The sequence below is a fragment of the Lathyrus oleraceus genome, chromosome 2 (assembly GCF_024323335.1).
Source record: "Lathyrus oleraceus cultivar Zhongwan6 chromosome 2, CAAS_Psat_ZW6_1.0, whole genome shotgun sequence".
NCBI lineage: Eukaryota > Viridiplantae > Streptophyta > Magnoliopsida > Fabales > Fabaceae > Lathyrus > Lathyrus oleraceus.
This window is the reverse complement of record NC_066580.1, coordinates 112144695-112208004: the sequence shown is the minus strand read 5'-3', so window position 1 is coordinate 112208004 and position 63310 is coordinate 112144695. Positions and strand designations below refer to the sequence as shown.

Below are 63310 nucleotides of genomic sequence, written 5' to 3'. Positions count from 1 at the left end.
ACAAGATACTCACTGCTCGAGAGAACTTGCTGTGCTTTGGCCTGGGCTGCTCGCCGACTAAGACAGTATATGTTGAATCACACCACTTTATTGATTTCTAAGATGGATCCTATCAAATACATATTTGAGAAACCCGCCCTCTCCGGAAGAATAGCAAGATGGCAGATGATTTTAACAGAGTATGATATCCAGTATACTACCCAAAAAGCAATCAAAGGAAGCGTGCTAGCTGATCATTTGGCTCATCAAGCAGTGAATGATTACCAGTCTATGAATTTTGAGTTCCCAGATGAGGATGTCATGTTTGTCACTGATTATGAAGAACCTGGACCGGATGAAGGACCCGAATTGGGATCCCGATGGACTATGATTTTTGATGGATCGTCTAATGCATTGGGCAACGGTGTTGGCGTTGTAATCATCTCCCCCAAGGGTAGCCATACGCCTTTCACTGCTAGATTATGTTTTGATTGTACCAATAACATGGCCGAGTACGAAGCATGTATTTTGGGACTCAGGGCCGCCATAGACCTAAGAATCAAGTTTTTGAGTGTGTACGGAGACTCAGCATTAGTAATCAGTCAGATCAAAGGAGAATGGGACACTAAACATCCGAATCTCATCCCTTATCGAGAGCGGGTGTTGACATTAATCCCATACTTTGAAGAGATTATATTCGAACATATTCCACGAGAAGAGAATCAGTTGGCAGACGCTTTGGCTACCATGTCATCTATTTTCAGAGTCAGATGGGACAATGAAGCTCCCAGGATTACTATTGAACGACTAGACGAGCCAGCATATTGTTATGAACTTAACACTGATGAAGTAGAACAGAAACCTTGGTTCCACGAGGTAAAAAGATATTTAGAAGCTCAGGAATACCCTGAAGGGACATCCATCAATGACAGGAAGTTTCTGAGGAAGTTCTCCGCTAAATTCTTTTTGAGTAATGGAATATTATACAAACGTAACCATGATTCGACTTTGCTTCGCTGTGTGGATAAAAAGGAAGCAGAAAAGATTATGGAAGACATGCATGACGGTATCTTTGGGACTCACTCTAGTGGACATACAATGGCCAAGAAGATTCTGAGATCGGGGTATTATTGGTCTACCATGGAAGCTGATTGCCACCATCACTCCAGAACTTGTCACAAGTGCCAGATCTATGCGAATAAAGTACATGTGCCTCCTGCTCCATTAAACGTATTGACAGCACCTTGGCCCTTTGCAATGTGGGGCATTGATATGATTGGAGAGATTAAACCTACTACTTCTAATGGACATCGTTTCATTCTTGTTGCTATTGATTACTTCACAAAATGGGTAGAGGCAGCCTCATTTGCTTCTGTTACCAAGAACGTGGTGGCACGGTTCATCAAGAATAGTCTCATTTGTCGATACGGCATCCCTGAGAGAGTCATCACTGACAATGGCACTAATTTAAACAACAAGATGATCACTGAACTCTGCACGCAGTTCAGGATAAAACACCATAACTCTTCACCGTACCGGCCAAAGATGAATGGCGCCGTAGAGGCGGCTAATAAGAATATTAAGAGGATTATACAAAAGATGACAGTAACATACAAAGACTGGCATGAGATGTTACCGTTTGCTCTTCATGGTTATCGCACTTCGGTACGCACTTCGACAGGGGCAACGCCCTTCTCTTTAGTCTACGGAATGGAAGCCGTCTTACCAGTGGAAGTTCAGATTCCCTCTCTAAGAATCATGAAAGAGGCAGGCTTAGATGAGGATGAGTGGATTCAGACTCGACTCGATCAGATAAATTTGATTGACGAGAAGAGACTTGCGGCTGTTTGTCATGGGCAGATATATCAGAAGCGCATGACTCAGGCATTTAACAAAAGAGTTAAGAGACAGGTGTATCAAGCTGGCGACTTGGTGATAAAGCGTATCATTCTACCACAAGGTGATCTCAGAGGCAAATGGACTCCCACATACGAAGGGCCATTTGTAGTTAAGAAGGTATTCTCTGGTGGAGCCATGATACTTGCTACAATGGATGGCGAAGACTTCCCGCATCCCGTGAACACGGACATAGTTAAAAAATACTACGCATAAAAGAGACCCGCTAGGTCGACGTATCTAGGCAAAAGTAAGGGCATCCCGGCGAACCAAAAAGGTTCGGGCAAAAATTAGGGATAAACACATAAAATGTACACCCGGCAAGTCGAAAACCTGAAAAGGCGGCTTGGGCAAAAAAGGGTATCCTGGTGGACTGAAAACCTGAAAAGGCGGTCCAGGCAAAAATTAGGGATTAAAGCGTGTGACTATGTCCCGTTCTCAGACAACTTCATCCAAGTTCAAAGGACTGAATAAGCCAATCACTTCTATCCGACAGCAGGAGATGAGATGCTTGAAGACATAATGGCAGTAGTAGAATTAGAATCAATAGGACTTTTTCTGCATAGCTTTCTCTTTGTTTTTGACAATTTCCTCTTACTAGGATTTCTGTCTCCTTGTACACAAATTGCCTCTTTATAGGCCCTCTTTCAAAATCAATACAATTTTATTTCTAAAAAGATGCTTTTGTTTTACTTTTTCTGTTTTGTTTGCGTAAACGTCCATTGATTTAATTTGAATTGATATATGCATTTGAATATGATCGATGTTTATCAAAATACATACATAAAATAGCAATAGCGATTACTACAAGACTTCAGGATCGAGGAGGAGGTCTAACCATGCTTCCAATGAATCCGCTACCAATTCTATTCCCCGGCAAGCCTGTTATTCCCCAGAAGGAATTGGCATTATTCCCCGGCAAAATCAGCTATTTCCCAGAAGAGGTCAGAATCACCAGACAGGCTGATCATCTCATCCATCCCCAGCCAGGCTCTGTTGAATATTTCCGCCATCAGACAGAAATCGAGTACCCCCCAGCTAAGAAAGGGTCATCAATACAAATATTTCCAACCAGAAGAGGAGGATTTACTTTCCCCAGGGAGTCGCCAGGAAAAACTTTTCAGACGCATAATTCATTCATTACATCGTTTCACAACATACGCATGCATACATTGTTCGCATTTATTTTCATAAGCATAAAACATCTCATGCATCATGGCATGGCATGAAGCTAACTTTATTTTTCAGGTTAATTATCCTCCTGATATAGTCAAAATAAAAGGTTCATCCAGGAAGACATCTTTATCAAATCCAGATACATCTTTCAGATATACTTCATATAGACACTCACTCCGGCAAGCATTCTGACACCCTCCTAACGATGGCATCTCTAAGCCCATCCCAGACATTTATTGCAAATACAACATATACAAATATCATCGAATATAGCCTAACGTACGGTTCATTCTGATTTAGCCCAACACATGACTCATTCTGCTATTTCAAGACGGTCTAACGTACGACCCATTTGGATGTTCATCCCCTCAGATGCTACCTAGCGGACGGTACATCCTGAAGTGTAGTCTGGCGTATGACTACCCCTTTCATCATCAGATTCAGCCTAACGGACGGTTCATTCTGCTGCTCAGACGCTACCTGGCGTACGGTACATTCTGAAGTGTAGTCTGGCGTATGACTACCCCGTTCATCATCAGATTCAGCCTAACGGACGGCTCATTCTGCTACTCAGACACGGTCTAGCGTACGATCCGGCCTGACCTTTATTTCTCCAGATACAGCCTAACGGACGGCTCCTTCTGCAACTCAGATACGATCTAGCGTACGATCCATTTTGATCTTTCATCCCCAGTGAAGTCACCCGCCTAATAAACAACTCATTCTGTTATTCAGATACGGTCTAGCGTATGATCCATTCTGATCCTTTATCCCCAGCAGCGTATGACACACTCCGACTCCCCAGCAAAGTCGACAGCCTAATGGATGACTCACTATACGGTCTAACGTACGACCCGGTATGACACCCATGTCTTCAGATATCGTCTAACGTACGACACAATCTGAAGCTCTCATCATCAAACTTCCTGGATGGCATCTTTAAGCCCATCTCCATCAAGACTAATGGACAAGTGCAAATTTTTGGGGCATTCTAGTGTTCAATAATCTTCCACCTCCAGACCACGAATGACATACATGCCATCCTAACTCTCTCGGTTCAAGAATATTGAACAGGGGCAGCTGTCATACCCCAAAATTTGCCCGTTAATATTACAAGGGATTTCTAAGGCACTCCAACTCATTTGTCAAGGGATGGATCTTAAAGGAACAAAAGCCCAGCTCACAACAGGCCCAATTCAGAAAAAAGGCCCAAACTAGCTTGCTCGCTAGGCGAGCAATTCCTTCGCCTAGCGAAGCTTGTGACTACCAGAATTGTTGGGCTTCATTCTGAGCCCATTAGGTCACAAGTTGCCTGCTCGCTAGGCGAGCAAATCCTTCGCCTAGCGAACCCTTCGCTACAACGCTCGCCTAGCGAAGCTTGCGATATATCAGAATTTTCGGGCTTCATTCTGAGCCCATTAGGTCACCACAATCACTATAAATACCAACACTTCAGTCACGGAAAAGGGAGACAGAGAAGGAGAGACGAAGACGGATAGAAACCCTGGCATAGAAACCCTGCTAGCCCAGAGAATTCAGAGTAAGGAAACCCTGAAGGCCGCTCATCCGCACCGAAGCTACCGCCGCCCAACTCAATCCGATACCTAGAGTGATCAGTCCCTTTCAACATTGCAATTGCAAACAGGTTTGCGCGTCATTACTGTTTTATGCTTCCAATTGGTAACCTTTACATACATAATGCATCATGATTAAAATTTTGGATATGTAATTTGATTTCACATGCAAATTTAAGTGTGCCTGAACATCCTGAATGTTGTCCATGCTATTCCTGTAATTAAATGCTATAAAGTTCAAGGTTCCGGAGATGGCGCGGTTGTCAAATTCAAAACCCGTAGCCGCTCGCTAGCACATCGCTAAGCGAGCCTGTGGCGAGTACTCGCTAAGCCTTCGCTAGGCGAGGCAGGGGCGAACGTAACAGTAGCTTTTTTTTTGTTTTGTCTTATGCTTGTCTAATCGGGGTTTATTATAATCATGCATTATTTGGCCTTATGACTGCTGTGTTTATTTGGTGGTGCAATTTTCAATTGCACTTTATCTCGATGTTCTAACCCGTGTGCTGAATTGTGTAAAGGCTTACATATCCCCGAAGAAACGGCCGGCTAGGTATTCCACTTTATTTGTGGGATACCCTTATGGAGATGGATTCTGAATTACATAATTAATTTTAATGTGGAGACTCATCCAAATCGCTTAATTAATTTTAATGTGGAGATTCATCCTGATTACGTAATTGGTTTTAATGTGGAGACGCCTCCTAATTACTTAATTGACTATAAGATAGAAATTCATCCTAAGTACTTAATTAATTGTAAAATATTGCCTTTGAATATGTGATCTTGGACCTCTCTTTGTTGCCTTACGATATTACGGTATTACGGTCATGTCCCGCGAATGTGGGGATACCCTTAGCCAAGACCCTTCGATTAAATCATCATGTCCCTCTAAAATAAATCATAGTCCCTCGAACGTCGCCTTCGAATATACGATTTTGTCCCTCGATGACCCTTCGGTGTAGCCTACGGTTAAATGATGATAGTCCCTTCGAATGCTAAGGTATCCTCGCAACTGTTGCTTTCAATGACCACTCGATGACCCTTTTACATCCAAAGGATAAAACTACTTACTTCTCAATAGCAAGGACATTTTTACCCTCATAAGGAGAGGAAATGCCTATAAAGACCTTGGGTAGGTATAACTCTTAATTGCTGGCTCACAACCTAAAACATTTTTCACATCTCACACTTTTCAAACTATCTTTGGAAAATCACCACTTGGTATACATTCATACTAGAATCATTACCGAGTTATATTTTTCTAAACCATTTTCAAAACTGAACGAGATAACCACTTTGTATACATTCATACGAGAATCATTACAAAGTTAAATTCTCTTTTTCAAAACATTTTCTAAACAATTCACAAACACTTTTTCAGACAAACATAAGTGATCAAGCAATTAAGAGCCCATGGATAACCATGGATACAAAGGGTGCTAACACCTTCCCTTTGTATAATGTACCTCCCGAACCCAAAATCTAATTAAGGTCTTTCCTGTTCTTTTCCACCTTTCCTTATTGGATAAAAGAAAAGTCGGTGGCGACTCTTGCTAACCGCGACATTTGCTTTACAAAGCAAAAAAAACACGAAGTCAGTTCACCGTATGACAGTCATCTTCTCTCCCAGGGCTCCTGAAGCATTAGCAATCTCAAGGATACTCATGTGAAATTCATGAATGTTTTCATCTTCTTTCATCCTTAAGTTTTCAAACTTGGAGGTGAGCAGCTGAAGTCTAGACATCTTTACCCTAGTGGTGCCTTCATGAGTGACCTTGAGAATGTTCCAAGCCTCTTTGGCCACTTCACAGTTATTTACCAGCCTGAAAATATTCTTATCTACCCCATTGAATATTGAATTCAAGGCTTTAGAGTTTCCAAGAGTAAGATCATCCTCCTCCTTGGACCATTGTTCTTCAGGCTTCTTCTCAGTGGTGGATACTCCTTCTTTAGTAATGACAGGATGCACCCAACCTGTTAGCACAGCTTTCCAAGCCTTGTTATCAAGGGATTTTAGAAACGCTACCATTCGAGGTTTCCAGTAGTCATAGTTAGAACCATCCAGAATTGGTGGCCTATGAACAGATCCTTCATCTCTTTCCATTGTACCAGAAAGTATTGTCCCTAGATCTCACCCAGAACCATAGCAGGATGCCTGCTCTGATACCAATTGAAATTCTGGTATCAGATATAAGATGTCGAAGGTAATGCTACGACACTGATATCTATCAACACACAATGGATAAATAAACAGAATGGTAAAGCAAATAACACAAGCAATTGTTAACCCAGTTCGGTGCAACTCACCTACGTCTGGGGGCTACCAAGCCAGGAAGGAAATTCACTAAAATAGAATTAGTTCAAAGACTATCCGTACACTTCAACAAGTTACAGTCTTTCTCACCTAATCTCTACCCGTGCAACTTCTACCTAAGCACTCTTAGATATGAGAACCCACTCACTTCCCTTACAATCACACACCAGTGATCTTAAACAATAATCCCTTGTGAAAAGAAAATACTTTTCAATTACAAACTCTTGATTTTACTTCACAGTTTCAATCAAGAAGACACACTTTTGATCTTGCTTCACAGCTTTGATCAAGAAGACACACGCTTGATCTTGCTTCACAGCTTTGATCAAGTAGACACACACTCTTGCTTAACAGCTTTAGAGTGACAAATTACAACCACAAATCAGTCCAATTCAATCATCAATGGATGACTTGAATGACCTACAAGTCTTACGACTAAACAGACACAAACCCTAGCTCTCTCTCTCTATTTCGCTCAGTCTTGGTTGTATGTTCAAACAGGTTTTCTAAGTCCCTTTTTATAGAAGCCTTCTGCTGGGCTTGGACATCTTGAAAACCCTAACTCTATTTTCCAATCAAATCTTTTTATAACAGCTGTAAAGATCTCTTTGGAAAATAAGTAAATCTGGTTGTAATCCACGATTGAATGCGCCAGCTAGCCATATCTTCAATCATCCAAAGATTGCCATTAATTGCGCAATCACAAAACACCAGACATTCATATTGAATGTTCTGTGTACAGGATGTCATGACATCGGGTCTGACATCCTGGAAAAATCCTGCATAATCCAATTTCGTTTTATAGCAGGTACAGCCATATCAGATACCATGACATTGTGTATGTCATCTGAAACAATCCTGCATGAACATGTCTTCCATATAAGCTCCAGCAGGTACAACCAATATCAGAAGCCTTAGCATTATAAGTGGCATTCTGAAATAATCCTACTTGCATATGTTCTTTAACTCCAGCAGGTACATAGGATATCTTATGTTAAGACATCACACATGACATCTTGTGAACACTCTTTGTTTTACCAAAATTGCTGCCAACACTTAGAATCAACATATTGGAAAAGTTTATAGCTTATTTGATAGGGTCTAAAGTTGTAGTTTACACCGACCATTCGGCGATCAAGTATTTGCTAACCAAGCCGGGTTCCAAACAAAGATTAATTCGTTGGATTTTGTTATCACAAGAATTTGATTTGGAAATCCGGGATAAAAAAGGTTCCGAAAACTTGGTAGCGGATCATTTGTGCTGTTTGGTTAATGTGGAAATTACAAACAAAGAAGAGGAACTAAGAGAAGAATTTCCGGACGAAAAACTTTATGCGATTCAAGTGAGGCCTTGGTTTGCCGATTTTGCTAATTACAAGGCAACCGGTTTAACACCGGAAGACCTCACTAGTAATCAAAGAAGGAAATTCTTGGCGGATGCAAAGTACTATGTTTGGGATGATCTGTATTTGTTTAAAGTGGGTGTGGACATCATTTTGAGAAGGTGTGTGACACTTGAGGAGTCAAAAGACATCCTTTGGCATTGTCATAACTCTACGTATGAAGGTCACTATAGTGGTTTGAGAACAGCCACTAAAGTGCTCCAAGCGGGCTTTTATTGGCCGTCTTTGTTTAAAGACGCACATGAACACGCCAAAAGTTGTGACACATGCCAACGGAGTGGAGGAATAGGCAAACGGGATGAAATGCCTCTAACCAACATGTTAGAAGTAGAAGTTTTTGATTGTTGGGGTATTGATTTCGTTGACCCATTCCCCTCTTCATTCTCAAATTAGTATATCCTCGTGGCCGTTGACTATGTTTCGAAGTGGGTGGAAGCAATTGCTTCACCTAAGGCCGACTCCAAAACGGTGATAAAATTTTAAAAGAAAAACATATTCTCACGTTTTGGTGTGCCCTGGGTGTTGATAAGTGATGGAGGATCACACTTTTGCAATACACCTTTGGAAAAAGTTTTACAACATTATGGTGTAAAGCATAAGGTGACTACTCCCTACCATCCACAAGCGAATGGTCAGACGGAAGTTTCTAACCGAGAAGTGAAGTGGATCCTTGAAAAAACAGTCTCGAGTTCAAGAAAAGATTGATCATTAAAATTGGATGAAGCTTTGTGGGCGTATCGTACCGCCTACAAAGCTCCTATTGGACTAACCCCATTTCAGATGGTGTATGGGAAGACTTGTCATCTCCCGGTGGAAATGGAGCACAGAGCACTATGGGCTCTCAAATTCTTGAACTTTGACTCCACTTTAGCTGGAGAGAAAAGAAAAGGACAGCTCCACGAATTGGAGGAATCACGGAACAACGCTTACCATTCAAACAAACTGTACAAGGAAAAAGTGAAAGTGTACCATGATGGAAAGGTCCGTCATAAAGAGTTTAAAGTTGGACAAATGGTACTGCTTTTCAACTCAAGATTGAAGTTGTTTCCTGGTAAGCTAAAGTCAAAGTGGTCAGGACCGTTTGTTGTAAAGGAGGTGTGAAACTATGGGGCTATCGTGGTTGAGGATCCAAAGTCACAGGAGAGATGGACTGTAAATGGACAAAGACTAAAAGTCTACCATAATGGCGAAGTGAATAGGAATGTTTGTGTCATTTCCCTAACCGGACCGTGATGATCATTGAACCGTCGAGCTCAAAATGACGTTAAACAAAGCGCTTGTTGGGAGGCAACCCAACGTTGTAAGTTTGCATTTCAAGTTTTGTCAATTCAGTTGTTAAGATATTTTGTTGTGTTTCTTTTTATGTGAAAATTGAGTTCTGTCCGCTGCCAACATTTTTCTAAAATTTCCTTCAGTTCACCCTGCGAACAGCCTTCGCCTCGCGAATTGAATGGAAAAATTCAGGTTGGCGCCGCGAACTGAGCGTGGCAGAACCTTTTAAGTTTTGTTTTGTGTTATTTTCATTTCATTCCTATTTTCACAAATTCAAAATTCTCTTCATCAACCTCACTACCCCACTTCCAAAAATCAAAACTATTCCTCTCCATTTCCAAAATCCCAATTTGTTAACAAGAACCAAGTCAAATTCAACAAGGTATGTGTACTCTCTCTTCCCTTTCCTTTCTGTTCCTCATTTAGGTGAAATAGGGTTTTGCTAAAACTTGAATTAGATGCTGAAAATAGCCTTGCATGTCTATAGAGGATTCAAATTAGGATTGGATAAGGGATTGTGGCTATGATTGTTGAAAGGTGTGAGCAGTAGGAACCCTAGAAGGCACCTGTTATTTTCCTGGTTCGCAGGGTTCGTGCCGCGAATGGGCCATCGCGCCGCGAACTGGGAAATTCCAGTTTCATGATTTCTTCTTTTGAATGCTAACTTCTTTTATGGCTTTTGTATGGTTGTTCTGATTTTTGTTGCAGATGTCAAAACGAACAAAAACCACGAGTTCCAGTCCTTCTCGTTCCGTGCGATGATTCACAAGCGATGAGCATGAAGAGAGATTCGACAAATTGATCAAACGAATCATTCAACCGGAAAGATTCATCCGCTTGTCGCCGGGTGGAATTTATAGGAAGTTGGTGTCGAATTTTGAAAGAAGAAAATGGAATAAGATTTGTGAACCGGAGTCGGAAATAAATTATGACATTGTGCGTGAGTTCTACGCCAATGCTCTTCAGCTGGAGGAGGGAGTGACATTTCACTATCAGACAAGAGTGAGGGGAAAGATCATTTCCTTCAGTAGAGACGCAATCAACGCGTATTTAGGTAATCCTCTCATCTTGGCGGAGAATGGGTGGTGCGAGTACCGTGCCAAAGAAATGGCCAACGATTGGGACCTTCCTACCGTGAACGCTCACCTATGCCTTGAAGGAAGGACTTATGATTTAAATGATCAGGGATTCCCAAAGTCGTGGAAGAGAGAAAGTTTGAACTTGGAAGCAAGGGTATATTTGGTGCTTCTATTGAATAATATCCGGCCAAGGAGCCACAGCACCACCATTCCATTGGATGTAGGATGCCTATTGTACTACATCATGATTGGTAAATCAGTAGATGTGGCATCCATCATTGCGGGGGAAATACGCAAAGTGGCTACTAGCGGAACGAAGTTTGGTGGGAAAGCGGGTGTTCTAACATATCCGGGGTTGATTATGGGACTTTGTCGAAGGGCAAATGTTCCCATTCCGGATGAGGTACACTTGTCTATCACCAGTATTATTAATGATGCTTATCTGAACAGGTTTTGCCAGAGCCGGATGGACAAAGCTGAAGGAGCTGGCACTTCTTCCTCTAGACCCCGAGCCCGCAGTACGCCAGCATTCGATCAGATGACGTTCGCTACCTATTGTTGTGAGAGCTTTGAGGCCTCTAGGAGGTCTCAATCATTCATTTTTGATGCTATGCAGCAGCAATTTCAGAACACCTTCCTTGCTCCCGAAGCCCGCACTTTTCCTTCCCAGGCGGAGTATGCTGCTTATGCTAATTGGCCTGAGAGCAGGCCAGCTTTTATGGGGGGTGCAGGAGGTGGTGATGCGACCCATGATGATGAGATGGAGGATGTCCTTGGATCCGTTGGTGGTGGCCACGATGAGGAAGATTGAAGAGTTTATTTGAACTGTAGTAGACTTTTTTTTTGAGTTTTTTTTTATTATTATTGTTTTTGTTTAATTATGATTGTACTTTTGGTGGCTCTAGTTTCACCATAAAATTCGGTTGGTTAAATTGTTTTGTTGATTGCATGAATCTTTTGCGAGATTTAAGTGTGTGTTACGATGAATTTGGTATACCAACATTTTTTGTTTATTTGTTCTTATTCTTAAGTTAAGCTTAAAGCAACCAAGAAATGCTTGCAAAGAAGGAAGCGTAGGACACTTCGAGTGGTGATGATAAGAATTAGTGTCGGCATTTCAAGGTACACTTTATCGCTTTCTAGACTTAACATGAGTAGTTGATGGTGTGTTGCAAATTCCATATCATAAATTCATTGAGATACATGTCACTTTTGAATCAAAATAGGACTTAACCAATTGTGAGGTAGCTTTCCATTGTACACTAAATGCGGGAAACTGAATATTATTTCAACTCATTCTTATCATGCTAAATCATGCATTAATCTATTTTTGTGAAAATTGTGAAAATGATAGAGGCATTATTTGTTATGAGAAAAACCACTTGACCAAAGGGTTTTGAATCAACTAACCTTGTGAGGAGTGATCCTTAGTTAACCCCCTTTGAGCTTGTTTTAGGATTCATTTGATTGATAAGTGTAAAGTTAATTGAAAATTTTTGTGAATAAATGAATCCTAATTTCTTTCGTTTCAATTAAACCCTCAAACCGAGTTTGTTTGCAAATTTTGCCTTTCGCCTATGTCTAAGTAGGGAGCATTATTGAATAAATTTGGTTTTGAAATCTAAAGTTGGGGAGAGTAATTTAAAAAGAGTTGATTAGAAACTTGGAAAAGTGATGTTTTATAAAAGGGTGAAAGTATGAAAATAAACAAGAAAAAGTAATCACCCTTGAAACTATAGAGCAAAGAAAAAGAAAAGAAAGAAAAAAACAAAGAAAAAGCTCATGGTTGTGTGGATGTGAAAAAATAAGAAAAGAAGAAAGACGGGGATCAAAGAAATGGAAATTGTTATAGAGTTGAATGTATGGGAATGCTCCCTTAGAATAAGCATTTTTGTCGAATTCTCTTAATCATATCCTTTCTTGTAACCCAAGCCACATTACAACCCTTGAAAGACCTCTTGATTCTCATTTTTCACATGATTTAGTATTTGTTTTGATGACCGCGTGATTCGAGTTGTTGTTGATTTAATTGCTTGGATGAGTGAAAGTAAACCTTCATGTTTATTCATCATTATTATGATGTGTGTGTAAGTTTGATTCAATTTTGACATGTATGGCTTTGAATTCATTGGTATGATTTTTGCACCCAACCATTGCTCTTATTCATGTTTTGTCTAGCATTGAGATAGGTGGATTGAGAAAGTGTCATACACTTCTGAACCATTTGAATGTCCTTGGTTAATCCTTGTTTCAATCTTTTGTTTCATTGCTTTGGTTGTGTTGGTGAAAAGTTTTGTTTAGGGACAAACAAATTGATAAGTTGGGGAGAGTTGTTAGGGACCAATTAGTACTACTTTCCATATAACTTTATTGGTCCCCTTTACCAATTTTTGATTTAATTACACACTTTTATCCTCACAATTTTGTATAAATGCAATTAAGTTTAAGTGATTATGTTTTGAGTAGATATTTCACGTATTTGTTAGTTTTGTAGAGTTTTTGGACAAGAGAGCATCAGAGTGCATAAGCATAATTTGGAAGAAGTTTCAATGGCAATTTGGAGGCATAATTTGGTAGACTAACACTTGGGAGAATTATTACATGAAGCTTGCAAGGCAAGGAAGCTGAATTGGCTTCAGTTCGCGCCGCGACAAGGGATGGCGCCGCGAACCTTGCGAAACCAGCAAGCAGTTTGTTTGGGCCAAGTGTTCTGTTTTCAAGCCAGCTGTATTGTGACAGTTTTGTATCTGTTTTAGAGTGCTTTTTAGTTTTAGATGAAAATGAACATTTTATGAAAGATTCAACTCTTTAAGAAAACAGAATGGAAAATATAAAAACATTCATTGATAGATTCACACATTGGAGAAGAAAAATAGAGTTTATTTTGCCATTGCATTTTGCTGTCCAAAATGATGATGAGGAGCTAAACCCCATTTTGTCAAGATTGGAGGTAGTATCTATTCCTATTTGTTTATGTATTCCCTTTGACTCTTGTATATGACAAAAGGTTATTGGTGTATTGAATGATATTTTTGCCCTATTTTGAATATTTAGATTTGAGTAGTTGTTGAGAAATATTATTCAAACCTTGACTTAAAATATACTTTCAAGTAGTGAATGAGTTGTAGAAATAGATTTATCCACTGCTCTTCTTTTGTATCAAACATTAAAGATTGTTATATTGATAGTTAGGTAGAGAAATCATTTAACCATTAATATAGTGATTATCACAATATCATTTAGAGATAAATGATATTGAGAGGATACTTGAATATCATCAATAATCTTAAGTCTATATAGTTGTCATAAGGAACCATAGGAAATTTGAATAGTGAACTCCAATCTTGCCAAGCCTTTTACATTTGATTAAAACTATTTTATTGATTTAGTGACATTTTACTCAAAAGATAACTTTTCAAACAAAACAACTTGGTTATATTTTAAACTTATAACAATTTGGATTATAGAACGACGGTAATAACAACCAATCTCTGTGGATACGATATTAAAATATTTGTCAAAAATATACTTTTCAACATTATGCAATTGAGATCAATCAAGTTATATATGATATAAGTAATCCTAATGCAAAATACGGCATATATGATATACTGTTTCTGTTTCGTTCATTCAAACACTTAATGGTTGTTTTCCTTTGAGCGATCAATGGTCATTTGCTTCGGAATCCGACATTAGTATGATGAAGCAATGACCTGCTGATCAATCATACTGAATCAACAATCGAGGTGTGTTTGACGGTCTGAAATTGGTGCATTAGGGTTAGTGACGACACAAGGGTTGTGCTGTCAAAGAGTTATGAATTGAGGGCTTGTTGGATCACGTCTGTTGACTGTTTCAAAAGCGCTAATTTTGGCCGCGTGACGTTCGTCATGGGCCTGTGACAATCGTAACAAGCTGTACGTGACGGTCGTAACATGCTTTGTGACGGTCGTCACATTCACAGATTTAGAATTCTAGGTGTTTCTGTTATTTTGGCCGCGTGACGTTCGTCATGGGCCTGTGACGATCGTAACAAGTTGTACGTGACGGTCGTAACATGCTTGTGACGGTCGTCACATTCACAGTCAGAATTATCGGGGTTTCTGTTTTGTGAATGCGCAAGAGTTGTGTTGATGCAAAACGACGTCAATTTCAAATGAATTGTTCATTAAAATTTCGGTCGCGGACCGGGCGGCGGACCCCCGGCTAACTCTGCATAGTGTGATTGGTCGCCGAAATTTAATTTGGTTTTAATTAATTAAAGGAATTAAAATTAATAATAATAATATGTTTATTATTTTTTGTCTTGTGGTGATCGATTATGGCCTTAGTTTTCCTTTACTTTGTTTTGGGATTTTTAAATACGACTTGTGTGTCGTGCCTCTCTTTTAATCTCTTAATGTAACTTCTTTTCTCATCTCACTCCCTCGTATGTAGAACGAGTTTCTTTTATGTAATGTAATGTTATGAAGAAAGAGAAGAATTCAATATCAAAGGAGGACAACCTTGAAGATCTTGCTTGGAGAAGCTTAGATCGTTATTAGGTTAGCTTATGTTCTCTCATTGGCTTGGGAGAACAATTGCGCTAGGGGCCATAACTGTTTCATTATGTATGTTGATGCATGTGAATGTATGTTGATGCATGTGAATTTATGTTGATGCATGTGAGAGACGATTTATATGATAAATAAGCCGGTGAGATCAGAATAATTACAATTCCCTCAAATTAAATATTAAGTTTATGCTTTCCAAGTTTTAGCACTCATCAAGACTAGTATCGGATAATGTAGGTTTCGCCTATGCGAGGTGCATGTTCTATATTAGTAAGGTGCGATGGGATAATTGTAATATCCAATTGCTAAAACAATGGGTCAAACTTAACTAAACAAATTATGATTATATGTGTTTAGAAGCAAGAGTTGGACATGATCCATGTGATGGATTGGAATAAGGAGTTATTCACCCAACTAAAATATTCGAGAGTTGTATTAGATACAATTGGAAGGAGTTCCTACCTAAATAACCTAGTTTTGTGTAATCCGCCTACACGGACTTAGAACAAAGTGAAATATGGATCTTGATCCACTAGAAAATCTTCCAACGGGATTTTCCGAATCAAATGATGAGGGTCATTTGTTTTGAGTAAAATAGTGGGAGCATATTTAATTAAAGGCCTAATTAAAGATGTTATTGATACTTATATTTTCATTAATTTCATGTAGATTACCATGATAACAAACACCTCTAACAACATTTTGCGATCAATCCTTGACAAGGAAAAATTGTCTGGGACAAATTTTCTGGATTGGCATCGAAATATGAGGATTGTCCTCAAACATGATAGAAAGTTGTATGTCTTGGAGAAACCTGTTCCTGAAGAGGAACCTTCTAGTTCTGCACCTAAGGCAGAAAGAGATGCTTATAAGAAGCATGTCGATGATTCCGATGAAACTGCTTGTCTCATGCTGGATACCATGAACTCAGAGTTACAAAAGCAACATGAGAACATGGCAGCGTCCAATATGATTGAACACCTGAAGATGCTCTATCAAGAGCAAGCAAGGCATGAAAGGTTTGAAGTTTCAAAAGCCCTTTTTCAAGGCAAGTTAGCTGAGGGAGCCCCTGTAGGTCCCCATGTGCTCAAGATGATTGGGTATGTGGAAAACCTTGAAAGGTTGGGTTTTCCCCTCGGAAAGGAACTTGCGACTGATTTGATCTTGCAATCGTTACCAGATAGATTCAGTTAATTTGTCCTAAACTTCAATATGAATGATATGGACAAATCTCTTCCTGAACTGCTAGCCATGTTAAGAACTGCTGAGCAGAACCTGAAGTCAAAAGGAAAGTCCATTCTGATGATCGGAAATGGAAAGAGACAGAACAAAAGACCCACCAAGCAGGGTGAGAAAGGGAAAGGCAAGGAAGTTGCTAAACCCATACCCACTATTGATGCTTTGAAGCCTAGTGGAGGCATAACAAAGGCAGGCACTTGCTTCCATTGTGGTAAGACCGGACACTAGAAGAGAAACTGCCAAAAGTACCTGGAAGATATGAAGAATGGAGTAGAGACTTCAACTTCAGGTATTTTTGTTATTGGAATAAATTTATCTACTTCTGCATCATGGGTATTAGATACTAGATGCGGTTCTCACATTTGTACAAATGTGCAGGGGCTAAAAAGAAGTAGAGATTTGACAAAAGGTGAAGTTGACCTACGAGTTGGCAATGGAGCAAAGGTTGTTGCTTTAGCCGTAAGAACTTATGTATTGACTTTACCTAGTGGTTTAATAATTCAGTTAGAGAACTCTTATTATGCACCTACAATTAGCTGGAATATTATTTCCGTTTCTTGTTTGGACAAGTTTGGTTTTTCATTTATAATAAAGAACAATTGTTGCTCAATTTATTTGAATGATATATTCTATGCTACTGCGCAAATGAACAATGGACTATATGTCCTTTGTAACACCCTTCTAAAATACCCCAAATTATTTAATTAAAATAATAAAATATCAATCAGAGTAATTATGCCCCGAAGGGTGTCACACAAACATTTCACACCATTCATCATAATAACTGTCATGCTCTTTTATTACATTAAAACATAAGCATTTGCATAAAACGCAGCGGATAGAAATCTCATCAATCATGTAAAACATGTAACATATTACATGTAAAATTATTCAACAAAGGAAAAACATCCCGTCCCGATGTTACATCTATCAGAGCATGACCCTCTAAGGAGACTACACTAGACTCCAAGCACTAGCTCCTACTCAATCACTGCTCGTTACCTGAAAAATAGTTGTAAGGGTGAGTTCCTCAATCGATATAATAAGCATTATAAAATATCATGTCATGTTAAGTAATTTAACACATTAATCACCCTAATCATATCACCATTTCAGTAACGGCACATCAGCTCAACATCATACTCAACAATAACATACAGCATATGTATAATCTCAAATTATACTTAACATCAACAGCACAACACACAACCCACAACACACGTATAATACTGGAATACATCCATTCATATTATACGCCATACATACATTATGCAATGAGACTCTACACATGCGGTACCGACTATTCTTGAACATATAGTTCAAGCTCACCGATCAAATCCAGATACGGCTACTAAGCTCACTAGTCTCACTCATTTGAGATCTAGTGACTCACTCACTAATTCCTCACCATGGGAATTAGCTACAGCCCCGAAGGCTATGCTATGCACACTAATCACCTAGCATGCAAACATCAACAACAAATCCACAATGATTCACTCACTAATTCCTCACTATGGGAATTAGCTACAGCCCCAAAGGCTATGCTATGCACGCTAATCATCTAGCAATGCAACATCAACAACAATCCACAATAACTCATCACTAATTCCTCACCATGGGAATTAGCTACCACCATAAAGGCCACAACATGCATGCTAATCACCTAGCAATGCTACATCATCAACAACAATTCAAGAATAGATATATGCTCACACTCTAAGCCATAAAACAGTCTATTCACGAATGCACACATAACTGATACCTTCACAGCATCATGCATATCATCACACATGTATAAAACACCTCATCAACACATGTATAAAACACCTCATCAACACATGTATAAAACACTTCATCTGCCTTACTCGCTAGGCGAGGCTGTGGCGAAGCTTCGGTTCGCTAGGCGAGCTCAAGGCGAAACGCTCCAGTAAATTGGTAAATTAATTCGCTAGGCGAGCTCAAGGCGAAGGTGATAGCGAACTCATTCTGTTTTGGTGAAAAACACAGCTAGCACTCACTCACTAGGCGAAGCTCTAGCGAGTCCACAACGAACATTACAGTAGCAAAACCTCTCAATCTCGCTGGGCGAGGTTGACGCGTGTTCCTTCGCTAGGCGAAGGTATGTTCGCTAGGCGAACATGACAGTTCACCAGACGCGTTTTCTCTGGGTAGGGACCTTATGTGCCCATTTTAGACCCTTACTACTCAACTTATTCAGCACAATTCATCACCAATTATCGATTTGATTACATACACAATCATTGATTTGATTACGGTTTTCACTCAACCTATTCATCACAAATTTCTCAGCATTCCAAATCCCAATTAGGGTCAATTCAACGGTTTATCACTACCCATTACATGCTAACCCATAATACCCATTAAACGATGATAAACCCCCCTTACCTGAGTTAATCTGGCAATCTCTAAGCTCCACGCTCTTCTCTTCTCCAACCTTTGCTCTCTGGTTCTTCCTCTTTGCCTCTTTTCCTCTTCTCTGCAGCTTCTCAGTTTTCACGTAAAACCCTTTTACAAAATGAAAACTCCTTTTCCTTATTCCAACTTATATATTTTCCAATTTATATTATTATCCCAATAATAATAATAATTATAATAATAATAATTATAATCCAAAATTCCAATTATTTAGTTAAATTAATAAATAAAATATTAATTTAAATTAAATAATTATCTTATTTTCATTGGGGTGTTACAACTCTCCCCCACTAAAAGAGTTTTCGTCCTCGAAAACATACCTCAAGCGAATAACTCCGGATAAGACTTCTTCATCTGACTCTCCAGTTCCCAAGTCACATTGCCACCTGCTGGTCCTCCCCAAGCTACCTTTACCAAAGCAATCTCTTTACCCCGCAACTGCTTCAACTCTCGATCCTCGATCCTCATAGGTGATGTTTCAACAGTCAGGTTATCTCTCACCTGTACATCATCTATTTTGACTACATGCGACGGATCATGAATGTACCTCCTCAACTGAGACACATGAAAAACCTCATGCAAATTCGCAAGTGACGGCGGTAAAGCGATACGATAGGCTACCTCCCCTATCCTCTCCAAAATCTGATAAGGACCAATAAATCGAGGTGTCAACTTCTTCGATTTCAAAGCTCGACCAACCCCAGTTATCGGAGTGACACGAAGAAACACATGATCTCCCTCTTGAAACTCAAGTGACTTCCTCCTCTTGTCGTGATAACTCTTCTGACGACTCTGAGCAATTCTCATCTTCTCCTGAATCATCTTAATCTTTTCCGTAGTTTGTTGAACAATCTCCGGTCCAACCACAGCACTCTCACCGGACTCATACCAACATAAAGGCGTCCGACATCTCCTACCATACAAAGCTTCAAACGGTGCCATACCAATGCTCGAATGAAAACTATTGTTGTAGGTAAACTCAATCAAAGGCAAATAACAATCCCAAGCACCTCCCTTTTCCAAAACACAAGCTCTCAAAAGATCCTCTAATGACTGAATCGTCCTCTCAGTCTGACCATCAGTCTGCGGATGATATGCAGAACTCAATCTCAGCTTAGTTCCCAAAGCCCTCTGCAAACCTTCCCAAAACTTCGATGTAAATCTAGGATCTCTGTCCGAAACAATACTCGACGGAATACCATGCAAACTTACAATTTTCTCAATATACAACTCGGCTAACCTCTCTAACGGATAATCCATTCTGATCGGAATGAAATGAGCCGATTTTGTCAATCTGTCAACAATCACCCAAATAGCTTCAAAATTCTTACTTGTCCTCGGTAAACCAGAAACAAAATCCATACTGATACTATCCCACTTCCACTCTGGAATAGCCAACGGTTGCATTAGCCCAGACGGCTTCTGATGCTCAATCTTTGATTTCTGACAAGTCAAACAAGAATAAACAAAACTCGCAATTTCTCTTTTCATTCCCGGCCACCAAAATAACTTTTTCAAATCATGATACATCTTCGTAGCCCCAGGATGAATACTCAGGCCACTACGATGTCCTTCCTCAAGAATACTCTTCTTAAGTTCAGAAACATCCGGAATACACACCCGATTACCAAATTTCAAAACACCATTCTCATCAACTCTGAATTCACCACCTTGACCTTGATTCACTAGAGTCAACTTATCAACCAAACGCACATCGGATTTCTGACTCTCTCTAATCTCATCCAGAATACCACTTGTTAACTTCAACATTCCCAATTTAACACTATTGTGAGTACTCTCACACACCAAACTCAAGTCTCTAAACTGCTCAATTAAATCCAATTCCTTAACCATTAACATAGACATATGCAATGATTTCCGACTCAATGCATCAGCCACTACGTTTGCTTTACCCGGATGGTAATTCAAACCAAAGTCATAATCCTTCAGAAACTCTAACCATCTCCTCTGTCTCATATTCAGCTCTTTCTGATCAAACAAATACTTTAAACTTTTATGGTCACTGAAAACCTCAAATCTTGACCCATACAAGTAATGTCTCCATAACTTCAGAACAAATACCACAGCTGCCAATTCTAAATCGTGTGTCGGATAGTTCCTCTCATGAACCCTCAGCTGTCTCGAAGCATAAGCTATAACCTGCTTATTCTGCATCAACACACCACCCAAACCCAACAATGAAGCATCACAGTAAACCTCAAATGATTCTGACGAACTCGGTAATATCAGAATAGGAGCAGTAGTCAACCTTCTCTTTAACTCTTGGAAACCTCCTTCACATTTTGAGTCCCAAACAAACGCTTGCCCCTTTCTAGTCAACATCGTCAACGGTAACGCCAACTTAGAAAATCCCTCAATGAACTTCCTATAATAACCAGCCAACCCAAGAAAACTCCTTATCTCAGAAACTGACTTCGGAGCTTCCCACTTAGATACCGCTTCTATCTTAGAAGGATCAACAGCAACACCACCTCTTGAAATCACATGACCAAGAAAACTAACCTCTTCTAACCAAAATTCACACTTGGACAGTTTCGCAAATAACTTCTTTTCTCGTAGAACTCCTAAAACCACTCTCAAATGCTCAGCATGCTCTTCTTCAGATTTCGAATACACCAAAATATCATCAATAAACACCACAACAAACTTGTCTAGGTACGGATGGAAAATCCTATTCATATACTCCATAAATACTCCAGGCGCATTAGTCACACCAAAAGGCATTACAGAATACTCATAATGTCCATACCTTGTTCTAAAAGCAGTCTTCTGAATATCCTCAGTTTTCACACGTATCTGATGATACCCAGATCTCAAATCTATTTTACTGAACACGCTTGCACCAACCAACTGATCCATCAAGTCATCAGTCCTCGGCAAAGGATACCGATTCTTGATCGTCACTTTATTCAGTTGCCTGTAGTCCACACACAACCTCATAGTACCTTCTTTCTTATTAACCAATAACACTGGTGCACCCCACGGTGACACACTCGGACGAATAAATTTCTTATCCAACAAATCTTCCAACTGACTCTTCAATTCAGCTAACTCAACAGCCGACATACGGTACGGAGCCATCGACACCGGCCTAGTGTAACACCCTTCTAAAATACCCCAAATTATTTAATTAGAATAATAAAATATCAATCAGAGTAATTATGCCCCGAAGGGTGTCACACAATCATTTCACACCAATCATCAACACATCCTGTCATGCTCATTTATTTAATCAAAATAAGACATTTTTGCATAATTCGCAGCGGATACAAAATAACAACATTCAAATCATGTACTACATTACATGTAAAGTTGTTCAACAACCAAAGAAAACATAGTAAAACATCCCATCCCGATGTTACATCTACCAGAGCATGACCCACTAAGGAACTACACTAGACTCCAAGCACTAGCTCCTACTCATTCACTGCTCGTTACCTGAAAAATAGTTGTAAGGGTGAGTTCCTCAATCGATATAATAAGCATTATAAAATATCATGTCATGTTAAGTAATTTAACACATTAATCACCCTAATCATATCACCATTTCAGTAACGGCACATCAGTTCAAACATCATACTCAACAATAACATACAGCATATGTATAATCTCAATTATACTCAACATCAACAACACAACACACAATTACAAAACACACGTATAATACTGGAATACATCCATTCATATTATACGCCATACATACATTATGCAATGAGACTCCACACATGCGGTACCGACTATTCTTGAACATATAGTTCAAGCTCACCGATCAAATCCAGATACGGCTACTAAGCTCACTAGTCCCACTCATTTGAGATCTAATGACTCACTCACTAATTCCTCACCATGGGAATTAGCTACAGCCCCGAAGGCTATGCTATGCACACTAATCACCTAGCATGCAAACATCAACAACGAATCCACAATGATTCACTCACTAATTCCTCACCATGGGAATTAGCTACAGCCCCGAAGGCTATGCTATGCACACTAATCATCTAGCAATGCAACATCAACAACAATCCACCATAAATCATCACTAATTCCTCACCATGGGAATTAGCTACCACCATAAAGGCCACAACATGCATGCTAATCACCTAGCAATGCTACATCATCAACAAAAATTCAAGAATAGATATATGCTCACACTCTAAGCCATAAAACAGTCTATTCACGAATACACACATAACTGATACCTTCACAGCATCATGCGTATCATCACACATGTATAAAACACCTCATCAACACATGTATAAAACACCTCGTCAACACATGTATAAAACACTTCCTCTGCCTTGCTCGCTAGGCGAGGCAGTGGCGAAGCTTAGGTTCGCTAGGCGAGCTCAAGGCGAAACGCTCCAGTAAATTGGTAAATTAATTCGCTAGGCGAGCTCAAGGCGAAGGTGATAGCGAACTCATTCTGTTTTGGTGAAAAACACAGCTAGCACTAACTCGCTAGGCGAAGCTCTAGCGAGTCCACAGCGAACATAACAGTAGCAAAACCTCTCAATCTCGCTGGGCGAGGTTGAAGCGCGTTCCTTTGCTAGGCGAGGGTATGTTCGCTAGGCGAACATGACAGTTCACCAGACGCGTTTTCTCTGGGCAGGGACCTCATGTGCCCATTTTAGACCCTTACTACTCAACTTATTCAGCACAATTCATCACAAATTATCGATTTGATTACACACACAATTATCGATTTGATTACACACACAATCATCGATTTGATTACGGTTTTCACTCAACCTATTCATCACAATTTCTCAGCATTCCAAATCCCAATTAGGGTCAATTCAACGGTTTATCACTACCCATTACATGGTAACCCATAATACCCATTAAACGACGATAAACCCCCCTTACCTGAGTTAATCCGGCGAATCTTCCTTGACCTTCAACAATCGGAAAATCTCCTCTGAGTCTTTTTTCCACTTTTCTGCCGCTTCTCTGTTTTCACGTGAAACTCTTTTTTACCAAATGAACTTTTTCCTTATTCCAACTTATATATTTTCCAATTTATATTATTATCCCAATAATAATAATAATTATAATAATAATAATAATAATCCAAAATTCCAATTATTTAGTTAAATTAATAAATAAAATATTAATTTAAATTAAATAATTATCTTATTTTCATTGGGGTGTTACAACTCTCCCCCACTAAAAGAGTTTTCGTCCTCGAAAACGTACCTCAAGCGAATAACTCCGGATAAGACTCCTTCATCTGACTCTCCAGTTCCCAAGTCACATTGCCACCTGCTGGTCCTCCCCAAGCTACCTTTACCAAAGCAATCTCTTTACCCCGCAACTGCTTCAACTCTCGATCCTCGATCCTAATAGGTGATGTTTCAACAGTCAGGTTATCTCTCACCTGTACATCATCTATTTGGACTACATGCGACGGATCATGAATGTACCTCCTCAACTGAGACACATGAAAAACCTCATGCAAATTCGCAAGTGACGGCGGTAAAGCGATACGATAGGCTACCTCCCCTATCCTCTCCAAAATCTGATAAGGACCAATAAATCGAGGTGTCAACTTCTTCGATTTCAAAGCTCGACCAACCCCAGTTATCGGAGTGACACGAAGAAACACATGATCTCCCTCTTGAAACTCAAGTGACTTCCTCCTCTTGTCATGATAACTCTTCTGACGACTCTGAGCAATTCTCATCTTCTCCTGAATTATCTTAATCTTTTCCGTAGTCTGTTGAACAATCTCCGGTCCAACCACAGCACTCTCACCGGACTCATACCAACATAAAGGTGTCTGACATCTCCTACCATACAAAGCTTCAAACGGTGCCATACCAATGCTCGAATGAAAACTATTGTTGTAGGTAAACTCAATCAAAGACAAATAACAATCCCAAGCACCTCCCTTTTCCAAAACACAAGCTCTCAAAAGATCCTCTAATGACTGAATCGTCCTCTCAGTCTGACCATCAGTCTGCGGATGATATGCAGAACTCAATCTCAGCTTAGTTCCCAAAGCCCTCTGCAAACCTTCCCAGAACTTCGATGTAAATCTAGGATCTCTGTCCGAAACAATACTCGACGGAATACCATGCAAACTTACAATTTTCTCAATATACAACTCGGCTAATCTCTCTAACGGATAATCCATTCTGATCGGAATGAAATGAGCCGATTTTGTCAATCTGTCAACAATCACCCAAATAGCTTCAAAATTCTTACTTGTCCTCGGTAAACCAGAAACAAAATCCATACTGATACTATCCCACTTCCACTCTGGAATAGCCAACGGTTGCATTAGCCCAGACGGCTTCTGATGCTCAATCTTTGACTTCTGACAAGTCAAACAAGAATAAACAAAACTTGCAATTTCTCTCTTCATTCCCGGCCACCAAAATAACTTTTTCAGATCATGGTACATCTTCGTAGCCCCAGGATGAATACTCAGGCCACTACGATGTCCTTCCTCAAGAATACTCTTCTTAAGTTCGGTAACATCCGGAATACACACCCGATTACCAAATTTCAAAATACCATTCTCATCAACTCTGAATTCACCACCTTGACCTTGATTCACTAGAGTCAACTTATCAACCAAACGCACATCGGATTTCTGACTCTCTCTAATCTCATCCAGAATACCACTTGTTAACTTCAACATTCCCAATTTAACACTATTGTGAGTACTCTCACACACCAAACTCAAGTCTCTAAACTGCTCAATTAAATCCAATTCCTTAACCATTAACATAGACATATGCAATGATTTCCGACTCAAAGCATCAGCAACTACGTTTGCTTTACCCGGATGGTAATTCAAACCAAAGTCATAATCTTTCAGGAACTCTAACCATCTCCTCTGTCTCATATTCAGCTCTTTCTGATCAAACAAATACTTTAAACTTTTATGGTCACTGAAAACCTCAAATCTTGACCCATACAAGTAATGTCTCCATAACTTCAGAACAAAAACCACAGCTGCCAACTCTAAATCGTGTGTCGGATAGTTCCTCTCATGAACCCTCAGCTGTCTCGAAGCATAAGCTATAACCTGCTTATTCTGCATCAACACACCACCCAAACCCAACAATGAAGCATCACAGTAAACCTCAAACGATTCCGACGGACTCGGTAATATCAGAACAGGAGCAGTAGTCAACCTTCTCTTTAACTCTTGGAAACCTTTTTCACATTTCGAGTCCCAAACAAACGCTTGCCCCTTTCTAGTCAACATCGTCAACGGTAACGCCAACTTAGAAAATCCCTCAATGAACTTCCTATAATAACCAGCCAACCCGAGAAAACTCCTTATCTCAGAAACTGACTTCGGAGCTTCCCACTTAGATACCGCTTCTATCTCAGAAGGATCAACAGCAACACCACCTCTTGAAATCACATGACCAAGAAAACTAACCTCTTCTAACCAAAATTCACACTTGGACAGTTTAGCAAATAATTTCTTTTCTCGTAGAACTTCTAAAACCACTCTCAAATGTTCAGCATGCTCTTCTTCAGATTTCGAATACACCAAAATATCATCAATAAACACCACACACAACCTCATAGTACCTTCTTTCTTCTTAACCAATAACACTGGTGCACCCCACGGTGACACACTCGGACGAATAAATTTCTTATCCAACAAATCTTCCAACTGATTCTTCAATTCAACTAACTCAACAGCCGACATACGGTACGGAGCCATCGACACCGGCCTAGTACCAGGTACCAAATCAATCGAGAACTCAACTTCACGCTCTGGTGGTAATTCATTCACTTCTTCCGGAAACACATCGGGAAAATCACACACCACGGCTAGATCACAAATCACCAGTTTATCTTTAGCCTCCAAGTCGCTAACAGCATAAACAACTCTGCCCCATCTGCTACTTCCTCATTCACTTGCCTTGCTGACAGAAACAAACTCTTTCCTTCCTCAATCTCAGGAAAGATCACAGTCTTATCAAAACAGTTGATATAAACTCGGTTACACACCAACCAGTTCATACCCAGAATAACATCAATCTGCACTAGTGGAAGACACACTAGGTCCATTCCAAAGTCTCTACCAAAAATACTCAAAGGACAATTTAAACAAACTGAAGTAGTAGTCACTGAACCCTTCGCAGGAGTATCAATCACCATACTTCCAAGCATCTCAGATATCTCTAACTTAAGTTTCACAGCACAATCCAAAGATATAAAGGAATGAGTCGCACCTGTGTCAATAATAGCTACAAGAGGAAAGCCATTAATATAACACGTACCTCGGATCAAACGATCATCTGCAGCAGTCTCAGAACCCGATAAAGCAAAGACCTTGCCTCCCGACTGGTTCTCCTTCTTCGGCTTAGGACACTGTGGACTGATATGACCCACCTCTCCACAGTTGAAACAAGTCACAGTCTTCAACCTGCACTCTGCAGCCAAATGACCACCTTTTCCACACTTGAAACACTTCATCTCAGCACTGGTACACTCATGGACACGATGTCCAGCCCGACCACATCTATAACACTTAGCAGGGGCGCTAGAGTCTCCCCCACTAGGCCTTTTCATCCCACTCTGTCTCTGGAAACCTTTGCCAGCTGCATACGGTTTCCCACGATCATTCTGATTCTTGCCTTTCCTATCAACCCTTTGCTGATAGCTCTCCGCTCTGGCCTTGGTATCTTGTTCAAAAATTCTGCAACAGTCAACCAAATCAGAAAACACTCTAATCCGCTGATACCCAATAGCCTGCTTGATCTCGGGACGTAACCCGTTCTCAAACTTCACACATTTCGAAAATTCCCCAGTAGCCTCGTTATAGGGAGTGTAATATTTCGACAGCTCTGTGAACTTAGCAGCATACTCAGTAACAGACCGATTTCCTTGCTTTAATTCCAAGAACTCTATCTCTTTCTTTCCTCTGACATCCTCTGGAAAATACTTCCTCAAGAATCTCTCTCTGAACACAGCCCAAGTGATCTCAGCATTTCCAGCAGATTCCAACTCAGTGCGGGTAGCAACCCACCAATCATCAGCTTCTTCTGACAGCATATGCGTACCGAACCTGACCTTCTGGTTCTCGGCACACTCAGTCACTCGGAAGATCCTCTCAATCTCCTTCAACCACTTCTGAGCGCCATCTGGATCGTATGCTCCCTTGAACATTGGAGGATTGTTCTTCTGGAACTCACTCAGTTGACGAGTAGCTCCCATTCCCACAACATTCGGATTTCCTCCAAGTACTCCAGCTAGCATACCCAGAGCCTCAGCAATTGCAGCATCGTCTCTACCTCTTCCAGCCATTCTATTCTGAAAATCCAACAAGCTAAAACAATAAGTACCGATAGGGTTACACAACACCTATCCCGTACAGGGAAACAGAATAATTACGACTCGACTCGACCGACTATGCTCTGATACCACTAATGTAACACCCTTCTAAAATACCCCAAATTATTTAATTAGAATAATAAAATATCAATCAGAGTAATTATGCCCCGAAGGGTGTCACACAATCATTTCACACCAATCATCAACACATCCTGTCATGCTCATTTATTTAATCAAAATAAGACATTTTTGCATAATTCGCAGCGGATACAAAATAACAACATTCAAATCATGTACTACATTATATGTAAAGTTGTTCAACAACCAAAGAAAACATAGTAAAACATCCCATCCCGATGTTACATCTACCAGAGCATGACCCACTAAGGAACTACACTAGACTCCAAGCACTAGCTCCTACTCATTCACTGCTCGTTACCTGAAAAATAGTTGTAAGGGTGAGTTCCTCAATCGATATAATAAGCATTATAAAATATCATGTCATGTTAAGTAATTTAACACATTAATCACCCTAATCATATCACCATTTCAGTAATGGCACATCAGTTCAAACATCATACTCAACAATAACATACAGCATATGTATAATCTCAATTATACTCAACATCAACAACACAACACACAATTACACAACACACGTATAATACTGGAATACATCCATTCATATTATACGCCATACATACATTATGCAATGAGACTCCACACATGCGGTACCGACTATTCTTGAACATATAGTTCAAGCTCACCGATCAAATCCAGATACGGCTACTAAGCTCACTAGTCCCACTCATTTGAGATCTAATGACTCACTCACTAATTCCTCACCATGGGAATTAGCTACAGCCCCGAAGGCTATGCTATGCACACTAATCACCTAGCATGCAAACATCAACAACGAATCCACAATGATTCACTCACTAATTCCTCACCATGGGAATTAGCTACAGCCCCGAAGGCTATGCTATGCACACTAATCATCTAGCAATGCAACATCAACAACAATCCACCATAAATCATCACTAATTCCTCACCATGGGAATTAGCTACCACCATAAAGGCCACAACATGCATGCTAATCACCTAGCAATGCTACATCATCAACAAAAATTCAAGAATAGATATATGCTCACACTCTAAGCCATAAAACAGTCTATTCACGAATACACACATAACTGATACCTTCACAGCATCATGCGTATCATCACACATGTATAAAACACCTCATCAACACATGTATAAAACACCTCGTCAACACATGTATAAAACACTTCCTCTGCCTTGCTCGCTAGGCGAGGCAGTGGCGAAGCTTAGGTTCGCTAGGCGAGCTCAAGGCGAAACGCTCCAGTAAATTGGTAAATTAATTCGCTAGGCGAGCTCAAGGCGAAGGTGATAGCGAACTCATTCTGTTTTGGTGAAAAACACAGCTAGCACTAACTCGCTAGGCGAAGCTCTAGCGAGTCCACAGCGAACATAACAGTAGCAAAACCTCTCAATCTCGCTGGGCGAGGTTGAAGCGCGTTCCTTCGCTAGGCGAGGGTATGTTCGCTAGGCGAACATGACAGTTCACCAGACGCGTTTTCTCTGGGCAGGGACCTCATGTGCCCATTTTAGACCCTTACTACTCAACTTATTCAGCACAATTCATCACAAATTATCGATTTGATTACACACACAATTATCGATTTGATTACACACACAATCATCGATTTGATTACGGTTTTCACTCAACCTATTCATCACAATTTCTCAGCATTCCAAATCCCAATTAGGGTCAATTCAACGGTTTATCACTACCCATTACATGGTAACCCATAATACCCATTAAACGACGATAAACCCCCCTTACCTGAGTTAATCCGGCGAATCTTCCTTGACCTTCAACAATCGGAAAATCTCCTCTGAGTCTTTTTTCCACTTTTCTGCCGCTTCTCTGTTTTCACGTGAAACTCTTTTTTACCAAATGAACTTTTTCCTTATTCCAACTTATATATTTTCCAATTTATATTATTATCCCAATAATAATAATAATTATAATAATAATAATAATAATCCAAAATTCCAATTATTTAGTTAAATTAATAAATAAAATATTAATTTAAATTAAATAATTATCTTATTTTCATTGGGGTGTTACACCTAGTACCAGGTACCAAATCAATCGAGAACTCAACTTCACGCTCTGGCGGTAATTCATTCACTTCCTCCGGAAACACATCAGGAAAATCACACACCACGGCTAGATCACAAATCACTAGTTTATCTTTAGCCTCCAAAGTTGCTAACAACATAAACAACTCTGCCCCATCTGCTACTTCCTCATTCACTTGCCTTGCTGACAGAAACAAACTCTTTCCTTCCTCAATCTCAGGAAAGATCACAGTCTTATCAAAACAGTTGATATAAACTCGGTTACACACCAACCAGTTCATACCCAGAATAACATCAATCTGCACTAGTGGAAGACACACTAGGTCCATTCCAAAGTCTCTACCAAAAATACTCAAAGGACAATTTAAACAAACTGAAGTAGTAGTCACTGAACCCTTCGCAGGAGTTTCAATCACCATACTTCCAAGCATCTCAGATATCTCTAACTTAAGTTTCACAGCACAATCCAAAGATATAAAGGAATGAGTCGCACCTGTGTCAATAATAGCTACAAGAGGAAAGCCATTAATATAACACGTACCTCGGATCAAATGATCATCTGCAGAAGTCTCAGAACCCGATAAAGCAAAGACCTTGCCTCCCGACTGGTTCTCCTTCTTCGGCTTAGGACACTGTGGACTGATATGACCCACCTCTCCACAGTTGAAACAAGTTACAGTCTTCAACCGGCACTCTGCAGCCAAATGACCACCTTTGCCACACTTGAAACACTTCATCTCAGCACTGGTACACTCATGGACACGGTGTCCAGCCCGACCACATCTATAACACTTAGCAGGGGCACTGGAGTCTCCCCCACTAGGCCTCTTCATCCCACTCTGCCTCTGAAAACCTTTGCCAGCTGCATACGGTTTTCCACGATCATTCTGATTCTTGCCTTTCCTATCAACCCTTTGCTGATAGCTCTCCGCTCTGGCCTTGGTATCTTGTTCAAAAATTCTGCAACAGTCAACCAAATCAGAAAACACTCTAATCCGCTGATACCCAATAGCCTGCTTGATCTCGGGACGTAACCCGTTCTCAAACTTCACACATTTCGAAAATTCCCCAGTAGCCTCATTATAGGGAGTGTAATACTTCGACAGCTCTGTGAACTTAGCAGCATACTCAGTAACAGACCGATTTCCCTGCTTCAATTCCAAGAAATCTATCTCTTTCTTTCCTCTGACATCCTCTGGAAAATACTTCCTCAAGAATCTCTCTCTGAACACAGCCCAAGTGATCTCAGCATTTCCAGCAGATTCCAACTCAGTGCGGGTAGCAACCCACCAATCATCAGCTTCCTCTGACAGCATATGTATACCGAACCTGACTTTCTGGTTCTCGGCACACTCAGTCACTCGGAAGATCCTCTCAATCTCCTTCAACCACTTCTGAGCGCCATCTGGATCGTATGCTCCCTTGAACATTGGAGGATTGTTCTTCTGGAACTCACTCAGTTGACGAGCAGCTCCCATTCCCACAACATTCGGATTCCCTCCAAGTACTCCAGCTAGCATACCCAGAGCCTCAGCAATCGCAGCATCATCTCTACCTCTTCCAGCCATTCTATTCTGAAAAATCCAACAAGCTAAAACAATAAGTACTGATAGGGTTACACAACACCTATCCCGTACAGGGAAACAGAATAGTTACGACTCGACTCGACCGACTATGCTCTGATACCACTAATGTAACACCCTTCTAAAATACCCCAAATTATTTAATTAAAATAATAAAATATCAATCAGAGTAATTATGCCCCGAAGGGTGTCACACAAACATTTCACACCATTCATCATAATAACTGTCATGCTCTTTTATTACATTAAAACATAAGCATTTGCATAAAACGCAGCGGATAGAAATCTCATCAATCATGTAAAACATGTAACATATTACATGTAAAATTATTCAACAAAGGAAAAACATCCCGTCCCGATGTTACATCTATCAGAGCATGACCCTCTAAGGAGACTACACTAGACTCCAAGCACTAGCTCCTACTCAATCACTGCTCGTTACCTGAAAAATAGTTGTAAGGGTGAGTTCCTCAATCGATATAATAAGCATTATAAAATATCATGTCATGTTAAGTAATTTAACACATTAATCACCCTAATCATATCACCATTTCAGTAACGGCACATCAGCTCAACATCATACTCAACAATAACATACAGCATATGTATAATCTCAAATTATACTTAACATCAACAGCACAACACACAACCCACAACACACGTATAATACTGGAATACATCCATTCATATTATACGCCATACATACATTATGCAATGAGACTCTACACATGCGGTACCGACTATTCTTGAACATATAGTTCAAGCTCACCGATCAAATCCAGATACGGCTACTAAGCTCACTAGTCCCACTCATTTGAGATCTAGTGACTCACTCACTAATTCCTCACCATGGGAATTAGCTACAGCCCCGAAGGCTATGCTATGCACACTAATCACCTAGCATGCAAACATCAACAACAAATCCACAATGATTCACTCACTAATTCCTCACTATGGGAATTAGCTACAGCCCCAAAGGCTATGCTATGCACGCTAATCATCTAGCAATGCAACATCAACAACAATCCACAATAACTCATCACTAATTCCTCACCATGGGAATTAGCTACCACCATAAAGGCCACAACATGCATGCTAATCACCTAGCAATGCTACATCATCAACAACAATTCAAGAATAGATATATGCTCACACTCTAAGCCATAAAACAGTCTATTCACGAATGCACACATAACTGATACCTTCACAGCATCATGCATATCATCACACATGTATAAAACACCTCATCAACACATGTATAAAACACCTCATCAACACATGTATAAAACACTTCATCTGCCTTACTCGCTAGGCGAGGCTGTGGCGAAGCTTCGGTTCGCTAGGCGAGCTCAAGGCGAAACGCTCCAGTAAATTGGTAAATTAATTCGCTAGGCGAGCTCAAGGCGAAGGTGATAGCGAACTCATTCTGTTTTGGTGAAAAACACAGCTAGCACTCACTCGCTAGGCGAAGCTCTAGCGAGTCCACAGCGAACATTTCAGTAGCAAAACCTCTCAATCTCGCTGGGCGAGGTTGACGCGTGTTCCTTCGCTAGGCGAAGGTATGTTCGCTAGGCGAACATGACAGTTCACCAGACGCGTTTTCTCTGGGTAGGGACCTTATGTGCCCATTTTAGACCCTTACTACTCAACTTATTCAGCACAATTCATCACCAATTATCGATTTGATTACACACACAATCATCGATTTGATTACGGTTTTCACTCAACCTATTCATCACAAATTTCTCAGCATTCCAAATCCCAATTAGGGTCAATTCAACGGTTTATCACTACCCATTACATGCTAACCCATAATACCCATTAAACGACGATAAACCCCCCTTACCTGAGTTAATCTGGCAATCTCTAAGCTCCACGCTCTTCTCTTCTCCAACCTTTGCTCTCTGGTTCTTCCTCTTTGCCTCTTTTCCTCTTCTCTGCAGCTTCTCAGTTTTCACGTAAAACCCTTTTACAAAATGAAAACTCCTTTTCCTTATTCCAACTTATATATTTTCCAATTTATATTATTATCCCAATAATAATAATAATTATAATAATAATAATTATAATCCAAAATTCCAATTATTTAGTTAAATTAATAAATAAAATATTAATTTAAATTAAATAATTATCTTATTTTCATTGGGGTGTTACATCCTTGATCTTGAAATGCCTATTTATAACATTAATACTAAAAGGATGAAACCTAATGAGTTAAATCCAGTTTACCTTTGGCATTGTCGATTAGGCCACATAAATGAGAAACGTATTTCCAAACTCCATAAAGATGGACTCTTAGACTCTTTTGATTATGAATCATATGAGACATGCAGATCTTGTTTAATTAGAAAGATGAAAAAGTCTCCATTCACAGGAAAAGGTGAAAGAGCGAATGATCTTTTGGCCCTCATACATACTGATGTATGTGAACCACTGAACATACCAGCCATAGAGTTTGATGACCATCTGAAAGAGTGTGGGATCCTTTCCCAACTTACTCCTCCTAGAACACCCCAATGGAATGGTGTATCTGAGAGAAGAAATCGAACCCTGTTAAACATGGCCCGATCCATGATGAGTCACGCCGATCTTCCAAACTCCTTTTGGGGACATGCACTATTGACAGCAGCTTACACACTTAACCGTGTTCCATCCAAAAAGGTTGAGAAGACATCATATGAGATATGGAGTGGTAAGAAACCACATATGTCTTACATGAAGGTTTGGGGTTGCGAAGTTTATGTGAAACGACAAATTTCAACTAAGCTTGAGCCAAAATTTGACAAATGCTTATTTGTGGGGTATCCTAAAGAAACAAGAGGGTATTACTTCTACAATCCTTCTGAGGGCAAAGTGTTTGTCGCTCGAACTGGAGCTTTCCTAGAAAAGGATTTTATTTCCAAAGGAATCAGTGGGAGGAAAGTAGAGCTTGAAGAAATTCAAGAATCACAAAGCATTGATACACCTATGGAGGAATTAGAGCAGGAAACACAAGTAGTTGTGGAAGAGCAACCTGCTCAAATAGAACAAGACCAACGTAGGTCAGGCAGGATAGTCACCTACCTGAGAGATATGGATATCTCATAACTGATCAAGGTGATGTATTACTCATGGATCAAGATGAGTCTGTGACCTACCAAGAGGCCATAACTGGTCCCGAGACTGAGAAGTGGCTAGAAGCCATGAAATCTGAAATGGATTCCAAGTACACAAACCAGGTTTGGACCTTGGTAGAGCCTCCTGTAGGAGTTAACCCTATAGGATGCAAGTGGGTCTTCAAAAAGAAGACTGACATGGATGGTAAGGTACATACCTATAAGGCAAGACTGGTTGCAAAAGGATATAAACAAATTCATGGGGTTGACTATGATGAAACCTTTTCACCAGTTGCAATGCTTAAATCTGTTCGGATTTTACTTGTTATCGCTGCATATCATGATTATGAAATATGGCAGATGGATGTCAAAACTGTTTTCCTTAATGGGAATCTTCTTGAGGATGTGTACATGACACAGCCTAAAGGATTTGACATACGAGAAGAAGCCCAAAAGATATGTAAGTTACAAAGATCAATCTATGGATTGAAGCAAGCTTCTAGAAGCTGGAATCTTCATTTTGATGAAATAGTAAAACAATATGGATTCATCAAGAACGAAGATGAGACTTGTGTCTACAAGAAGGTAAGTGGGAGCATGATCGTTTTCTTGGTACTATATGTAGATGACATATTACTCATTGGAAACGATGTCCCTACCCTGCAACAAGTACAGTCTTGGTTGGGGAAATGCTTTTCTATGAAGGACCTAGGTGAAACAGCCTATATATTAGGAATCAGAATCTATAGAGATAGATCATAAAACCTGCTTGGCCTAAGTCAGAGTAAATACATAGACAAAGTGTTGAGACGCTTTAATATGCATGATTCCAAGAAAGGATTCATACCTATGCAACATGGCCCGTGTCTATCAAAAACACAATCCCCTTCAACTAAGGAAGAAAGGGATCGCATGAATAAGATTCCATATGCATCTGCAATAGGATCTATCATGCATGCCATGTTATGTACTCGACCAGATGTCTCGTATGATTTAAGTGCAACGAGTAGGTACCAATCTGATCCTGGTGATGCTCATTGGGTAGCTGTCAAGAATATCCTTAAGTATTTGAGAAGGACTAAGGACTCATTCTTGATATATGGAGGTCAGGAAGAGCTGGCTGTAATTGGATACACCGATGCTAGCTTCCAGACAGATAAGGATGACTTTAGATCGCAATCTGGTTATGTGTTTTGCTTAAACAGTGGCGCTGTGAGCTGGAAAAGTTCAAAGCAAGATACAGTTGCTGATTCTACAACTGAGGCCAAGTATATTGCTACCTCAAGTGCAGCAAAGGAAGCTGTTTGGATCAAAAAGTTCATTAGTGAACTTGGCATAGTTCCTAGCATTGTGGATCCCATTGGTCTCTATTGTGATAACAATGGTGCTATCGCACAAGCTAAGGAGCCTAGATTTCACTAACGATCCAAACACATACTTAGGCGTTATCACCTCATTCGAGAGATAATAGATAGAGGAGATGTGAAAATATGCAGAGTACCTACACTTGACAATATTATTGATCCACTGACAAAGCCTCTTGTGCAGCAGAAGCATGATGGCCATACTAGATCTGTAGGCATTAGGGGTATGCCTGATTGGCTCTAGTGCTAGTGGGAGATTGTTGGTATAAGCCCTAGAGGCCAATACTTTTGGTACTTGTATCAAATTATTTATTAATAATAAAAGGCGTTTTCTTTATTATGTTTGTTTAATAAAGTCCTTAGAATAGCTAGTCCGTTTAATGTATCAAGTATGACTTAATCATGAGATCACATTAAACATAAGGACACTATTCTTAAAGTATCCGTAGTCGAGCTTTATTGTGAAGTGGGATAACATTAAAGCATTAAGACTATTATGTATATAGACTGATGATCACATCTCATGGATCATGGATAAGGAGTTATCAAGTCTTAAACATAAGTATGAATATTAAGAGTAATATTTATACTGGATTGACCCGCTATGAGAATACTATATAGAATGTTATGCAAAGTGTCATAAGTTATTCTCATGGTGATAATGGTGTATACCACCCTTCGACCTGAAACCACTATGGACCCTAGATATAGAGTCGAGTGCCTTATTGCTGATCAAACATTGTCCGTAACTGGATGACCATAAAGACAGTTGATGGGTACTCAACGAAGCATGCTAAGGGACATGAGTGACCTAGATGGAATTTGCCCATCCTGCGTAACAGGATAAATGTCTATGGGCCCAATATTGAAATGGACAAGGATGACACGGTCTATGCCTTGTGTTCAATATAGACATAAGGGCAAAAGGGTAATTACACACATAAATATTATCACAGAAGGATTTGTCAGATCACATGACATTTTCGTGTCTTGGATAGCAGTGATGTGTTGCTAGATACCGCTCACTGTTTATTATGTTAAATACTGATTTAATATAATTGCAAATGCCGCAAAAACCTACAGGGGCACACACAAAGGACGAATTGATGAGAGATAGAGTAACTAAGGAACACTGTAAGGTACGGTGCACTTAAGTGAATTGTAGAACATCGTAAGGTACGGTGTACTTAAGTAGAATACGAAATATGGTAAGGTACCACACGCTTAAGTGATTTTGGCATATTATAAGATATGGGCCACATACACTTAAGTGGGCTTTTTAGCTTGTAGCCCATACAAGTGGTTCTATAAATAGAACCCTTGTGCAGAAGCATTTAGTGAAGTTGCATTTTTCGTCTCTCTCTCTCTCTCTCTCTCTCTCTCTCTCTCTCTCACACACACACACACACACACACACAACACACACATACACACACACACACACACTCACTCACTCAAAGCCTTCATTCATAGTAGCTAGCACTGAGACTGAAGGAATCCGTTCGTGTGGACTGAGTAGAGGCGTTGTCATCGTTCAACTTTCGTGATCGCTCCGTAGATCTGCATCAAAGGTTTCAATCGTCACAAGAGGTAATGATTCTATCACTGATCATGCCCATTCGTAAGGATCACTAAAGGAGAAATTTTTTATTTCCGTTGCGTTTTGGATCGCAATTCTCCTAAAGGGGAAGCATCGACTTCTAGGAGACATCTGTCATATGATTCTCATCTTAGGGGGCATGTCTCCCCTGCTCACGTGGACCAGGAGGAAGCTCCTGTTGCACATGATGGTGTCCCTCTACTTGTAGACCCTTATCCATGTGGGTTCTCTGAAACCTCCTTACTGATATACTATAGAGATCATGTTGTTGTTGGGCATGTATGAGCCAGATAGGTGTATTTGTTAACTATTGTTATTAAAAAAATTTAAACAAATTCCATGCGACTGCTATTTTTTAACAGGAGCGCGATTGTTTGAAGTCTGTTAATCATAGTAGTAAGATTTTGAAGCTTTATCAGCCTAAGGATCATTGGATCTAAAGTTTCATTTGATACTTCGGTCTTGATGGCTTGTGTTCTTTCGGGTACAAGACCATTAGCCATGGCATGCATGAGACTTTTGCTGAGAGATGGCATAATGAAATGTCATCTTTTCACTTCCCTATTGGCAATACGACGATTACACTAGATGACGCCATTTGCCTTTTACGCCTTCCCATAAGAGGAAAGTCACTTGTTCATTCTAGGATTAAACGTGATGAAACCTAGGATATGATGGTCATTTATTTGCGAGTTGACCCAATGGATGCTCTAATGCAGTATGAGAGCACTAGAGGTGCTCATGCCAAATTTACATACTTGCAGAAGCTATATGAAGACAACTTGGAGTTGGCCGATGATGTCGACGGCGATGATCAATAGGTTACCTACCATCGAGAGTGTGCTTTGAGGTGTTACCTCCTATTCTTGGTTGATACGTCCATGTTTATGGAGAAACGTGCAACCTACGTCAATGTGGCATACCTTAAGTACTTCATCGACTTGTCGTCCATTCGCGAGTGGAACTAGGACGTCACCTGTTTGGTATACCTGTACTCTAAGTTAAGTGAATGTTCTCTTTGGAAGATAACATTTCTATGTGTTATATGGGAAATCTCTCCTAAATATTAGCTCGGAATTCAATCATATGCCAAAGTTTTCATTGTTTATGTTTCATGGAAGATAATCTTTTAAAAAATTCATATTTAATTTATCCCATAACTATAAAAAATCTAATTTTTGTGGAAGAGATTCTTATAAAGTGATAATGGGTCCGTTTGTTTTGGCTTTTTTTAAAAATGATTTTTATAGTGTTATATATTTTAGTGTAAAAAAAATTTACAAAGAAACTTTTCATAAAAGTTTCAAATGAAAATTTTGTTTGAATAGTTATTTTTAAAATGTTATTTTAGGTATTTTATCATTTTATCGAAACTTTTTTTGGATATCAAAATTTCAAAAAATCACTTAATTTTGAAGCTATTTCAAATAGCTTTTTCTAAAATCATTTTTGAGATACATTTTTTTTTAAGAAATTGTGATTTTGACTATGTTTTGATCTTCAATAATGTATATTTATGTTATACAATGAACAACTCAATCTTTTAATTTATAAAAAATAAATTTAGAAAAACTTTTAATATTTTTAAAAACATTTTTGTAAAATCCATTTTCAGAAATACAAACAAAAAATCTATTTTTTTAAAGCTAAAACAAACTGGCACAATCACACATGAAAAAAATCATTAAATTTCTTTTAAGCCTAAGTCATTATAAGCAGAAGCATCTCTTTAGAATGAAAAAAATTTGAAGATTTAAGATACGGGATGGATTTGCTACTAATTAGATGCGGGTTAGCTCATCTCAACTATCATTTTCAAGTTTAAGTATGATGTTCATCTTAAAGCTTTAATGACAACTTTATTGTCTTTATATACTTAACTAATTATAAAATTATCAAAATTGAAAAGTGGTGTCTCATGTCATTGTTACATGTACCTCCAGTCACCAAAAATTTGACAGTAACAACGTTGATTTTCATTAACGAAATGATTAAAAATATAGACGAAAAATATTAAAAAGATAATTTTTTTAGAAACTAAAATTAAATTATAGTATATTTATGAAACCATAACATATTTAACCTTAACTTAATTAATAAATTAATTCTAACACTTCAAACGTGTAACAAATTTTCTTTTTTTAGAAGTTATTTGAAGAAGAAAATAAATAAATATAATTTGTAATTAAAAAGTAAATTTATATTTAAAAAAATATTTTTATTGTCTATAATTTTATACGGGTGAAGAGAGTAATAACTTTAATTTTCAAAGATGGTTCCCCTGAATATGGATATAAAATGCCATCCCACGCCTGTATCAGAGCAGAGAAAGAAATTCAAGTGCAATTTCTTTCTTTCATATTTCTCCATCAAAATCATCATCCCTCTTCAACACGATCCTCTTCCTTTTCGCACTCACATCATAAACCAATATTTTCAAATCCTTCTCGTGATTCCTTTCCATTCCCCATTTTCATCGTTCTTATCCAACCACCATTAATACCGTTTCCATAATTATCTCTCTGTTATACACATTAATACAATCATCAACTACGCGACTTTAATCAGTTTTATCGTAGATTCATCCAGATTCGAAAACAGAAACTTATTAACCGTTTAAGATTTTTGAAAATTTTGCATATATTGATATGATCGATAAGAAGGAGATGAAGGAAGTGGTTGAAGATGAGGAAATCAGGAACAATCAAATAGTGACATGTTCAAGACCTTCTTCTACTCGTTCATCTTTTTCATATGAAAGAGAATACAAAGTTCGTAACGTTCGAGATGGAATAAAATCATCAAGAGCAAGCAGATTCAATCTGCTAGAGAAAGAGTTAGGGTTAAAGAGTGGTTGGAGACAGTTCAGTCGCAAAGCTCTTTTTCCTGAATTTGTTATCGATCCTAATAACAGGTTAGTTATTTTATTTTTAACTTTACATCTCTCTCTGTTTTTAAGCTATTAACTAAAATTAGTGTTACTGCTAATTATTGACTCATGAAATTCACTTATTGTTAGTTTAGTTACTTAATTAGGGAGGGTACGTAAATGGTTGGATTAGGAAGATGATCGTGTTGGATTGGTGTGAGTTCCATTTATCTCTCCATGTAAATTAATTACTTTCTGTTTACATAATTTAATAGATTTTACTAAAAACAACTTATTATAAAAACAACTCATTATAGCTTATTTTAGTTTTATTGAAAAATAGCTTTTACAAACTTATTTATTAAAATGAGCCTTTGTTCTAATTACTGTATTTATCTAAACATATTTTTTATTAAATTATAAATTCGTTTACAATTTCTGTCAATCTCCTCCTTAAATAGACACTAAATAAATTGGCGGGAAATTTTAAAATTTAGCTGTAAAATTTTCATTGTGCATTGTTCTGAATTGAATGGATTTATTTTTACTTTTCGTGAAAAATGAAAATAAGAGAATTTATATAAACAAATATATAGTTGATATTATATTATTATTTAAATTTAATTTAAATATTTTTATTACTTAATTAGTTTTATTTAATTAATTATATATGATAATTTGAATAATATAGATTTTTTTTTCAAAATAACTATTTTTTTCAAAAAAAAATCTAAAATAACCAATTATTCAAAAATACTACCAAAATAATCAGGTTTGATAGAGGATGCGCCAGATGAATTGACGCATCCCCAATGCATTAAGAGGATGCGCCAATAGCATTGGGCTCCTCATGAGGAGACGCCAATGCTAGTGGCACCTGCATTGGGCCTCAAGAGGAGGCGTCAATGCTAGTGGTGCCTAGGTGCATTTGGTTGATGTATGCACCAATTCATCTGGCGCATACACCCCCTCCTATTTTTTCTTTTATAAATTTTTTAAATTTTTTAAATTTTTTAAAAAAATTAATTTTTTAATTATTAATATTTAATTTATATTATTTAATAAATAAGAAATAGTAATGAAAAAAATAAATTCATTGAAGATGTAATAATTGGTTACATTGGACTGACAATAAACTAATGACCGACCCGATTATAACGTCCCCCTGTTCCACATCCCGGTGCGTTAGTTTGTCTCCAAGGTCTCCCACGATTTTCTTGAGGTGTTTGGGGTCTTTATGTGCTGACCTGATCGAGCGATGACTGGTTGGAAGGTCCGACGGAAGTTCCAGCGGTATTTGACAGATGTGTCATCATTTGCTCCCAATATCCGGAGGGGCTCTGGCCAACGACACTTCCGTAATGGAGTTCAGTGCCCATGTCATCATAGTTAAGGCGTTGAGGTTGGGTGAATTGGGGACAGTATAGTTGCCCAAATTGGGCTATTGAGTCGTTTTGGAAACGAAGCAATGGTTCTTGGGGCGTACTATAGTTAAACAATGGTTGGGTGTTCTGTTAATGGGATGTTTGGGTGGTCATTGGTGGGGGGCTACGATGAAGTGACTCATATGAATTATCTGGGCTGTAGACGGTTGTGGTTGCGGGGTTTGATTCTTGGTTTTGTGTTTGGGTGGGTGGTATGAACGGGTTGCGACGTTGGATGGTTGGTTGTTGGGTGGTTGGCATGAACGGGTTGCGATGTTGGGTGTTTGGTTGTTGTGTGTATGTGGTTGGTTGATGTTGTGTGGTTGGTTGTTGGGTTTGGGTGGGTTCACATTGGTGTTGGGTGGTGAATTGTTGTGGGGCATACGATGACGAAGCAAGTTGGCGTGGATCCATCAAATACCGCGCTCAGATACAAATTGTTGAGTTGTTACCGACCTAAATCATGCCATATATTATTGAGTGGGTCTTGCACCATGGATGACTGGTTCGTTCAAGATGTGTTGTCGTCGATTCCTCCATTGACGACTCATGTCTTTTGCAAAGTCTCTCTAGTCAGAATAGTCCCACTGTGTATCAACCCTTTTTTGATGCCAATTCCCCAAACACGTGGGAGATTCTGGAATCTGTTGTAGCATTCCGAACTGCAGTTTGACCCGATCACTCTGGTGCATTTCCACCATAGTGAATCGGATAATCGGTGTCTTCGCTGTCCAAATTGCAACATCGTCATGGTTCACATCATGATCCAGACCCAGATATGGCCTCCAGACAAACTGTAAAACAATACGAAATGATTAGATGGAAAATAATTTGAGAAGTATTTTTAAATTAAAATATAGTTGGGTAGGATTATTACATCGTCATGTCCAATGTGGTCCAATAGATTTCGATAGACTACAATAGCGTGTTTCAGACACCTGTTATAGTTCATTCCCCTTACTGACCACCTAAGATAAAAAAGAAATGAAAAATATTATTTACTGTTAATTATAATATTAAATATAATTAACTAAATGGTGAACGGTAAAGTGTTAGACTTACTTGGTTGCCAACGGGAACACGAATGAGCGCTCATTTATCGGGGCGAGCGACGACATTCTTGACCAACCCCAAGCTTGAAGCAAATACGCACATGAAAAAAAGTACAGATATTCTTTTTTGCAGTTCTACACATTGCAATATATAGATAGGCCAACACAGCTGAACCCCAACTATAAGTGTTTACCTTATTAATGTTGGGTAATAAAGGTAAATACATTATATTTACATAATTACCTGTACTTTCTGGAAACAAAAAATTACCAAATAAAATCATAATATAACAACGAGCTTTTATTATTTTCTCATACTCGGTTGAATCGTCGGACAATACTATACTAGCATAATATTGTTTTAGGTATTTTAAATTTATACCTTGCCCCCTTGCTTGACCGGATGTGTCTCCCTCAGTTTCGTCGTCTAACAAAGGGGCACCCAATAATTCATTGCAGATATTGTTGTCTTGGTTAACTCGACCATTCACTGCCTTTCCATCTATACGGAGACCCAACAACATGTACACGTCCTCAAGTGTGACGGTACACTCACCAATCGGAAGGTGAAATGTGTAGGTCTCAGGTCTCCACCTCTCCAACAAAGCCAGAATGAACTTGTAGTCCACCGAGTACGAAACAATGTTGAGTAGATTTCCAAATCCATATCCTCTAATATATGGTTCTATTAAAGGATCGTGGGGTACATATTCATGTACACGGTGTCATACGGTGAACTGGACTTTTTGTATTTTGCTTTTTATCGCAATGTCGCGGATAGCAAGAGTCGCCACCGACTTTTCTTTTATCCAATAAGGAAAGGTGGAAAAGAACAGGAAAGACCTTTCATTAGATTTTGGGTTCGGGAGGTACATTATACAAAGGGAAGGTGTTAGCACCCTTTGTATCCATGGTTGTCCATGGGCTCTTAATTGCTCGATCACTTAGGTTATTTTTGTCTGAAAAAGTGTTTGTGAATTATTTAGAAAATTGTTTTGAAAAGAGGATTTAACTTTGTAATGATTCTTGCATGAATGTATACAAAGTGGTTATCTCGTTTAGTTTTGAAAATTGTTTAGAAAAATATAACTCGGTAATGATTCTAGTATGAATGTATACCAAGTGGTGATTTTCTAAAGATATTTTGAAAGGTGTGAGGTGTGAAAAGGTTTTAGGTTGTGAGTAAGCAATTAAGAGTTATACCTACCCTAGGTCTTTATGGGCATTTCCTATCCTTATGAGGGTAAAACTGTCCTTATTATTGAGAAATAAGTAGTTTTATCCTTTGGATGTAAAAGGGTCATCGATTGGTCATGGAAGGCAACAGTTGTGAGGATACCTTAGCATTCGAAGGGACTATCATCATTTAACCGTAGGCTGCACCGAAGGGTCATCGAGGAACAAAATTGTATATTCGAAGGCGACATCCGAGGGACTATCGTTTATTTTATGATGATTTAATCGAAGGGTCTTTGCTAAGGGTATCCCCACATTCGCGGGACATGACCATAATATCGCGATCGTAAGGCAACAAAGAGAGGTCCAAGATCACATATTCAAAGGCAATGTTTTACAATCAATTAGGTGATTAGGAGGAATTTCCCACGTTAAAATTAATACATTAAGATTAATTAAGCAATTTAGGGTGGGTCTTCGCCCACAAAATTAATACATTAAAATCAATTTAATAATTCCGGGTGAACCTCCGCAAGGGTATCCCACAAATAAAGTGGAATACCTAGCCAATAACCTTTTCCTGGGATATGTGAACCTTTACGAAACTCAAAAAGAAGCATGTCAGAACACCAAATCAGGGTGCAATCGAAGATTACACCAAAAAAAATATCACAACAGTAAATAGGATAGTGTGAATAATGCATGGTTATGATAAAACATGAAAAATCAGAATAGAAAAGTAAGCTACTGTCCCGTTCGCCTCTGCCTCGCCTAGCGAAGGCCTGGCGAATACTCGCCCCAGGCTCGCTTAGCGATGTGCTAGCGAGCGGCCACGGGTGTTGAATTTAACAACAGCATGTTGTCCAGATCCTTGAGCCTTATGGTTTTCAATTACAGAAATAATATGGACAAACATTTAGGATATTCAGGCATATTTAAACTCACATACGAAAGCAACTTATATATCAAAATTTAATCATGATGCATTATGTATGTAGATATTACCAATTGAAAGTATAAAACAATAGGGATACGCAAACCTGTTTGCCAATGCGAGGTTGGAAGGGATTGACCACTTTTGGTATCAGAATGAGTTAGACGGCGGGAATTGGGCGGCGATGGCTTCGGTGCGGATGAGCTGCCTTCAGGGTTTCTTTACTCTGAATTCTCCGGGTCGGCAGGGTTCCTATGCCAAAGTTTCTATCCGTCCTCCTCTGTTCTCCTTTTTTTTTTCCTTTTGGTGACTGAAGTGCTGGTATTTATAGTGATAATGGTGACCTAATGGGCTCAGGATGAAGCCCGAAAATTCTGAAAGTCTGCAGGCTTCGCTAGGCGAGCGTGTAGCGAAGGTTCGCTAGGCGAAGGATTTGCTCGCCTAGCGAGCAGGCAATTTCTGACCTAATGGGCTCAGGATGAAGCCCAACCATTCTGGTGATCGCAAGCTTCGCTAGGCGAAGGAATTGCTCGCCTAGCGAGCAAGCTAGTTTGGGCCTTTCCTGAATTGGGCCTGTTGTGAGCTGGATTTTTGTTCCTTTAAGATCAGTGCCTTGCAAAATAAGTTGGAGTGCCTTTAGAAGTCCTTTGGAATATTAACGGGCAAATTTTGGGGTATGACACACGGTATCTAAACCGCTTCGGATCCTAATAACAAAAAAGTAAGAAAATACAATTAGAAGAAGAAATACATAATCAACAAACACACATCTATAAGAAGTAAGAAAAACATAGATAGCAAAGGTATAAGACTAAAAACATAAAAAGTAAAAAGAGAGAGATAACATACAAATGCCGAGATATTCTCGAGTGTGCCTCTGTGTCCATCGCCCATAGTCAACAAAGACATGATTTGATTTTGCAAAGCTTGAGTGTGGTAGAGGAAACAAATGTGGTAGAAGAATATAATTGAGTATTGATGAAGATGATTTGATATTGTTGATATGAGAGACTATTTATAGATGAATGAGTGAGTAGGTTTGCAACCTAAGATGAATGTGATTGGTTGCATGGAATGGCAAGAGAAGATAAGGGAGACAAGGGAATGACAAACTTCAGAAAGCATGTGAGAGAAACCATGTGAGGAATCTCTTCTAGGAGCATGTGAAAAAACCATATGCAAGGGAAGAGACGCCCTTCCTCTTGGCGCCTACATGTGATTCTTCACATGCAAGGAAGAAGCGCCCTTCCTCTTGGCGCCTTAGTGTAGGGCAATGGGAAGGGACACCCTTCCTAGTGGCGCCTAAGACCAATTTTTGTGAAGAGACGCCCTTCCTTTTGGCGCCCCAGTTACTTTATGGCGCCTAGGGAATGGGCGCCTAGGTGGGAATCTTAGGGCTCAGGGTTCAGAGATTCCTTGATTCCCTGGCACATGTGTGTTCTTATCACTCTTTTCTCTGCATGGTTGATTCTTTCTACTGCATGCATGGTCAAGCCTGTACAGACAATGACCAAGTTATCAATGCAACGACCAAGTTAGCAATGACCAAGCTATTTATGCTATGCAGATGAATAACTTAGTAATGCATTCAATTCCATTAAATCTATCTACATATTTAATATTTCAACAAAATGTCTTCCACACAACATTACATGATCAGTGCCCATGTCGAAGGTGAAATATTTGATCATCAGTTGTTCGGTTTTTATTTTCAAAACACAGAGGTAACTCGGTTTACAATAAATCGACGATCAAAATTTTCACATCTGAAACAAAGAATAGAAAAGAAATTGCAGTACAGTAATGTGGGTCAAATCATCTATAAAAGTCTGGTTTGGTTTGCAGAAAACCAGGTAAAATTTTATCAGAAGAAGATTCGAGATGATGATGATGTTCAACATATGTTTGTCAGTCACGAACAATCTGGTTACAACGATATAGAGTTGTATATATTACCACATCAACAACAGGTGTCTCAGTATATTGATCAGTCACAAGTGTTTTGTGAGACTGATGACGAACAAGCTGAGGTGAATGTTCCAGATGATGATGAAGAAGAAGTTGAGATCATGGTTAATTCGATGGTGAATGCTAAAGAGGAAGAGGAGCCAATACCAGCAAGTCATGTATACTGCCCACCCCAACACATGACAAGGTTAAATTTGGGGTCAGATGAACCTTCAGCAGATGTATGGTACAATCCTTACGTGCAGATTCAAGGATCTTTGAAAATAAGGAGACACATTTCGCACAAAAGAGGAATGTGTAAAAGCCATTAAAAAATTCCACATGCAACTATTAGTTGATTTCAGAGTTGACAGAATTGACGCGTCGAGGTATAAAGTTTATTGTCCGAATGAGCACTGCCTTTTTAGGTTGTCAGCTTCGTACCGGAAGAGGAGCGAGTCATGGGAGATTGGATCAATGGGTCCAGATCACATATGCATGGTGACAAACCCAATGCAGGATCATCGTAAATTAAGCTCTTAGCTAATATGCGATGAAATATTGTCTGTCATTGGCGAAAATCCGTCATTAAAGATGAGTACAATAATCTCGCATATTAGGGCAGAGTACGTGTACACTCCATCATATAGGAATGCATGAATAACTAGGACAAAAACTGTTGAAAAAGTGTTTGGCAATTGGGAGGAGTCTTACAAACAACTTCCAAAATACATGTTGGCTCTAAAACAATATGCTCCCGGGACAATTGTCAAGCTGGAAACATTGTCCGCCTATACACCTGATGGTACGTGTGTTGTTGGAAATAGAATATTTCACCGTCTATTCTGGGCGTATCAACCATGTATCATAGGTTTTTCTTTCTGTAAACCAATTATACAAATTGATGATACATGGTTGTACGGAAAATACAAAGGAACGTTACTGATGGCAGTGGCACAAGATGAGAACAACAATATTTTTCCAATCGCTTTTGCCCTAGTTGAAGGGGAGACTGCTGAGGGATGTAGTTTTTTCCTAAGAAATCTCTGATTGCACGTTGCACCTCAGCCTAACTTGTGTTTGATCTCCGACAGACACCCTTCAATCATCAATGCATATAATAACATTGACAACGGTTGGCAAAATCCTCCTTCGACGCATGTGTTATGTATTAGAAATATTGCTCAGAATTTCATGCGGGAAATCAAAGATAAGACGTTGCGGAATAAGGTTGTCAATGCAGGTTACGTATTATCAGAACCTTCTTTCAGACACTTCCGCGAGGAAATAAGATTGTCAAACGAAGATGCGGTACGGTGGATCAATAGTATTCCATTGGAGAAATGGACTAGGGCATACGACAACGGTCAGCGTTGGGGCCACATGACAACAAATCTTGTGGAATCAATGAACTCTGTCTTCAAAGGCATCTGTAACCTACCAATAACCGCTTTGGTGCAGGCTACATATTCCAGGCTAGGGGCGTTGTTTGAAACCAGACGCTCAAAATGGAGTTCAGTGTTGCAATCTGGACAGTTGTTCAGTGATGCTTCAATGAAATTCATCAGACATGAAGTTGCCAAAGCAAACACACACGTGGTTACGGTATTTGACCGAACTAAAGGTTGGTTTAGTGTTGCCGAGTCCATGGATCACAATGAGGGCATGCCGATGGGACAATACAGAGTCGAACTAGATAGAGGTTGGTGCGACTGCGGAAAGTTCCAAGTCTTTCGTACCCCCTGCTCCCATGTCATTGCGGCATGCTCAAAGGTTCGAAGGGATCCATCCTACTTGCTATCTGAAGTTTACAAAGTCGCCAGCCTTTCAAATGTTTATAAAATTAGTTTTTCCATAGTGGCAAAAGAGGATTATTGGCCAGAATATCAAGGGGACATCGTCTGGCACAACGAAGTTATGCGAAGGTAGAAAAAGGGTCGCCCTAACAGCATCCGGATTCAAACCGAAATGGATACGGCCAACAAAATGGTTAGACTATGTAGTTCATGCCTTCAACCAGGTCACAATCGTAATAACTGTCCTAGTGTTGGAACGAGCACAACCAGATAAATTTACATGTACCTCTATTGCAATATATGAAAAACTAAATTTATTTCATATTAAACGTTTGTGACAAAAGTACCATTACATAAACAGTAACACAGATGATTATAACAAATACAATACAAGAACTATGCAATTACAACCATCAAAACAATTTTGAATATGTAATGCATCATCCTACGAGCGTCTTGGTCGGTCTTAATATCCACCCGTTCGCGCACTTCTCCGTGTTGGTTGAACCTGGACACAAGCCATTGTATTCTTCTAATTCGTTCACCCTCTCCAATTTCTCCCTCTAACCAACTGTACAACGTCCGATTAAGACGTTCAAACGTATCTGTGTTCCAAAGTCGAACCTGTATGGGAGCTGCAACGACAAAAAATATTACATCAGCATTTTGTTTTTGAATGTATACACACATTGTTGAAACAGAGAGAATTGAAGTCGATGGTGGTTGAACTAGACAATTTATGGTATTAAGAGATGAGTTTGAGTGAAAAATATTGCATCCAATGAGTGGCATTTATAGAGACGGAACATCAATTGTACAAAACATGTGGGCGCCAATCCCTCAGGCGCCCACATGACCATGACATGCAGGCGCCAGATGAATGGGCGCCCACACAACCAAATGCACCTAGGCGCCACTAGCATTGGCGCCTCCTCATGAGGCCCAATGCAGGTGCCACTAGCATTGGCGCCTCCTCATAAGGAACCCAATGCATGCGCTAATGCTATTGACGCCTCCTCTTAATGCATTGGGGATGCGCCAAATCCGTTACCAAACCTGATTATTATGGTAATTTTTTTGAATAATTAGTTATTTTAGATTATTTCTTTTAAAAAAAATGATTATTTTGAAAAAAAATTCGAATAATGTAATCATTTGAATTTATTTAAAATAACTATATAAAATTGTTTATATTGCTTAATTAAATAAAAATACATTAACTTTAATATGAATTAATTAAATAATACTTTTTTTTACTTAAGCTGCTTTTATCCCTTCAAAAAATATAGACAACACTCTTTTCTATTTCTCATTTTATTCTATTGTAAATAGACAATAGCTTAAATTTATTTTATATTTTTACTTTTTTTCCTATTATTTTTTTCACATATTTTTCTCATTTTCTATTTTCTTCATACAATCGATTAATCTTTTTAAAAATTAATGGAAGACTAAATGGTTTGATGCTGATATTGATAAGCAATGCAGGTGGTATCGGGCATGGACCATTTTCAGATTATTATGGGCAATATACTCATCATTCTTCACCCCATTGGAGTTTGGATTTTTTCGTGGCCTGCCAGAGAATCTCTTTATACTGGACATCACAGGACAGCTTGCTTTTCTTGTGGACATTGTTTTGCGGTTCTTTGTTGCTTATAGAGACAGTCAGACCTATCGCATGGTCTATAGTCGTGCTCCTATCGCTATGCGGTAAATTTACACCTCATGATGTTCTTCTTATTGCCAAGATCTTAATGCTTCATTGGTGTTTATTAGTGTTAAAGAGACACACATCAAATGGTATATGGTCATTAACCATGTTTATAGGTGGGACAGTGGTCAGCATATTGTTTTTTTTAAATTGATTTATGCCTTTTTTTGCAGGTATCTAAAATCTAGTTTTGTCATTGATCTTCTTGGATGTATGCCATGGGACCTCATCTACAAGGTTCTAATTCTTCTGGATAAACCTTGAGTACTTGCATTGCTTGCCCGTGAATTGATTTGGCCTATATAATTTATTATGATTCTAAACATTGTTTCAAAAATGTTTTCTATAATGCCTGTTCACATTTCACAATGGTTCTATAAGGCCGGAGGTATTAGAAATTCAGAGAGGTGTTCATTTTCTGTTTTGATTATTGAATGAACTACTAAAAGTTAGTTACAAAAGATAACACTGCTGCTATTTATAGCAGACTAAGTGCACTGAGTTACAACAACTCAGTGACAGCTCAGCAATAGTTAGTTATTATCTTTAAACTAATTACATTCTAATTTCTATTCTCTTATGCATTTATTCTCTAATATCTTCCCCACAAGTTGAGGAGATTCTTGCGTGAAGTTGTTCTTGAGCTTTCTTGATCTTTGTCTCTAAAACCAGGTGGTTGTTGCATGTAGACTTCTTCTTCAAGTAGGCCATTTAAAAAGGCATTATTCATATCAAGTTGAGTGATGTGCCACTTTCTAGAGATAGCTAATGTCAGAATTACCCTCACAGTAACTGGTTTTTCTTGAAAGTCAAAACCCTGTACTTGGCGATATCCTTTAGCTACAAGCTTAGCCTTGTACTTCAAGATTGAACCATCAGGGTTTTTCTTAATTCTGAAGACCCATTTGCATCTTATAGCCCTCCTATTTGGAGGAAGAGGAGTTATAGTCCATGTGTGATTGTTGAGCAAAGCTGAATGTTCAGCTTTCATGGCATCAAGCCATTTAGGATCCTTAAGTGCCATCTTATATGATGTGGGCTCAAGTTCAATCAAGAGTAGTGTGGAATGGAGCCTTGGTTGGACTATGCCATCCTTGGCTCTTGTGACCATAGTGTGAGTGTTTAGAGGATGAATCCTTGAGAGTGGTGAGGAACCAGTATTGATGGATGAAGAGGAAACAGATGGAGTAATAGTTTGCAGTGAGGAATTCTCATGGTGAGATGCAGGAGAAAAGGAGAGGAATATGCATTGTTGTGAGAGGCAGAAGAATGAGAGGATGATGCAGTGTTATGGGATGTTTAAGAAGAAGCAGAGGAAGAAGAACTGTTGTGATGTTGATGACCTGAGCTGGAGGAAGAATTAGAAGCTGCAGAGGCAGTTTGGGTTTCGTGAGGGGATGAAAGAGGACTAGGTGCTGCAGAGGCAGTCTAAGCAGGTTGAGAGGAGGGTGGTGCAGCAAAAGGAAAAGTAAGAGGGGCTAAGATTGATGGGGTAGAAGAAGTAGATGTAGCAGCAGGGGATAATGAAGGAAACATATCATTATAGGGAAATCTAATCTCATTAAAGAGAACATCTTTAGAGATGTAGATTCTCCCATCACTTGACAAACATTTGTATCCCTTATGATTGATAGAATAGCCTAAAAACAAACATTCCCTTGAATGATAGGCAATTTTGTGAGGATTGTATTGTCTAAGGTGAGGGTAGCAAGCACATCCAAAAGCTTTGAGATGTTTGTAGTCAGGTTCAGTTTTGTAGAGGGTTAGATAGGGAGAGTCCATACCAAGTGTGGAAGTTGGCATTCTGTTGATAAGGTAAGTTGCTGCTTGAAAGGCATGATCCCAAAACTTTAGAGGGAGATTAGCTTGAGCTAAAAGAGTTAGGCCATTTTCCACTACATGCCTATGTTTCCTCTCAACTGTACCATTTTGATGATGAGTGTGAGGACAAGTCAATCTTTGAGTGGCTCCTTGTTTAGCAAAAAAGAAGGTGGGAGGTTGAAACTCTCCACCTCCATCTGTTTGGACAGATTTGACCAGGCAGTTAAATTGAGTAGTGACATGAGTTAGAAATTTGGTAAAAACTTAGTAGACTTCAGATTTTTGCTTCAAAAGAAAAATCCAAGTATACCTTGTGAATGCATCTACACAGGTGAGTAAGTACTTAAATCCAGAGGATGAGATCATGGGAGCAGGGCCCCACACATCAGTAAACAATAGTTCAAATGGTGCTTTATAAACTAAAGTGGAAGGATATGAAGGTAATCTATGTATTTTACCAAGACAACAAGCAGCACAGAAATCCATTTTTGATTGCATAGGAATAGGTATATTACATGTGGTGAGAACAGATTTGAGCACCTCACGATGAGGATGATCCAACCTGTTATGCCATTGTGCATACAAAGAAGGTCCCAAAGTAGGGTTACCTTTATTTACATAAAAATTCAAAGGTGCTTTGTGAGATGTAGTAGTAGTAGTAGTAAGTGTGTGTACAAGAGGTGTGCTTTATGTAGGAGAGGGTTGAGTTGTAGCAGAGAGCCAAAAGAGTACAATCCATCCTTTCCAAGAGCACCCTGTAGTAAGACCTCAGAGGTAGCCTGTGATTTCACCAAACAGATGTCAGGATGAAACTCAAAATATACCTCATTATCCCTTGCAAATTGACTCACAGAGATAAAAAATTTGGTGATTTTAGGAACTAACAAGAGATTTTGTTAAGTTTAGTGTGTTGTTTGTGTGTGGACTGTAGTGTGGCTGTGCCAATAGAGGTAATAGGCAAATCTTGGCCATTACCAAGCAACACTTGGTCAGATCCTGAAGTAGACACACTGTCCAAAAAAATTCAGCACTATGTGTCACATGGTGTGTAGCTCCAGATAGGCTTGAGGAGGCTTGTGAGAGAATTGAGAGTTATTAGGTGCTGGAGGTCGTGGAGAGAATCCTGAGGATGGTGCATGCCAAGATGAAGAGGCAGAAGATGCAAGCCACTGATTATTAAACTGAGGCTGAGATGGCGCAGGCCATTGAGTATTGAAATGAGGTGCACCTGAAGGCCAAACATTAGACTAAGGTGACTGAGTGAATAAGTTTGGTGCTGAATTCCTCCACTGAATAGCTGGAGAGGGTTGAGAAGAGTGCATGTAGTAACACATACACGCATCATGTCGAACTTTGGAACAAATTTGACACTGAACTCTACCTCTACCTCCATTGCGACCTCCTCCTCTATTGCCATTGGAACGACCTCCACGAAAACCACGAGACCCATCAAAGTGCTGCACCATATCCTGACCAGGAACTTCAGTTGGAATCTCAGAACCAGTTGAAACCATTGATTGTGTCAGGTTGGACGATGGTGTAACACTATGTTGAGTTAGGTTAACTGTGAGAGATTCTTGAATTGGTGTGCGAGGAGCTCTGTCAAGTCTTGCTTCATGAGATAGAAGCATTTTTTCAGCAACAATAAGTGCACACGGCTCATCGCGATATTGGATAATAGAAGCTAATGCCTGATACTCAGGTGGAAGACCATCAAGTATCGTCTCAAGCTGATCACAATGAGACACTGGATCTCCGATGGACTCAAGAATATCAACAATCTGTTGATTTCGTCTGAGATACTGAGCAATGGTGTGATCTCCTTTCTCAATGCCTCGCAACTCATAGCGCAACTGTCTGGATTTCGCATAGATATGCGTTTGCTGAAATTGTTCAATAACGGATCAAACTTCATGAGCGTGAACACATTTAACGACTCGAGGAAGGACCGAATCAGAAAGAGTGGTGAGAAACCAGGTGAAGAGAAGCGAATCTTGTTGATTCCAAGCAACATACGCTGGATTTTCTGTATCAGATGCACGATCCTCCACAGAAAGGTAACAAGGAGAAATGTTAGGGTTCGCAAGGTGGCGATGAAGTTTGTGAATTCGGATAATACCTTCAACCTGTTGCTTCCATGAGCGGAAGTTCAAATTCTCCAATTTGATGGTAATCTTCTGCACGAAGGTTTTGAATGCGTTTTTCAGCGAAGACCCATCATCGATCTTCGAATAACTCACATTCTGTGAGGGTGACGTGTTCTTCGTTTCAACGGAATACATGGCTGAGAGAGATCTCATGCTCTAGATACCATATTAGAAATTCAGAGAAGTGTTCATTTTCTGTTTTGATTATTGAATGAACTACTAAAAGTTAGTTACACAAGATAACACTGCTGCTATTTATAGCAGACTGAGTGTACTAAGTTACAACAACTCAGTGACAGCTCAGCAATAGTTAGTTATTATCTTTAAGCTAAGTACATTCTAATTTCTATTCTCTTATGCATTTATTCTTTAATAGGAGGGAGTATGCATTTAGCATTTTTTTCAATTTGCAATAAAATGTCAATTGCCAGAACTAGATGAACCTTTATCATCATTTTACTTTTTCTTTAACTCTTCATGGAGCCATGGAGGTTTTATAGGATTTGATTAAATCATTATAATATACATGTATACCAAGTTGAGTCAAATGTCTACTCAACTTGGCAACTATTTGTTGGTTGATTAGGGAAAAGACATAAATTGCTCAATATCTTGATAGATTATCCCAATACTTGAAATTGAAATACAAATAACATTCTTATGTTGGTATGGAACATTTAGAGCGTTTCGTTTATGTCCTATAGCAACAGCAGATGTGTCATGGTTCTTTTCTTCTGCTTCTGTTTCGTATTTAAGCATCATGCTAGTTAATTACATTAATAGAATGCCTCGTTGGTTCACAAGTTTACAGATTTAATAATGTATATTAGTCATTAGTCATGTTGCTTACAGCATTATGTTGCACAAGTTACAAAGGCTGGTATTAAATGGCAGGATTTTGTACTTGGAGACTCTCTGTGCAACTTATTTAGCTAAACACAAGTTAGGGTTAATGTTGGCTGTTTGGTTTTGAGACATGGCCTGAGAAGACGAAGAATGGCACTTGTTATACAAACATGTTAAAGGCTTTTGTTATGACTTCTGGTTTTGCAGCAAGTTCTTTATTATTGAAAATTTTCAGTTCTTGAATCTTGCTCTAACCACCAAGATAACCTTTAATGAACAGGCTTGTGGATGGAGAGAGGAAGTGAGGTACCTATTGTGGATCAGATTATATAGGGCGCAGATAGTCGTGCAATTTTTCATGAATTTGGAAAAAGACATACGTATCAATTACATTATTGCTCGGATTGTGAAACTCTTAGTTGTTGAACTCTACTGCACCCACACAGCAGCCTGTATTTTCTACTATTTGGCTACTACACTACCTGAATCACAAGAGGGTTACACATGGATAGGAAGTTTGAAAATGGGTGACTATAGTTATTCAAAGTTCAGAGAAATTGATCTTTGGAAGCGCTACACGACATCATTGTATTTTGCTATTGTTACGATGACTACTGTCGGTAGGTTTCTTTCTTTAAATTTTAATTCACAATGCAGAATGATTTTCATGTTTTCTAGCATTAGTCATCTCCACCAAGCCTATGTAGTGGCCTGCTTCCAACTTTTAAATAGCTGGTCACTCTAGATAAAAGAAGAAGGGTGTGCTGGCAATTGGTTGCTAATTGTAGAACTTTGACATATCTTTACAGTGCTGGATAAATATGAAAGAAATTCCTAATAAAGGATTAGAGGTAGTTTGAAGAAAGTTGTAGGAGAAAGAAACCATTTAAAAAGATTTTACAGTAAATAAAATGGATTTAGGTTTGCATGATTTAATCCTGCAACCAACTACACTTAGTAGCGTAAGTCTTGGTTGTAGTTATTGGTCATAAGTATTCACAGAATTCTACTGATAAGCATGTCAATGATGTGATGTCATAGTAGCTCAAGTTTTAGTGCTTTGAAAAATAAAGCAGCAGAAACTCAGCCACTGTTTTCTCACCGACCAAATCTCAAAAGAACCAGTTTTTATGAAATTACTGTCCTGGTGAGCCATATCAGCAAAATTGAAATCTGAACCTTTGTTCATATCTAACACAGCTGCTGTTACCGTTGTCTGCATCTGCTGAAGGTTTTCTAGGTTAAATGAATGAACTGACAGTTATCAGAACCTCTTCTATGGGTTTCTAGATCCATGTATTATTTGCATTGATCTCAATAATTTTATAGTGTCCAAATTGTATACTATCTTATCTCTCTTAGAAAGTTATTTTGAATGAATCATGTTTGCAAATTTCTTTTCTTCCACAGGCTATGGTGATATACATGCTGTAAATATGAGGGAGATGGTATTCGTAATGGTTTATGTTTCACTGGACATGGTTCTGGGTGCTTATTTGATCGGTAACATGACAGCTTTGATAGTCAAGGGATCAAAGACTGAAAAGTTTAGGGACAGGATGAGAGATTTGATGAAATATATGAATAGAAATCAACTTGGCAGGGATATCCGTGAACAAATAAAGGGTCACGTGCGCTTGCAGTTTGAGAGCAGCTATACCGACGCTGTTGTCCTTCACGACATTCCTATTTCTATTCGATCTAAGGTAACAAGAGAAAGAAGAGGTCTTTGAACATTATTTATGGTTGGTTAAGGAAATCATTGTTGTCATTATTCCTATTTATTTCACCACAATATCTTGCTTTGCCACATGCTTTCCAATCTTGTTGATATTTGTTTATTGGAATCAAGTTTTGTTGGTTTAGTTGTGGAATTTCCCTATGTTTTATCTCTATAGAGCTTTTGGCCGACACTGTTTTGTTGTAGTGCTATAAGTTTCAAATTTGTGATGAATGCACTTACTGTCGGTAACTTGTAAGGAAAGTGCATGATAAATATGCAATAAATGATACTATTTGAAAGTATAGAGTTTGCTAAGTGTTCATGTATAAAAGAAATTTCAGTTAAAGACTCTCGAATGATTTATCACTACATTAAATTCCTATTGAAGCTTTTCTCAACGTAGGCAAGATAACATTTTAGGTTCTAAAGGATTGACATGTTATACTGTGAGATTTTTTTATAGTAGAGTACTTTCTTGATATTCACTATTCAATTGGAAATTGTGATAGATTAAACTTTTAGGCTAAAATGAAATGACTTATGATGACACGTTATATTGTCGATTTTTTTTATATTACACTAATGAAATATTTTAATATGAACCACCATATTATTAGCCAGATTCACTTTTCTGTTCATTCTTCTGTTTTAAAAAATTCATACTTTTCTGTTTATTTTTTTGACTCCACCCTGTCCCGATAAATTTTCTGCTGGCATTGTAAGCCATCTTCTGTTCACATTTTACATGAAAGCATTTGGTTTGTAGGTTATTGTGTAACAAACTAATTACTCTTTGCAGATATCCCAATCATTGTATTTGCCATACATTGAAAACATTCCCCTTTTTAGAGGATGCTCTTCAGAATTCATCAATCAGATTGTAAGTAATGTTTTCCCCATTGCCTAGCATATATCATTACAAAATTACATTTGTATTATCTGCATTTTTGGTGAATAATGCCGAAAGCTCCCTTTTGCTTTTTGAACTTAATCTGCAATCTACAAATTACTACTAAAACTGAGGGGATCAATACTTTCTAGCTGGTTTTTCTTTGACAAGAGACTTTTTTTCACTTAAACTTTAACAAGGGAAACTGGAAATGGCTATCAATGTATTATGTGCTCTTGTCCATGGTGTTTATTGTTAACAAGGGAGACTTTTTTTCATTTAAACTTTAACAAGGGACACTAATTTTATCATTGAAAGACTTGAAGTGTCTGTTTGATTTGCAAAAAAGTCATGGTAATTGTTCAATGGACACAGATCAAGAGGCGAGTAACAAGACAAAAATCCAAACACTTGTTACTCAACAAAGTGTTGGGATAGAACGAATTTTTGTCCAAAGAAAAGTTATCTAAATAATAACAATGTTTTCTCACCCTTGGTTCACAAAAAAATCAACTATGTTTTCACTTATTATCTTGCTCCTCTCTCCCTCACCACCTCTCAATATATAATTACATACGTGTGCATGCATGCGTAAATATAAATAGTACTTATTTTATATATTTCGATTATATACCATGTGTGTGTGTCATAAAAATATTCTATATATATGTAGAAACTTTATATTGATATTGCCACTTTTAGTTTCAAGGTTGAACTTTGTAGTTATAAAAAAAACTTGCTAGTATGGGTTTTTTCTGCAGATTGAATAAAATTAGTGGCACCTTTGCATAATGAGAATTTCTTGCCTGTTATCATTTCCTGCGTGTGTAATGTCAAGTGATAATAATTTACGTTCCTTTATCTCTCAGGTTACTAGGCTCCACGAGGAATTCTTTCTTCCTGGAGAAGTTATATTGCAACAAGGAAACGTTGTAGATCAACTATATTTTGTCTGCGACGGCGTGCTGGTAAGATTTTATATTTCCAGAACCACTTCTGCAATTTTTATCTTTTCTCATCTTCCAAGTTTCTGAAATTTTTAGTCATAGAGACATATCGGTATTCATCTCCAAAACATGGATACTTCAAAAATGGTGATGTACCCGGTATTGGTTTGCGTATAGTACTTGTGGTACTCTTTTTCATCTCACTATTCTTTGTTGCTTTTTTATCTATTAATATAATACTATTTATGTATGTTAGTTTCTTTGTTTTTGTAACTTTACACAATTTTTTGACTTTTGAAACTTTATTATGATGTTTTGTCATGAATTGAACAATTTAGTTCTTTTATGTAACATAACATAAATAATCTAGTTTTTTATCTACAGATCTGTGCCTTGATTTTTAAAAAAAAGTTGTATCCTGTACCAATATCTGTACTCAAACCCGTACCTATGCATCATAGGTATTCATACCCTTTTATTCCCGAGACATGCTGGATAATGCTGAATTTTCTTACTTCTTTATATTGTATTTCCTTATAAGAATAGCGGCTTTGAGAATCGGATGAATGTGCTTCATCATATCTTCAGTAGGTCATCAAAGAGGAAACAAGATTAGTATGAATTTTAGGACTAATTCTTTGAAAATTTTCAACTGAAGACGGATTTCAATTTACGTTTATTGAATGTCCAAAATTCTTTCAATGCAGGAGGAAGTAGGCACAGCTGAAGATGGGTCCGAAGAAACTGTTTCACTTTTAGAGAACAACAGTTCCTTTGGAGAAATATCAATTCTTTGCAACATCCCTCAGCCATATACTGTTCGTGTTTGTGAGTTGTGCAGGGTCCTGCGGCTTGATAAACAATCATTTTCAAATATCCTAGATATATACTTTAATGATGGGAAGAAATTATTAGACAACCTTGTAGAGGTAATCGTGTCATTTATATTAGTTTTGACATCATTTTCCCTTTAATAGAGCCTCTGAAATGAGTTAAAAATGTATTATGCTACTCTCTATAGACTCTAGTTGAACATGGAATGGATTATTTTCTGATCATGAGACAGATAAATATCTCATGTTTTAATAGGGAAAAGAGTCTATTAGAGGTAAGCAATTGGAGTCAGACATCACGTTTCATCTTGGAAAGCTAGAATTTGAACTTGCTTTGAAGGTCAATAGAGCAGCTTTTGAAGGTGATATATATCATCTAAAAAGTTTGATTCGAGCTGGAGCTGATCCTAAGAAGACAGATTATGATGGAAGATCACCTTTGGTAAGGAGCTTGAAACTTTGTACTATGATGTCATGTTATCAATCAATTTCTTCCTTTTCATCTATGGTGTGGTAGTTAATTAACTGCCACTTACAAATGCTGTTATAAAAACGTTTGCCTGATAAGAACCTCTATTGTTTTTCCAATAGCATCTTGCGGCATGCAGAGGGTATGAAGATATCACGCTTCTCCTTATTCATGAAGGTGTAGACATCAACATCAAAGGTAATTATGTTATAGATATTCCTCGAGGATCAAACTTAAAATTTAACATGATGCAAACATCACTAATGCGGTACTTCCATAGATAACTTTGGGAACACACCACTACTTGAAGCAGTTAAGAATGGACACGATCAGGTTGCTTCTTTACTTGTTAGAGAAGGAGCCTCTATGAAGATAGATGATAGTGGTAGTTTTTTATGCACAGCAGTTGCAAGAGGAGATCCGGATTATGTTAAAAGGCTTTTATCTAATGGAATGGATCCTAATTTGAAAGATTACGACTATCGAACCCCTCTACATGTTGCTGCATCTGTAGGTTTAGTCTTCATGGCAAACTTGCTATTAGAAGCTGGAGCCAGTGTTTTTACTAAAGACAGGTACTGTTGATTGATTCTTATTTTACATGTTCAAACTCACATGACTAGTGTTTAATACTTGTTTTCACTTGAAAAATAAAAAGGAACGTGCTTATTTAAAGCTGGCCTAGTTTAGAAGTGCGCCAGGCTTCTGCTTTCTAGAATTCATGCCTTTAAACCATATAATTATAGTTTGCAAACATTGCATTAATATCATATTCTGGACATGCAACTCCATATCAGAACTTCAACATGGTATTAGGAGTATTGTGTTGTGACTTGTGAGTTCTTAATGGTGTTTATAGACATTACTAGTGTTTCTTCCACCAAAATTCTCTTTTTCCTTCTCCATATTTTCCCTAATTTCAAACACTTAGCTGAACTGTTTATTTAGAATATACTATACCTTTGCTGTTTCTTTCCTTTTCATTGTTACTTGCATTAAGCATAACCAAACTTATTGTTCTTTTTCACTCCATTACAAAACAGATGGGGAAATACTCCGCTTGATGAAGCTCGGATGAGTGGAAATAAGAATCTTATAAAGATGCTGGAAGATGCAAAATCTGCTCATTTGACAGAATTCCCTTTTTCCCAAGAAATTACAGGTACTGATACGCTACGTAACAGAACACCTCAATACATACACAAATAAATTTGATATGCATCTAATTTTTCTTGAATCTTAATCACATGCTGCTGTAAACTCATTTTTCCAGATAAAGTACATCCAAAGAAGTGCACAGTATTTCCTTTCCACCCATGGGGTCCAAAAGATTATAGAAAAATGGGTATAGTATTATGGGTTCCACACACCATTGAAGAGCTAATCAAAACAGCATCAGATCAGATAGGATTTTCTAGTGACTCTTGTATTTTATCCGAAGATGCTGGTAAAATTACTGATGTGAGCATGATTAAGGACGATCAGAAGCTGTATTTAGTCAGCGAAACACATTAGGCAATTATAGTATGGTTCTTTTACAATCATATAATAATGTGGCCTCCTTGTAATGTCCTGTAATCTATAAATAATGGCAATACTTTGATCTTATTAATGTTCTATGCAGTTAAAATCCATTATTATAGTAATTAAGATCAAATCATCAACACCACTTTGTACTAGTTTTTTTTTGGTATACTCACCAAAAGTCAACATACTTATTATATTGCAAGAACCACCCACATAACCATCAATTTGAGGTTGAACAACAGAAATACAGTTGCCAAATTTCAAAATTCTAACAAGATAAGAAGTGATTCCTAAATACTATATATTACCCCAAAACTGTTAATTATATAACACCCTATTAGCATGTGTGTTGGATTTGTCGAAAGTGCTTTTGGGCTGCAGCATTAGCAATGGTTGATGCATCTTCTTTCTTCAAGTTCATTATATTTTCTTTGGATGCTGAAGCATAAAAAAACTGAGCTATGGACTCCACAAAGCAAGTCAAGGAACAAACAAGCACTCCTAGTTTGATCATATTCAAGGATGAAATTACTTTCAATTATCAGTTATAGCCTAAAATGTTTGGAGGTATAACTAACCCCGGCAGAGTGCTGAATTTATAGTGGGAGTTTATAACTTGGACAATTTTTTCCATGGAAAAGTCTGTATCGTGCTAAGCAAGGTAGCAGAATTGAAGATTCATCGTACTTGCTCGCTTGCATGTTAAGAAATTGACCATTGTTGGGTGATTTCAAATATAAATAATTGAAGCAATAATAACATTTAACTTTCTATTTTTTCCACATTCATGCACTCACTTTTGAAATAACTCACTATACTTTTTTTTTAAAAATCCACGTGAGTTTGACTCTAGGACTCATCAGGGTCGGAGTAGACTTCAAGACTCAAATAATACTTATAAAAGTATTTAAAGATTATCTACAAAAGAAGTCCGAGTAGTAAGACAACTCTTAATCACTGGATTCAACCTTAGCATACGTTAATATAAATCATGAGCAATTTGTAAGAAATTTCTTCAATGACTCAGTTGTTGAAAACATCTCACACTGTTCGCTTATATGTTTCAAAATAATTTCTAAGGAATAAATAATCTTTGAATTTCAATGGATGCGACTGAAATTTTCTAAATTATTGGAA

General features: G+C 38.5%; 1 protein-coding gene across 2 annotated transcripts; it reads left to right on the top strand.

Moving 5' to 3' along the window:
- Positions 1-40375: 40375 nt before the first annotated feature.
- Positions 40376-62304, top strand: LOC127118366 (potassium channel SKOR). 2 transcript variants are annotated; one of them, XM_051048549.1, is made up of 13 exons: positions 40376-40973; positions 50746-50970; positions 51145-51208; positions 56066-56405; positions 57196-57491; positions 58308-58388; positions 59267-59365; positions 60052-60273; positions 60434-60619; positions 60769-60844; positions 60927-61221; positions 61690-61808; positions 61920-62304. In XM_051048549.1, exons 1-13 carry the CDS (start codon positions 40708-40710, stop codon positions 62159-62161), a joined length of 2511 nt encoding a protein of 836 aa, XP_050904506.1. In that variant the 5' UTR covers positions 40376-40707; the 3' UTR covers positions 62162-62304. The 2 variants fall into 2 exon arrangements, with proteins under 2 accessions (XP_050904506.1, XP_050904507.1); XM_051048550.1 differs by lacking the exon at positions 40376-40973 and having other exon boundaries at positions 50847-51060.
- Positions 62305-63310: the final 1006 nt, after the last annotated feature.

Bases quoted from the DNA above. Each gene is read 5' to 3' on its own strand.
- LOC127118366 (XM_051048549.1), top strand. From the start codon at position 40,708: ATGATCGATAAGAAGGAGATGAAGGAAGTGGTTGAAGATGAGGAAATC. The intron at 51,209-56,065 runs GTTCTAATTCTT...TTTAATGAACAG, and splicing joins CATGGGACCTCATCTACAAG to GCTTGTGGATGGAGAGAGGA. The intron at 60,274-60,433 runs GTAATCGTGTCA...ATGTTTTAATAG, and splicing joins TATTAGACAACCTTGTAGAG to GGAAAAGAGTCTATTAGAGG.